This window comes from Moschus berezovskii, chromosome 1 (genome assembly GCF_049115385.1).
Source record: "Moschus berezovskii isolate FMDL1 chromosome 1, NW_MosBer_1.0, whole genome shotgun sequence".
NCBI classification, from domain to species: domain Eukaryota; kingdom Metazoa; phylum Chordata; class Mammalia; order Artiodactyla; family Moschidae; genus Moschus; species Moschus berezovskii.
In genome coordinates, this window is record NC_142460.1 from 25,451,533 (window position 1) to 25,523,621 (window position 72,089).

The window sequence follows — 72,089 nt, forward strand, 5'->3', positions numbered from 1 at the left end:
CATTGGCAGCGGTAGCCAGGGCAAGAGGCTTTACTCTGCCGACCCTCGCTCTGTTTATAAACATGGATGGGATCGTGCCTATCTCAAAGGACGCTGAAAAGATTAAATGAAAGGTTTGCAAATGTGCTAAAAATATACACACACGGCACTCAGCAGGCCTTCAATAAATGGTACCTATTATGTGCTAGATTTAGTGTTCAGTTCAGTTCAGTCGCTCAGTAGTGTCTGACTCTTTGCGACCCCGTGAACCGCAGCACGCCAGGCCTCCCTGTCCGTCACCAACTTCTGGAGTTTACCCAAACTCAGGTCCTTTGAGTTGGTGATGCCATCAAACCATCTCATCCTCTGTCGTCCCCTTCTCCCGCCTTCAATCTTTCCCAGCATCAGGGTCTTTTCAAATGAGTCAGCTTTTCGCATCAAGTGGCCAAAGGATTGGAGCTTCAGGTTCAACATCAGTCCTTCCAATGAACACCCAGGAGTGATCTCCTTTAGGAGGGACTGGTTGGATCTCCTTGCAGTCCAAGGGACTCTCAAGAATCTTCTCCAACACCACAGTTCAAAAGCATCAATTCTTCGGCGTTCAGCTTTCTTTATGGTCCAACTCTCACATCCATACATGACTACTGGTATGAAACACGTGTTTTCAAGTTCTAAATAAGCAGGAAGCTGGTGGGTATAAGAGAAAGAAAAATTAAATGCAGAACTGGCTAGAATCAAAGGAGGGGGGACATGCAAGACATTTTAGACATTCTCCTACCGCTAAGGAGGGATCAAATCTTGCCTTAGCAAAGCGAGAAAAGCAGGACTTGGCGCCTTGGGTCTCCAAAGCGTGGCTTCCTACTGGGCAGGAATTACGTCACTCAGATGGGCGTGGCTCCCAGTGTGACGTATCCCGCAGAGGATGGTCCGGGAAGGGGCAGGAGGTGGGGGCGGAAGTGGGGCGGAAGATGGGCAGGGTGGGTGGCGGAAGGGGCGGGCTCAGGGAGGTTGTGCCTGTGAGCCCTTTTCCGGTGCCAGGGGCCGGAAGTTGTGGCCACTCTGTGTTAACCCGGGGGCCGCGGGCTCGGGTTGCGGCTGAGACTGCGACCATGGGCGGGAAGAACAAGCAGAGGACCAAGGGGAATCTGAGGGTGAGTACAGGGTGTCCCAGCCGGCGCGGGAGTCCTCTCATCGCCGCCGCTGGCTCTGTCTGCCCGGCGTGGCCGGAGGTTGTGTGGAGCGCGACTGTGGGGTGGCATGTGTTTGCGTGTCCAGTGTGACCTCTCTGTTGTGTGTGCGTTCTCGCGGGCGGGGTGGGCTATCTCTGAGCAGAATGGGGATGTTAAGCAGAGGGGAAGGATGTTGCCATGCCCAGCTGTCCCCAGCTGAGCACACTTCCTAGCCATCCCCCACTCCCCCCCGTTTTCATTAAGAATTGGTCAGCGTCAGCTTCCCCTGGGAGGTTACCTGGCCAGGGTAGCAGGGGGTAGCATCGTGAACAAGGGAGTGGAGTGGGAGACAGTTAAGGTGAACCTGGAGTGCACGGAGTCTCGGATCACTTCGCTCCGTTCAGAAACCTGCTGTGGCTCCCCACATCCATCAGGGTATAGGCGAAGCTCTTACGATGATACATATACACGACATGGGGTCTGCTCCGGCCCCTTTCCATCTCTGACCCCTTCTTCCACTTCCTTGTCTCTCACTCCATCAGGCCACGCTGATCTCTTCCCGAACCTTGACCTTGCATGGCAGGCTCCCGACCCTCTTTTTCAGTTCAGTCGCTCAGTCGTGTCCGACTCTTTGCGACCCCGTGAATCACAGCACGCCAGGCCTCCCTGTCCATCACCAACTCCCGGAATTCACTCAAACTCATGTCCATCGAGTTGGTGATGCCATCCAGCCATCTCATTTTCTGTCGTCCCCTTCTCCTCCTGCCCCCAATCCCTCCTAGCATCTTTTGTTCGGTGGCTCCAAATTTTGCCCGAGACATTTCAGTGAGGTCTCCCATGATCACCCTATTTTCAGTTGTAGCCTTCCCCTCCACCACCCCCCACCGCTCCCTGTTCTCTTTTCTGCTTTATTTTATCCCATAGCTTATCTGACTTCTAACATATATTTTTTGGCTCTCTTGCTTCATTTATTGTCTTGCTCGTTAGAATATTAGTATAGGACGTAAGTATTTTATGAAAATAGGTGTTTTTATCCTCTGCTATTTATCATCTTTGGAATCTAAAACAAGGGTTAGCATATAGCAGAAGTTCACTAAATACTTGTTTAAACCCTAGAGTGGACTAAACATACAAGACTGAGAGTATCATAATGGTGTATTTTTTATAAAGATATTTTTTATGGTACTTTACGTTTTTAATGGCACGGTCTATTTTCATGAAGATGCTTCTTTCTGATCCAGTTCTAGTGATTTCAGCACCACGGTTTTCTTAGATCTGTCAGTCTTCTTTCGTGGTTAATAATATCAACAATAATAACAGTAACTAGCCTGTATCAGTACTCTTTTAAATACTTTACTTGCATCCTCATTTAATTTTAATTTTTTATTTAAAATTTTTTCTCAGTGTTTAGTTTTGGAGTATTCCAAATATGAGGAAAAGTTGCAAGAATATTGGAGCAACAACTCATAAATTCTTTATCTAGAAATACCAATTGGTAGGGCTTCCTAGGTGGCACTAGTGGTAAAGAACTGGCCTGCCAATGCAGGAGCCACAAGAGATGCAGGTTTGATTTCTGGGTAGGGAAGATCCCCTGGAGGAGGGCGTGGCAACCCACTCCAGTATTCTGGCCTGTCATCCCATGAACAGAGGAGCCTGGCAGACTGCAGTCCATAGGGTTGCAAAGAGTCAGACACGACTGAAGCAGCTTAAGACACACACACAAACCAGTTGGTAATCTGGTCACGTTTGCTTTCTCTAAATATATGTATTTTGCTGAACCATATAACAATTAGGGGCAGAAATCATGACCCTTAATTCCTAAATACTTCAGCGTGTACATTCTAAAAACAGCAACATTCTTCTTCATAGCCATGAGAAATTATTACATGCAGAAAATTTAGCTTCAGTATAATACTATTCGGAGAAGGCAATGGCAAGCCACTCCAGTACTCTTGCCTAGAAAATCCCATGGATGGAGCAGCCTGGTAGGCTGCAGTCCGTGAGGTCGCTAAGGGTCGGACACGACTAAGCAACTCCACTTTCACTTTTCACTTTCACACATTGGAGAAGGAAATGGCAACCCACTCCGGTGTTCTTGCCTGGAGAATCCCAGGGACGGGGGAGCCTGGTGGGCTTCCGTCTATGGGGTCACACAGAGTCGGACACGACTGAAGTGACCTAGCAGCAGCAGCAGCATAATACTATTATCTAATGATGTACAATATTATATTCACTTTTCTGTAGTCATCTCGGTATTGTTCTCTATAACTTTTATTTTAGATACAACACTTTAAAAAACATTGGAAAGCCATTGAAGGATCATTCATTCCATTTAGATCTAGGCAGTTTCTTAGTGCCTTTCTTTTGTTTGTTTTTTTGGAGGAGCATTCTTTTATAGCGTGAACAATTTGGCAGAATGTAGGCAATTGACTTGCCTAACTTAGATTTGTCTAATTGTTCCTCATAATTAGATTCAGGTTAAACAGTTTTTGACAGAAATACTTCCTTGGTGATGTGTCTTTCTTAGTGCCTCTCACACCATGGAGACACACGGTGCCTGCCTGTCCCATTATGGGTGGTGTATGTTTAATCACTTGATTAAGCTGATGTTCATTGTATAGGTTTCTCTTTCCACTGACTATCAACAAATAATCTGTGGAATGGTAGTTTGAGATTAGGATTAACCTCTTATAGAATTTCACTTAATGGTTTTGAACATCCTTTGATGATTCTTGCTGAAATCAACTATTATTATGGTAGTTTGAAAACTTTATGTTTAATCATGACTTCACCCTAAGTAATGATTTAGTTACTGTTACCTCATTTTAAGCCACCTTCCCTGGTGGCTCAGAAGGTAAAGAGTCTGCCTGCAATTTAGACAACCTGGGTTTGATTCCTAAGTCAGGAAGATCCCCTGGAGAAGGAAATGGCAACCCTTCAGTATGCTTCCCTGGAAAATCCCATGGATGGAGGAGCCTGGCAGCCTACAGTCAATCGGGTCTCAAAGAGTTGAGTCAAAGCTATGGTTTTTCTAGTAGTCATGTATGGTTGTGAGAGTTGGACCATAAGGAAAGCTGAGTGCTGAAGAATTGATGCTTTTGAACTGTGGTGTTGGAGAAGACTCTTGAGAGACCCTTAGACTGCAAGGAGATCAAATCAGTCAGTCCTCAAGGAAATCAGTCCTGAATATTCATTGGAAGGACTGATGCTGAAGCCGAAGCTCCACTACTTCGGCCACCTGATGCAAAGAACTGACACATTGGAAAAGACCCTGATGCTGGGAAAGATTGAGGGCAGGAGAAGAAGGGGACGACAGAGGATGAGATGAATGGCATCACCGACTTGATGGACATGAGTTTGAGTAAGCTCCAGGAGTTGGTGATGGACAGGAAAGCCTGGCCTGCTGCAGTCCTTGGGGTCGCAAAGAGTTGGACACGACTGAGTGACTGAACTGAATAACTGGTTCCCTTTGCTGTATACCTGAAAGTAGCAAAACATTGTAAGTCAACTATACTCCAATAAAAAAGAATTTTTTTTAATGTTTGCTGTTAAGAAAAAAAAGAGCAAATTGTGAAAAGGCACAGCATATGCAGGGACCTTTGTATTTGGGACTGGAACACACATTGTGGGAACAAAACTAAGAGAGGGAGGAGGGAAGTGGGACGAAGGAAGAAAAGAGTGGAAGGAAGGTGACTGGAGAGGTTGAGTCCAGATGGTCAAAATCTTGAAAGTCGTCCTGAATTTGGTCTTTAAACTGTATACTCAGGGTTGCCACCTCAAATGCCTCTAGAAGCCGGCCCAAAAGAATGAAGTAGGTGTGGTATAAGAAAATCAACTGCCAGAAATAGAATCCAGGTTCTTAATGTTTGAACTGTGGGTACAAGTAGCTAATCCACAATGGAGAAAGTAATGAGAGACAGCCACTCCAGTACTATTGCCTAGAAAATCCCATGGATGGAGGAGCCTGGTAGGCTGCAGTCCGTGGGGTCGCTAAGGGTCGGACACGACTGAGCGACTTCACTTTCACTTTTCACTTTCATACATTGGAGAAGGAAATGGCAACCCACTCCAGTGTTCTTGCCTGGAGAATCCCAGGGACGGGGGACCCTGGTGGGCTTCTGTCTATGGGGTCACACAGAGTTGGACAGGACTGAAGTGACTTAGCAGCAGCAGCAACTACATTTTACATTCAAAGGAGATCTTGAAAAAGATATAATTAGCTAAGAATAGTTTGTTAATTTTGAAACTAGAAATCTGATACCTTTTCTTCTGCACTGTCAGCTCTGATCTTAAGGTCAGTTCAGCCTTGACTCCTTCAGCTTTTTATACTATTTCGTTATTCTGTTTCACAATGAAACTTCACTCATGAGATTGTAGAGAAAATTCCAGTGACTTAGTGTCATCACGGTTGGTTTTCAGAATTATACCTCACTGACTTCCTTTGTAGGTCTTTTAAAAAATTAATTAATTTTATTTTCTTTTTGGCTGTGCTGGGTCTTCGTTGCTACACATGGGCTTTTTCCAGTTCTCCTGGGTGGACTTCTTACCGCAGTGTCAGTTGTGGAGCACAGGCTTGGCTGCTTGCAGCACGTGGGTTTTTCCTGGACCAGGGCTTGAACGCATGTCCCCTTCACTGGCAGGTGGATGCTTAGTCCTCTGTAGCTCTTTATTCATGTATCAGTATTGAGAAAGGTGGACTGAATAATGTTAGTTCATTTTAATAAAGTCTGAAAACAGAGAACCTTTTTTGAAATTAGTCTTAAATGCTTCTGTTTTGGGGAAAAAAAAATGAGTCCATCATTTTCATTTCTGGTCACTCATTTCAGTTCAGAAAGTAGTCCAGATGATAATTTCTTGATAAATGAGTTTCCCAAACACAGTTTTTCTGGGTATCAGCAAACTAAATCACACATTTTTATTTTCAGACATTCTTACAGAGAAATAAACAGATGAGTTTAGATGGGTTGTGATGTCATCCTGGACATTGAACTGAGACATTTTTGTATTAGATGACAGTGAATACATTAATTTCTTTCAACAGTTTAGATATTTTCTGTATCTGTCACAAAGAATCGTACTGGAAGCTACCATATTATGTAGCTTTCAACAAACCACTGACTATCATTCAAAACAAAAGAATGTATCTTATATCCTGACCACTGTATTTATTTTTATGTCCATAACTAATGTAGTTTGTAACCATTTTAGCCCATTAGGCTAGACTTTGGTATGTGGAAATGAGTGTGTCTGCCCACAGGGAGCTCCTGGTCTAGAAGTTGCTGTCATTAGACTTATCCTGTGATAGTTGCTTAGTAATTTCTTGAAGGAGTGAATGAATGAAAAGATATAATCCATTTATGAGTTAATTTTGTATCACTACACAGCACACATATATGTGTATACATACTATTTATTAAAAAATTTGAAATAAAAAATTTCACAAAACAGTACTTATTCTTACCACATGTGATGTATTCTGACTTTTAAAATTTTGTTCTGTTTCTTTAAAATGACCTACGGGCTGTTAAGTTGATATCAGGAACCTCGAATGACTTGTGTGTGTGTGCATGCTCAGTCACTTTAGTGTTTCCAACTTTTTACGACCCTGTGGACTGTAGCCACCAGGCTCCTCTGTCCATGGGATTCTTCAGACAAGAATACTGGAGTGGGTTACTATGCCCTCCTCCAGGGGATCTTCCCAATCCAGGGATCAAACTCATGTCTGCCCCTGTCTCCTGCATTGCAGGCAGATTCTTTACCCACTGAACCATCTGGGAAGCCCCTAATGGCTTGTAGTCATAACTTAAAAAACATTGTTCTGATGTTTAGGAAACCAGGAAATAGCTCCTAGGATCATTATCATTAAGTATTTGTGATAGAAGTATTCATCTTTGGGGGACATTACAACAGAGGCATAGGCTAGGGGGAAAATGTCCTCAAATGAGATTGCTTCCTTGTGGGAATTGTCAGGGAATTATTCTAAAGAACTCAAAGTTAAATTTTGAACTCTTCCTGAACTCTGTTTTTCTCCCTACTCTCTTACCAGCCTTCAAACAGTGGCCGAGCTGCAGAACTCCTTGCCAAGGAACAGGGAACGGTGCCTGGATTTATTGGTTTTGGAACATTTCACAGTGACCTAGGCTATGTTCCTGCTATTCAAGGAGCTGAAGAAATAGACAGTCTTGTGGATTCTGATTTCCGAATGGTCCTGCGGAAACTTTCTAAGAAAGATGTCACAACAAAATTAAAAGCAAGTTTCGTTTTCATTAAAATGATCAAGAAAATCTTTTTGTTAAAATGTCATTGGTCTTTTTTTTTCCTGGCCTAACTGCAGAACCAGAGATATAACCTGTGACCCCTGTGTTGGAAGTGTGGAGTCCTAACCACTGAACCGCCAGGGAATTCCCATCATTAGCATATGTTATATAAAGAACAGTGAAATCATTTACCACTAATAAATACTTCTACAATTGTACTTTTTTTATGACACAGTTTATACTTGTCTTCTGGATTTATAAGTTAGTTTGTTGTTCTGCACTTTTTAGAATCACTTTGGAGTTCTGGCTTTACATTTTTTCCTTTTAGATGATGTAATTTTGACCCTATAATTGTAAATAGGTTTTTTTGTTTGTATATGTTTTGTATTTTTTAAAAAGAGGAAAAAAAAAAAGAAAAGTTTTTCCCATAGTAATCTGTGATGGAACTTTTAAGATTAGTATTATATGGCACAAACAGAAACAAAGTATTCTCATGTTACATAAAATATTTCTGCTATTTTAAAAAGCAGAAATATAATCAGTAGTTAATATTATGGTTGTTGATTCATTGGCGAATGATTTTAATAATTCACTTTTAGGCTATGCAGGAATTTGGAACCATGTGTACAGAGAGAGACACAGAAGTTGTAAAAGGAGTTCTTCCATATTGGCCAAGAATTTTCTGCAAGATTTCACTTGTAAGTATTCAGACTTTCCTGTTTTATTGCTGTTGTGTTGATGTTTTATTTTTGTTTGAAATTATGAGGACTGTCGAATTTATATGATTCATTTTTGGTGAGGGTTGTGGATTGTCAGTATGGTTATACAGATTAGATTATGTAGGTTGTGCAAAGGAGTATGTGTTTTCAGGAAATATGTTGTTGCTATAGAATTACTTGGATACTTTTGAAAAGTGGAAATGTAAGTCATGTCCAACTCTTTGAGACCCCATGGACTATATAGCCCATGGAATTCTCCAGGCCAGAATACTAGAGTGGGTAGCCTTTCCCTTCTCCAGGGATATTACCAACCTAAGGATTGAACCAGGTCTCCTACATTCCAGGTGGATTCTTTACCAGCTGAGCCACAAGGGGAGCCCAAGAATACTGGAGTGGGTAGCCTAACTCTTCTCCAGTGGATCTTTCCAACCGCGGAATCAAACTGAGGTCTCCTGCATTGCAGGCGGATTCTTTACCAATTGAGCTATCAGGGAAGCCCACACTTTTAAGTCATAAATTTTGACAGGGTTTCCCTGGTGGCTCAGCAGTAAAGAATCTGCCTGCTAATGAAGGAGACTCAGGTTTGATCTCTGGGTCTGAAAGATCCCCTGGAGAAGGAAATGGCAACCTTCTCCAGTATTCACGCTTGGAAAATCCCAAGGACAGAGGAGAGTAGCAGGCTACAGTCCACAGGGTGCAAAAGAGTTGGAGGCGACTTAGTGACTAAACAGCAACAAATTTTGACAATGTAATTAATTTCTTTGTATACTTGCTGTACACTTTGTATACAAAGTATACTTTGTATACTTGTGTAAGAATGAGAATGAATTGCTTCATTATCCCAGGAGTAGCCTTGACTCCATCTTGAATATAGTTCTTTTTATCTCATTGGGAAAAAGGAAGAATTAATCAGTTTTTCTATATTATTATGGATTTTCCTTTAGTTCTGCACATAGGTGAATTCTTATTAATGGGTCTTCATAGCATACCCAGAAATGTCTGTATTTGTTTTTATGGGTTAGAACTGTTTTAAACCTTATTGTGTTTTCAATAGGATCATGACCGCCGGGTTCGAGAAGCCACACAGCAAGCTTTTGAAAAACTTATCCTTAAAGTAAAGAAACACTTGGCTCCTTATTTAAAAAGTTTAATGGGTTATTGGCTGATGGCTCAGTGTGATACTTATACACCAGCTGCCTCTGCAGCAAAAGATGCCTTTGAAGCAGCTTTCCCTCCGAGCAAGCAACCTGAAGCCATAGCATTTTGTAAGGATGAAATCACAAGTGTAAGTCCTAGGAACCATTCCATATCTATTTTTTAAAGTATTTAAGGGATATGAGGCATATTACAAAGGCACCTCTTTCACCTAGCATTGTGAAGGAATGGGAAATGAAAACATTTTCAGTGGAAGATTGCCTTTTTTAAATGGTGTATAACAAAATTGACCATTTTGGCTTTTTTAAACATAATTAACTTTTTGGATTGGACCATTCTTAAATTATTTAGGTTTTTCCTTCTTCATTTTAAAATCTGACTTACCATGTCTAAAAAAAGTGAGGTATGTGCTTTGTAATATATAAACTAAAAAGAGAATCCATCTAAAAATTAAATCTAAACTTTTTTTCTCCCATATTTTCAAATCATTACATGTATACAGATATGTATACAGATCCTGATAATCCTTTGTATTTTTATACTACAGTTTATTTAACGTCTTTCACATTAGTATACATCTGGGGTTTTTCCCCAGTTTTTTATGGTAACAAACACTGCTTCAATGAACATTTTTGAATAGATCTCTTCATACCCTGTAGGGGTGGAAGTTACCAGAACTTCTAGTAATTCAATATGTTGGGTCAAAGGATAAGAACATTTAAAGTTTTTATAGATATGGATAAATTGCCCTTCAAAAGGCCATCCAAATTTATACTCCCATTAACAGGTGTACATTTCTCCAACACTTGGCCAACACCTTTACCAAACTGATATCGGCCATAGCTTTTATGACTTCCAGTTTGTGTGTAATACTGTTCTTTTTTCATTTTTTCCCTCATTTGTGATTCCTAATTCCAGACTTGTTAGTTTTATAGCAAGAAGTAAGAATAAGTGAGCTGTGAGTCCATTGTGGACAGATGCGGTTTAAAAAAAAATTCATGCTTTCATTCATTCCCCTATTTAGTACTCTTGTTTAGCACCCTGTGTATAATCCTACTTAAACATCCCCTCTCTCCTTACCTCCCTCCCTCCTTCCCTTCCTTCCTTCTTTAAATTAATCAGCCTTTCTGTGGTTCCCATCACCCTTACAAATTCAAATTGCTTCTCTTGGCCTACAGGATTCTGCTTGATCTCTTTTTACATATCTGGTCTCTTCACCCAGCATATCTCACACAGGCACACATATGCATTCTAGTTCCTCATTTAAATTCTTGGTTCTTCCAATGTTTATTTTTCTGGGGTACCAAAGTTCTTTTTTTAGGATGAGCGTTTGTAGCTTTAATCATATTCTCAAAGGGATTTCTCTGACCCAACTGTAAGTTAGGAATCATTGGTTTTATTTAAAATATCAAGCATAAATGTTATGAGAGTGAAGTGTCATGAGTTTGGACACTTAAGAGTTTTAGGAAATGAGTTTTGAGACAATTACTTTGGCTCTTCATAGTTTTTTTTTTTATTGTTCTTCTTGGCTTTGTTATGATTGGATAACTGATGATTGAATATGTGGATTAGTTCCTGTATTATTTCACCTTTAGTTGGCTGTGTCACAGCTGTACAGATACTGGTTTGAACTTTTCTGAGTGTAAAATCAGTTTATTAGAGAGGAGTAAGGCAAACGAGATTACAGTGTCACAGTGTCTGTCAGAGGTCATGGGCTCCGGCTCACACCATTGGGTTCCATCCCTCTCTGCCATTAGCTGGGGTGTTTGACCACAAGCAAGTTTCTGTGCCTCCATTTCCTCATCTGTTAAAGTGGGAATTCGCTGGCACTTCACTGTGTTGCTGTGAGGATTAATTTAGTTAATGCATGGGATACAAGGTGGGTGGAAAAGCTCAGTAAATGCTGGCTATTGTTATTGCTGATGAAACTGATACTGGAGCAGTGGACATCCTCCTACTCCACCCCAGAAATAAGCAGCCTTACTCTGCATTCCACATGGAACCTTAGACTTCCTCTGTGACAGAGCAGAACACAATGTGTGTTCTTCCCTGTGAGGAGGGAGGTGCTCAAAAACACGGGCCAAGGGAAGCAAAGCCTAATTCTGTCCCAGACCTACTAATTAGGTGTCCTCTCACTTCACTGCTGCGTCCATAGAGGGATGGAAAAGCAAGAGGACATGAGTATTTAGGGAGAAGTTCCTCTTGACAGAAACTGGAGATGTTTGATGGAAGTGCCCTACCCTTCCTTACCCTAACACGTGCCAACCTTGGGGATTAGTAAGGGGAAAAATTGGTGAAATTCAGACCTTTTAGTTTTGCTTCTTTGGTGAGGAAGTGGATTAAGAACTTTGAGGTAAGATGTAGTTTATACTTTTGTCTCTTCACCATCGACAGTTCAATAAGATCTCAATCCCCTCTGTAGGTGCTACAGGATCATCTTATCAAAGAAACGCCTGATACCCTCAGTGACCCACAGTAAGTTGTATTGTGTCTGTGTGACTCAGGTTAAGTGAAACTGTCGCACTCATAGGTAACAGGAAGATAATTTCAATGTGACGTTGAAAAAAGGGATTCTTTAAAAAAAAGAAAAAGGATTCGAAATGTAGAGATGAAGATACTTAATGCAATACTATTTGCCAGGTGCAATTTTGAGTGTTTTTACCTGCAAGTTGTCCCTCTATTTAATTTGAATTATCTGGGAGCTCACACATTTGGTTCTGTTACAAAGAGATGTTTTTAGATTTTTTTTTTCCACGTTTGCCTTTTGACAGTCATAGCAGGAGTCATTTTAAGGTCTGGATGAAAATAACTGAAGAACTGTGAATAGTTCTATTGAATACAAAGATGTTCCATTTGCTTTTTACTCTTGTGTTCTAATGAAGCTATTAAGAGTCTGTAAGGGAAAGCAGTCTTAGATGCAATATTATTTATTCTCCAGAAATATCTAGTTAACTGCTGCTGAGAATGATGTGTACATATACACTTATTTCGGGCCACTCCTTTTAATCTGCTTTAACCTAGTATTATTCAAAAAATATGTGATTAAAATTGTATGTATATTTGTATTTTGTGTGGGGGTTTGACACAGGGAGAATGAATATAGAAATAAAGTAACTTTGGTAGATATTCAGTGATAAAACATTTAAAATAGAAGTGCTGCATACTTAGCTTGTCTTATCCTCAATTCTTATGTATATTTATTTTCTTTTTACATTAAGAACTGTTCCAGAGGAAGAGAGAGATGCCAAATTCTATCGAGTCATAACTTGTTCCTTACTGGCATTAAAGAAATTGCTTTGCCTGTTACCTGATAATGAGCTTGACTCTCTGGAGGAGAAATTTAAGTCTCTTTTATCACAGAATAAGTTTTGGAAGTATGGAAAACACAGTATACCTCAGGTATCTTAAACTTTTGGTTTTAAGACATTTCTCTGATTCCTTTTTCTCTCCTGATCTTGTTAGTTTTTATTTATGCTTAATATTTATTGTTTATGTTTAAAACTCTGCAAACACATTTTTGTGCTGGGACTGAATCGCCTCTTTTACTAGAATGTTAATTCTATTTTCATTTTTTTACTTAGCTACTCAGATGCAGAGTTGAATCATTGTCTTCCTCTGTTCATGGCACCTTAAAACTTGTATGTGTGTGTGTGTAAGGCTTTTTCATTTAATGTATTTGTTTTTTCCTTTTTGTCTTTCTCCATTCTCCACCTCCACCAGCCGACCATTCTAAATGTGATTAATCTATGTGCTTTTGCTTGTGTAGTTGTCTCATTGTTTATGATAATTACATTCTATGAAGTGCACAAACCCTGAATACTGAAGCATTGCTCTTAGGGTTCCTGTGAGTCTCTGGTCACAACAGTTTTGGTAATTGGTCAGTACATTACCTTATTTTATATTTGTCTGTTTAAAGACACCTTAATATATATTGTTAGTTCGCTGACTTTGAACTCCCACACAGCATTCATGCCTGAATGAAGTTCTTTGTTAGGCATGTCCCAACCTATGTGTTTTTAATTCACGTGAACGATTTCTGTGTTATATTTCATCTCATTTACTGCTTTTTACTCAGTAATTTTTTAAAGTACTGAACTGTCTCACATTCCTCTATGTGCACAGTTGGTCCGTGGCCTCTCACTGATGGCTAGTACTCAGAAGTTTGCGGTTGTTCCATTTTATCCCTGTTCTCTTCCCCAGTGATAGACACCTTGGTTGCCTCGGACTCCCTGCTCCCACAAATAAGGCAGCAGTTAGCATCTTCATTCATGTGTCCCCAGATCTGTGAGAATTTCTTTTTCTGAAATCCTCTTAATTTTTGAATTGCTGAGTCGGAGAGTATATGCATACTTAATTTTCTGAAGTAGCACCAGCGTGCTCACCTGACGGGCTGCACTGCTCTAGGCTCAACCAGCAATCTGATGAATACTGTTAATATGTATCTTATATTGTAGCCAGGACTAGGCATCATTCAGCTTCTCATTTTATCAGTCTCAAATGAAGCTGTCTTTAATTATTCTGCTAACTGGTGACTTATCATCTCTTCATAAGCTTTTGAAATGTTTGTGTTTCTTCTATAAACTACTTGTTCATATCTTTCTCCCCTTTTTTTTCTACTAAAATTCTCTTTTTCTTATTCTCCAGGAGTTCCTTGTATATTTTCAGTATTAAGCCTTTTGTCACTTTCAGGCATTGTAAATTAGCTCCCCTTTCATGTGTCCTCTTGTATTAAAAAAAATCTTAATTTCGATGTAATCAAAACCACTGGTTTTGCCTTATGAAGTCCTTTCTCACTTAAAAAATTTAAAAAAAAATTATTTATTACCTTGTATTTGACTGGGGTTTTTTTTGTCCATGCCACACAGCTTGTTGGGTTTTAGTTCCCTGGCCAGGGATTGAACCTGGGCCCTTGGCAGTTAGCACTTGGAGTCCTAACCACTATACCACCAGGGAGTTCCCTGTATCTGGCTTCTTTTGCTCAGCATAATGTTTTGAAGATTCTTTGTTGTGCTTGTATGAGTATTTCAAAGTGGTTGTACTGTTTCCACTCTAATCTGCAGTATATGAGGTTTTTACTTCTATATCCTTAATTTGATATTATCCGTTGTTTTAAGTCATTCTCTCAGATGTGGGATCGGGGATCAGCAACTTACAGCTCATGGATCAAAATCTGACCTGTTTTTGTGAATCATTTTTGTATGTTTGTGGCTGCTTGATGCTACCATGGCAGAGTAAAGTAGTAACAGAGACCATATGGTTTGCACAGTTTTAAATGTTTCTTTTCTGGCTCTTTAAAGAAAACATTTGCTGACCTCTGGAGTAGAGACTTTTCATTGTGGTTTTAACTTGTATTTCCCTAAGGGCTAATGATATTGAACATCTTTTAATGTGCGTATTGGCCATTGTATGTCTTTTTTTTTTTTTGGCCATATCATGTGGCAAGTGGGAAAGCAGAATCTTAGTTCTGTAACCAGAGATCAAACCCAGGCCCCTGCAGTGAAAGTGCTGAGACCTTACTACTGGACTGCCAGGGAATTCCCTTTTTTTTTTGAGGTGTCTCTTTAACCCTTTTGCTCATTTTAAATTTAATATGTTGTATCTTTTATACCTAAAATTTCTACTTGGTTTTTGTATATTCTGTTTCTTTGATGAAATTTTCTACTTTTTAAAGAGCAGTTTTAGGTTCACAGGAAAATTGAGGAAAAAGTGCAGATATTTCAAATATACCTCCTGACACTCACATACAGTTTCCCCCATTATCAACATCCCCTTACCGAGTGAAGCCTTTTTTTTCTCCACAACTAATGAACCTCCGTTAATACATCATTATTATCCAGAATGTGTAATTTACATTAGGGTTCATGTTGATGCTGTATGTTCTGTAGGCTTGGACAGATGTATAATGACATTTATCTCGTGTTTTTCTGTTCATTGTTCTAGTTCCCTTTACCTTGCTGAGTATAGTAATAATAGCTGCTTTAAAGCCCATGTCTGATAAAATAACATCGGGATCATCTTGGGATTGGCATCAGTTAATTATCTTATGCTTTGAAATGGGATCACATTTTCTTGGCTTTTGTATGTTGAGTGATGTTAGATTTTATCTTGGACATAAATATTTAGATTATAGCCTGGAATATCATGTTTTGGAGACAGGATTATTTTACATTGCTCCAAAGGGTGTTGATATTTTTGTGTTAGTGGGCAAGCAACTTGGTCAGACTCGAACAGCAAACTCATGCCTGCAGTGGGCACGGTTCAAGTGTCGGCTGTAGATTTAGGCTGTTTAAACGCAGAATGAGGGGGTTGTCTTCTCTCTGCAGTTCCCTGCTGCTCTCTTGCAGTCTTGGTTACCCTGGAATCCTTTTCCTAGTTCCTTCAGTTCCTCCACCCAGAAGGATTCAGGCAGCTGTAGCTGCCCCTGTGTCTCTGTGGTGGTGACTGTAGCCACCTTCAGGGCAAAGCTGAACAAAATGGGAACTCAGTATGTGTGGACTGCTTCCTCCAAGTGATGTCACCTCCTCCAGTCTTAAGAGACCTCAGATAGTTTTTTGGGTCTGGTCCACAGAGTCTGTAGTTGTTCTTTGCAGGAAGATCAACATATCAATTTCACTATTCCATATTCTTTTGCTTATTTGTAAGTTGGGTTTTTGGTCTTTATTTTTGAGTTATGAATGTGCTTTATTTATCCTGTATACAAGTATAATGTCAGATAAAACATCATGAATGTTTTCTTCTAGTATACAGCTTGCCTTTTCACTTTTTTCATGGTTTTTGTAGAGTAGATGATTTTGAAGTCCTCTTATCAATCTTTTTTCCTTTACACTTCATATTTTTGATGTCTTATCTAAGGAATCTTTGCCTACTTGAAAGTTACAAAGATTTTTTAATATTTTATTCTAGAAGTTTTATAGTTTAGGTACATTTAGAGTTAATTTTTGTGTAGGCATAAAGGTGAGAGTCAAATTTATTTTTGTGTAGGTATCTATTTGTTGAAAGACTACTAACTCCCTGGTTCCCTCCACCCCAGCCCTGACTTCTTTGTCAAAATTCAGTTGAACATATGTGTGGGATTTTAATTTGGGGCTCTTTTCCCATTACATCTTATGTCTGTCTTTGTACCAGTACCACACTCTTATTATTGTTTTATGGTAAGTCTTGAAACCCTCCAACTTTGCTCTTCTTTTTCAGAATTCTTTAGGTTATATAAGGCCTTTGGCATCCTGGAATAATATTTTGTAATATGCTGCATAGTGAATGTGGTTTTTGTTACTACTGTGAATTTTTTTTAATTCCACATTCTGTTTTGTTTCTCCTGTTGTATAGGAATGCTGTGCTTTTGTTAATTTTGTATCCACCAACTCTTGCCTTTAAATTATTTTTTTATTATTTTTATAGCCTGTTATTTTGCTATTTTTATAGATAGTAACTTGGGTTACATTCTAGTTCTTCCCCGTGCCCCCTTTTTCCTCTGTATTTATTATGTCTTCAGTACTATGTTGAATAGAAGTGGTGGTGCCATGATACTCTTAAACTATGAACTGTGCTCTTATTTATTTGTGTATTTACTTTTAGTTTAGAAACTGTACTTGGTTGTTTTCCAGGATCCTTTTCCCTTCAAATTTCTTTAAACTTTTGTTTCTTTAAATGTAACAAAGGTTGTTGATATGAAGTTTGTAACTGACAGGTAATTCTAAAAGTGTCAGATCTCTGTGTTATCTTTTGTTTTTGCTCATAGTAGCTCATAGTACCTTATTTTTGTGTTTGGCTGTATTCAACTTTGTGCTGACTGGTATATTCGTAGGAATAATTTGAATCCCCAAATGAAGGCTTCTGAGACTGGAGAAGATTTCTATTTGCTTGAGCCAGAGAAGTAGAAAGTTGAATTCTTTGTGCCTTCACTTTTGGCTTGTAAATCCTAATGTGTTTTTAGCCATGTGGTGTTCTTACGGTTTTTTTAATGTTGTTAAGATTCTTAAAAAGTTTTTTCTAACCCTTTTAGTTTTATTTATGGAAGGTTAGTATAACCTACCTGCCATTACCATAAATAAAATTTCTTTTATCATATCTTTTCTGGACTTTAAGTCAGCCTTCCACTTTTTCTTTCAGATCCGCTCAGCCTATTTTGAGTTGGTTTCTGCTTTGTGCCAGCGTATTCCACAGTTGATGAAAGATGAAGCATCCAAAGTGAGCCCGTCCGTTCTTCTTAGCATCGATGACAGTGATCCCATTGTATGCCCTGCTCTCTGGGAAGCTGTACTTTATACACTTACAACTGTTGAGGTAAGTAAGAGAGGTACGTTTAGTGTATCTGGGAATACTAGTCTTCTTAATTGTATTTTTTTCTAATGTAGTTATTTGGCTGGACTGGGTCTTGGTTGCAGCATGCAGGATCTTTGATCTTTGTTGTGCACGCAGAATCTTTAGTTGCCTCATGTGAGGTCTTTTAGTTGGAATCTTGAGTTGAGGCACACGAACTCTTGGTTGCCTCATGTGGGATCTAGTCCCCTGACCAGGGATGGGACCCTGGGTCCTCTGCATTGGGAGCATGGAGTCTTAGCCACTGGACCACCGGGGAAGTTCTCTTATGTTTTAGAAGCCTTACATACCGTGCAAGAGAGCCTATCAGGTTATAATTTTTAAAACTTGCTAGAAAAATGCTTTCTTGGACATCAAATACTTTAATCCAAAACTTGGTATAAATCTTAAACTGACTATGAAATGAAATAGAGTTTTTGTTTTACTCTTAGTTTAGTCAGTATCAATTCTTGTACGGCTTAACCAAGTCAACATATCTGAATCTTACATTTAAGACTCTAGGAGATAGTGAAGGACAGGGCAGCCTGTTGTGCTACAGTCCGTGGGGTCGCAAGAGTCGGACACAACTTAGAGATGAAACAACGATAATTGCTGTCACTTTTAGAAAGCAGCTTTTTCTTTTTTTAACTTGTTTAGAAAGCAGCTTTTTTAGGAATCTTTCAAGTTAAATAATTATTTTTGATCCATAGTGTCCTGGAAGCATGTTGGATACTTGGTTACCATATGCAGTAAATTTCTTATAATTTCAAGTTTTTAGTTTGTAGTGACAGATTTTTTTATCCCCTTTGGGTAAAATACTTGAATTTTGATTTTGAGAGTCTCTGTGTCTTTTCTCTTGTTTGAGAAATGTATGTTTATGATCTCTAATTACTATTATAATCTTTTTTTTTTTTTTTGGTAAGGACTGTTGGCTTCATGTAAATGCAAAAAAAAGTGTGTTTCCCAAGCTTTCAGCTGTGGTTCGTGAAGGAGGTCGGGGTCTGGCTACTGTCATATATCCTTATCTTCTGCCCTTCATCAGCAAGCTCCCTCAGTCCATTACAGATCCAAAGTTGGATTTCTTCAAGAATTTTCTCATCTCCCTAGTTGCAGGGTAAGGAATTTAAGTTATTTGTGTGTGTGTTTTTTAATAATTTTATTTAGTTAGTTTTGGCTGTGCTGGGTTTCTTATTGAAGTGGCTTCTCTCCTTGCAGAGTGTGGGCTCTTTGGAGCGCCAGCTTCAGTAGTTGTAGCATGCAGGCTCAGCAGTTGTGGCATACAAGCTAGTTGCTCTGCGACACGTGGAATCTTCCCAGATCAGGGATCGAACTTGTGTCTCCTGCATTGTCAGGCAGATTCTTTACCACTGAGCCACCAGGGAAGCCCCAGGAATTTAAATTCTTGACCTTTAAAGCCAAATAGATTTTTTTTTCTTATTTTTATAAATGGACATAATGACGTAGTTATTGTCATACTTAAATTTCCTCAAATTGTTTTGCTGTTCATTAAACACTCCTAAAGTTTTCAGACAATTACAATTGGAATTCTTTTTTGTGATACTTTCAAGTCTTCAGTGATAGACTATAGCAGAAAGTGAGGTAAAGTATTGTAAGACCCTTTAGGTGGAAATAGGCTCTTTTTCAATGACCTGGTTTTTTGTATATTGATAAAAAACAAATGCCCAAGTGCAGAAAATCAACAGGTGACGGGTTTTCCATTAACTTAAATATAATAGCTCTTTAAACTCACACTTAAAATGTCATTTCAGTGTATTTGTTGAAATTAGTAAAAGCCAGTTTTATTAATGATTAAAATTTTTTTTCCACAACACTATACTATCTTTATTTGGTTAAGTCTTCTCTTTGAAATTTGCAGGTGGACTGGTTCATGAATAGAAAATAAATGTTATCTTCTGTTGACCCATTTTTTGAAAATATGCTTTTTTTTCAGTTCTTCAAGTTTATATTCTAGTTGGGCTGTATTTTGGTTGGTTGGCCTTAGTTTTTAATTTAAGAATTTTATTTTTTAGAAATAATTTTCCATGTCTTTAGTTTGGTGTTTTTGAATTGCTTATTTTTTTTTCATGAAAGAATAAGCCACATGTATTTATTATGTCTTAGGCTATCAATAGAAAGAACCAAAACCAGCTTTTCAGAGTGCTCAGCAGTGATATCTGCTTTTTTTGAATGCTTACGTTTTATAATGCAACAAAACTTAGGGGAGGAAGAGATGGAAGAGATGCTTGTCAATGATCAGGTATTTATATTTTAAAACTCCTCAGTGCCTTTGCACACTGCGTGTAAAGAATCAAGCTTATTGTGTGTTTCTGTCATTTTTATTAATTAGCCTTCCTTGTAAAGATTTTATGATTTGCGAATTTTTATACAGTAATGTGTATTACTGACCAGATAAATAAAAATTTCTGTATTACTAGTTACTAGCATAATACTATAATGTCTAAGGGCTAGTTATTCTCTGGTTGTGCAAACCCTGTTTTAGAGAGTTGGAATGCAAAACAATTTAGAAGATGTGATTTTCAGTCTTATGTGTTTTAATTTAAATTATAATCATCTTGTTCCTTCTAAAATATGTAGTACATCTATCCTTTTGTGAATAATTGTGCTTAGCTGATAAGAGCGGGTTCTGGAACAAGGTTCCTTAAGGCAGGAAATTAATAACTGTGATTATAGAAGCCCAGATTCTAGTTGATCTCAGATATTTAATTTTCCTTATCTTTGTAATTTAAGAGAAAGCATTCTGAGTTCTGTGGGTCCTGTATTTCTTTCATATTGGTTTAGAAAGAAGCAAAAAACTTGAGTAAGTTCAGAAGATACAAAGAAAACTGTATTACTTGTTGATGACCGGTAATCTTGGTCCGTTATATCATAAAAAAACAGTGAAATCATTAGGCTCTTGGAATGATGTGAAAATGATTTTCCAGTTCAACTTAACTCTTTTCCTAGTTTGGGGGGAAAATCATGTTTCTCGGTTATTAAATAAGAAAGTTTACAATGCTTTACAAATAAGGTTCAAATTTTATTTCTCCTGAAAAGTGAACTTTTGTATTTCTGCCCTCTCTTTCAGTTGATTCCTTTTATTGATGAAGTCCTCAAAGACCCAAAGTTGCACGATGGGCAGCTCTTTAACCATTTGGCAGAAACTTTAAGTTCCTGGGAAGCTAGAGCCGATTTGGAAAAAGATGATAGAACAACCCACAGCCTGGAGAAAGTGCTGCTGAATTTTTGGGAAAGACTATCAGAGATCTGTGTTGAGAAAATCAACGAGCCAGAAGCCGACGTTAAGTCAGTTTTGGGTGTTTCTAACCTATTGCAGGTCCTTCAAAAGCCGAAGAGCTCCTTGAAGTTAAATAAAAAAAAAGTTGGTAAGGTTAGATTTGCTGATGAGATGCCTGAAAATAATAAGGAGAATGAAAAATGTGTCTCCTCAGAGGGAGAGAACAGTGAAGGCTCTGAGTTAATGGCTGAACCTTCTGTCTCTCCGAGTTGCTCCGACCTTATATCCCCACTGAGGAAAAAACCTTTGGAAGACTTAGTCTGTAAGCTGGCAGAGATGAGCATTAATTACGTCAATGAACAGAAGTCGGAGCAACATCTCAGGTTTCTTTCCACCCTGCTCAGCTCGTTCTGGTCAAGCCAAGTGTTTAAAGTGCTGCTCGGGGATGAAAAACAGAGCACTGTCAAAGGCAAGCCTCTTGAAATAGCCAAACTTGTGCAAAAAAATCCCGCGGTACAGTTTTTATACCAGAAAATAACAGGTTGGCTAAATGAAGATCAAAGGAAGGATGCCGGTTTCTTGGTGGACATCCTGTACAGTGCCCTGTGTTGCTGTGATAGTAATGTGGAAAGAAAAGCTATTCTGGATGATCTTATTGAGGTATTACTGTTCTGTATCTTTTTTTAAAAAATTACGTATTTATTTTTGGCTGTGCTGTATCTTCATTGCTGCGCGGACTTTTCTCTAGTTGCGGGGAGTGGGGGCTGCTCTCTGGTTCTGTGCAGGCGTCTCCCTGCAGCGGCTTCTCTTGAGGAGCACGGGCTCTAGTACTCTGGCTGCAGTAGCTGTGGCTCCCGGGCTCTAGAGCACAGGCCCAGTAGTTGTGGCTCTCGGGCTTAGTTGCTGCACGGCGTGTGGCGTCCTCCCAGATGGGGTGGAACCCGTGTCTCCTGCGTTGGCAGGTGGACTCTACCGCCGCGTCACCTGGGAGGCCCTGGTCTCTTTGGACTGTAGTGGTTTACACTGGCGCGCCGGTAACGGGTGAGTAGAATGAGAGCCGGATGGGGGTTATTTGGGATCGTTTCTTGACACGAATGTCAGTTGGCAGACAGTATATTCTTGACTGGGGTTAAGAAGTATGTGAGACTTCTGGGTCGCTGTCCAGTATGAGTAAATATGTTGAGATGACACAAACTTGGTATTGAAAGGGTAGGCTCTTGGAGTCTTTAAAGTTGAACTGTTTAAAGTTGGACTAGCTAAAAAGCATTTTAGTTTTGTAGTGATTCCATGCTCACTTTACTTGTAAAAAGTTTTACCAGTTACTGTTTGTTCTAGCAGATTGTTTCCCTTTTTCTTTTAGGTGGAGCTGAAGTGGAACTCTATTTTTCAGATCATTGAAAAGGTACCTTAGAGATACTCTTTTTTTTTCTGTATTTATAGGTGTAGGTAAAAAAAAAAAAGACTACAGCCATATTCATGTACTAGTATGTAATCAGGTGTCTCTGTTAAAGAACTTCCTTATTATTGTAACTTTCTTCTCATAATTTGGGGAGACAACGGTGTTCACCTTTCTATAGAGTTATTTTTCTGGTTAGGAATATCAGGGAAGAATGAACAAATTCTTGAAAATCTAATGTTTCTTCCCTAGTGGGTAACAAAGGAAGAGTTAAATGCTTTATCTTTTATCTTAATTTATATTTTAAGCTAAGGTTTTCTGTTACCCTAGTTATTTTTTCGTCTGTAGAGATGGATTGAGTATTTCTAGCTTTAAGTAGAACTCATCAGTAAATTAAGTTTGTTTTACCCTAGAGTACTATACAGGCAAACTAAAGTCTTCCCACTTTTATATAATTGCCATTTGACTAAGGAAGCAAATTAATGATGAGAATAATAAAAAGAAGTCAAGGAACATAAACAATTTAGAAAATTTTCTAAATGTCTTAAGTATTCTTTCCTAGTGAAGTTGTAAATTATATAAAGTAACACTTTTCCAACCAAAGAAATATTTTGACTAGTTACCTACAAGTTTTCCTTTTTTAAAAGCATTTTTCCATTATTTTAAAATTTTACATACATAACTCTAGTTTGCAAAAGTTTTTCTATTTTCCTGTGTTTTTAAAATTATGGTAAAAAAACACATAAACTATCATCTTTAACCATTTCTAAGTACAGTTTAGTAGTGTTAGAAGTGTTGTGTTAATATTAAGTGAATATTAGAAGTGTTAAGCATTAATATTTACGTTATTGTGCCACTAATCTCTAGTACTTTTTCACCTTGCAACATTGAAACTCTATACCCATTAAGCAAAAACTCCCCATTTCCCCCAACAGTTTATTTTTTACAAAATAAACACCAAGTATTGATTTACTCTTTTTCAATGAGAAATATAATTTATCAGGCACACCATTTGAATTACTTTATTCATTACCTCTTTCTATATAGGCAGGCTACATGAAAAGCCAAATTATGATAAAGCTGGGTAAGTCTAAAATTAGAGCAAAAGTAGCTAATTTGATAAGAGAGGATTGATACATCTGTTTCCAACTTCAGGAGGTGCCTGCCACATAGTTCAGATCTCTCCTTTGGAAGGCTTCAGCAGAGTTTGGGAGTTCATAGCCAGCAGAGTTTGGGACTTCCATGCCTAACTAGCTTCCCTATCCTCTGGTCCGATTCTTTCTGTGAAAGTGTCAAAACATTGAGAAGTTGGACTTCATGTCTTGATAACCTGAGAGACTTTTTATTCAGGAGTTTACTTTCTGGATTCTATAGAATTCTATAGATTGGTTTTATTTTGTAAGCTGTCTTAGGAAAGCCAATATTAACAGCCATCTAAATTCTAGTTTTTCTTGTGTTTTTATGCAACCTCATATTTTATGAGCAGAGTCCTAAAGCCAACCTCTTTAAAAACAAACCTGAATTTTGTAACTGGAAAGGACCTTAGAGATTTTCTAAGTTAATGTTCATTTTTTAAATTTGGAAATAGGGCTGGGTTGATTAAGAGCTTTGTATAAGGTCATAAAGTCAGAATAGTAATAAAGCTTGGGCTGAAATAAAAGCTCTCGTTACCTACAATATTTTAAATAAGGAGATAAAATAGTTTTTCAGACACTACCCAATCTGCATTTGGATTTTTTTTTTCCAGATTGCTTTGAAATGAACCAGGTTGCAAATTCCTTTCTTCTCATCCCTTATACCAAAAGAAGCTCTGGGAACATGGATCACCATGCTTTTGGGGGTGGATTTACAGTTTTTTTCCTTGCCTTCCCCACCCCCTGAAAATAAACCAGTTGCTGTCAGATATCTGGCCTCAGTAACTATTTCATAAAATTTGGGCAAATAATAAGTCCCATTGTTCATGGTGAAATAATTTGCCGCTATTATATGTTAATTATTCTTTAATTTTAACAAAATTAATGAACAAAATTTAATATTTGTAGAGCATTTTAAAATCTGTCTTTAAAGTTCATCCATTCGTTATTCATTGAGCATATCTACAGTGTTGATAGCAGGTATCAAAGAAGTTTAAGACAGTCTCTGCTCTGAAGGAATTTACAGTTTCATTGGAAACAAGACATACACAGATGAAACATTATTTGCTCTAGAAATTGAGAGAAAAGCAGTGATGAGTATGGGCTGTTATGGGAGACTTCACAAAGCAGGTGGGATTTATACTGAATATAGTAATGGATATAGTTTTCATAAAAGAGAGAGAGAATATTTATGATTGGGAAGATAGCATGAACAAAGCATGGAAGTGTACATAAGCGAGACTTAGTGGGGAGTAGGGAAGATACCAGCTCTCTTTGCACTTGAGGAGGAGTGGGGGATAGAGTTGGGGCCATGCTGATGAAGGGAGGTACTAAGGTGCAGGTAATATTTTGGGCAGTTAAAAACACTTTGTTTTTTTAATCTTGATCCTAATCTTTGCTATAATTTTTATGGTTTTAGGCATGCTCTAGTTCAGATAATCATGCTTTAGTAACGCCTTGGCTCAAAGGAGATATCCTTGGAGAGAAATTGGTAACCTTGGCAGAGCATCTTTGTAACAAAGACTTGGAATCCACAGTATCTTCTGAACCTTACTTCTCAGAAAGATGGACGCTTTTAAGCTTGGTGTTATCCCAGCATGTTAAAAACGGTAGGTAAAAGTATGGCTTGTTTTTTCAGTAGGAAGGGAGTCATTTTTTTCACCTTTTTGGGGGATTCCATGTTATTCAGTTAGCATAGTATTAGGTGAGAACAGCAGGATTCAATTCATTCAAATGTCTTAATCTTGTAAACACCCTGTTGTTGTTCAGTCGCTCAGCTGTGCCCGGCTCTTTGCAACCCCATGAACTGCAGTGCGCCAGGCTTCCCTGTCCTTTACCATCTCCAGGAGTTTGCTCAGACTCGTGTCCACTGGGTCAGGGATGCCATCCAACCCTCTGTCCTCTGTCATCACCTGCGCCTTTGTAACATGATTTGAGATGTTTAATACTTTTAGTTTTGTATTTTAAAGGGATTTGAATTTAACCGTTCACTCTAATTTTGTCTTTTTTCCTTCATTTAAAACTTTTTTATGTCATGGCTTTTATGTGTGAGGGAACAGATTGATTGATGTAATTTTCTTCTATCTAATACATAAACACCTTGTTTTTTAAAAAATACATGGAGAGACAAGGTGGAATGTTAACCCAAAGTAAAGTATTAAAATACACCGATTGAAAAATGAAAAACAAAGATTGAAAAAAAGAAAATTCACTGTTAATATTATTTATATTTTGTCTGTCTGAATTTTTTTCTCTAGATTACTTGATTGGAGAAGTTTATGTTGAAAGAATTATTGTTAAACTTCATGAAACTTTATCCAAAGCAAAGAAATTGTCAGAAGCTGAAAATAATGACTCATCAGTGTCTTTTATCTGTGATGTGGCCTATAACTATTTCAGCTCAGCGAAAGGATGCTTGCTAATGCCATCATCTGAAGATTTATTATTAACTCTCTTTCAGTTATGTGCAGAGAGCAAAGAAAAAACACATTTGCCAGGTAATAGCCTACTGCTCAAATGTTTTGTTGGGATTCTCCGGCTCTGACCTTCATAGTGTAAGTGCCCAGGCTTTATTAATTGAATCATAATGTGTTTGCAAGTTGAAAGCATTTTGAGTAAAGGGCTACAGATCTTAAAAAACTTTGAGCTTTAGAAACCCAAGTTTCTAAACCAAGATGAATGTAGACATTTTGTCTCAAGTTCTGAGTTGATATCGAGGGAACCGTTTAGAAATGGCTGTGATCGATGAATTAGTCTTAACCCCTTCACTCAGTATCTCTGGCAAGTTGCTAATTTCTTGATGCCTCAGTTTCCATATTCATAAAGGGATATATTAATATCTCATTCTGGTAATAATTAGAAACATTCAATCTCAGTATATATTAAAATGAAATTGAGAATCTTACCATTTTTACATTTATATGGCATGAACTAGCTTGTATCATCACATATTTATGACATAGTTATTTTGTTCTGGCAAGCAAATAAGAGTTTAATGTTTTCTTAATGGTACCTTAAAAATCTCAGATCTGCAGTGAGTGCTTTAAAGCATTTTATACTGCTGATAGTATAGAGGGACTACAAATTACTGTTGACATCTTGATTTTAGACTTAATCATCAGTAAACTGAAAAATACTTGGCTCTCTGGTGTGAATTTATTGGTTCATCAAACTGGCGACACATTTAAACAGAGCACCTTCCTACGTTTATCTGCTCTGTGGCTGAAGAACCAAGTTCAGTCTTCGACTTTGGATGTCACAAGGTAACCATTTTTTGATGCTCTGTTGCAGAGTACCTCTTTAGTGACTGATCATTGTCCCTAAATAAGATTCCATTATTAGTGTGAGTGTCTGTGAAAAATGACTTGGTACCTAAGAAACGTACAGGATTCTAAGAGAAGACCCAAATAGGTTTTTCCAAAAGGAGTTTGTTTTAATGAACATCCGTTTGAACTCAAGTAATTGAGGAATGGTTTGTTTTCACTTACCTGTTGAACTCCTGACTTACGGTTTCTGTCCTGGTCTTGCACTGGTGTGGACTGTAACTCTGTAACTTCTCATGGCCACCACAGACAGTGATTGTCCTTCATTGTTGGTTTCTTGGGGGGGTCTGATAGCCACTGTTGTAAGTGATTGAAATTGCAGATGTTTTTCAAATCTCGTACTTAAACCCACAAATAAAAAAAATGAAAACTAAGAGAACACTTCCAGAGCTGCCATGGTTGGGTTAAATATTTCTCTGAGTGTCATGCTCTTTTCATGAAATGAAGTAGCTGTGTTTCAGAAATATCTGATCTGAAATAGGTCTCCTTCATTCCGAACTAGAAACAGCACTTGATTTCAAATTATGAATGTTGGACGAAATCCCCTATTCGATTGTGTGTCGGGAGGAGGGTGGCGGTGTCACTTACCTTTGTTTTCATTTGTCTTTTTGCTCAGGATAACTATCTGATATCTGATAGGGTATTTAATGTTTACCTGGGTGTTCAGGTTGGTTGTAGCATAACTACAGCAGTTAAGTTCCTTACTTTGTTTTCAGTCTTCAGGTGCTTTTGTCTGCTGTTGATGATTTGCTAAATGCGCTGCTAGAGAGTAAAGATGCTAATCTCCTGGGAGCTTATATTGGAAGTGTAATGCCAGACAACAGCGAATGGGAAAAAATGAGACAGTCTCTTCCTGTACAGGTGTGTTTGGTATTGGAGAGTGCTTGTATCATTCTGAAGTTTGTATTTCATGCAGGCTTAAATATTTTAATTTTATTCTGGGAAAGAAAAAATGTAAGAAATGTGTATCTTACTTTCCCTTTCTGCCTTTGAATGCTCATATATTGGATATTCGATATTTACAAGACAGCAGTTGACACAACAGTTGACATGGTACACAGTGAATAGGCCATAGTTATGTCCTGAAGGTACCGTAAAATACACATGTTGATAATTTCTGCTAATAGAAACCAAATTTCTAGGCTTCTGTGCTTTTACTAGTAAACTAGCAATATCTTCATTTTTGAAAGTATTCTAAGAACATTTTGAAGATAGTCTACTAACTTCATCGTTGTTCCTTGTCTTAATTGTGTAGGTAGTAAATAATTTAGACTGTTGAATGATTTTGTATATAATTTAATGTTCGGTTTGTTTTTTTTTTAACAGTGGTTGCATAGGCCTCTTTTAGAAGGAAGATTGAGTTTGAATTATGAGGGTTTCAAAACAGATTTTAAAGAGCAAGATACAAAGAAACTTCCCAGCCATTTGTGTACTTCAGCATTATTAAGCAAAATGATATTAGTTGCACTGAAAAAGGAAACAGTCCTAGAAAATAATGAACTTGAGAAAATAAGTAAGTATACATCAGCATTCAGATAAGTACATGTAAGTCTTGAATTAGTTAAAATTTAATTAAAATCTTGAATTTAATTAAAATTAATTAAAATTTTGAAATAATTTTGATTATACTTTTAAGTTTTTAAAGAATGAAAAATCTTCAGCTCCTTTTAATTATTTTAGTGATGAGAAATTGATGCCTCTCAAGAGATGAATGTTAAACTGCAAATCAGATGGACTCATACCAAAAAATCTTGCTATAGTCTTGTTATCAGTAGAGCAGAATTTGGTGGCTCAGTCGGTACAGAATCTACCTGCAATACAGGAGACCCAGGTTCGATCTGTGGGTGGGGAAGATCCCCTCGAGAAGGAAATGGCAACCCACTCCAGTATTCTTGCCTGGAAAATCCCATGGACAGAGGAGCCTAGCAGGCTGCAGCCCATGGAGTCGCAAAGAGTTGGACACGACTGAGCGAGTAGACCACCACCATAGTTACTTTAGCTGGCATGATGTCAATAAAAGCAGACCCCACAGCACATAACCGTGAGGAAAATGGTTAAACAAGTCTTGTGTTTCATCAGGGATTCTGAATTTTCAATTATTTTTTTTCAGTTAATTTTTGGATAGTCCCTTTGTATAGGGCTATAATTTTTTCCCCAGCAAGCGGTCATTCAGATGTTGAATTTCAAAAGGATTTGGAAAATCCCCCCCATTCTAGGAAATGGTATAGCATTGTAGGTAGCCATGTGACCTGTACAAAATAGTATGAAAGGTGGAGGACTTGAATAATTCCTGTGTCAGGCTTGGTTGTAAGCCCTCAGTGGAGTATGGTTCCTAGCAGAAGAGAATATATGCCTGTGAAAGAAAGCTGGAAACACCTGTTACGGTGAGCCAGCTCCACCTGCAGTTAAGATCAAGGAGCTTAGCCTGCTGTTTACTTTACTCCCTGAGTGAATCTGTCCAAAAACAACACTGGGAATTAGGGTAATAATTTTTGTTGTTTTTCTTAATCTGGAACTTTTAAGGGATGGGATTAGATTTTGAACCAGGTTTCAAGTCTCTCGACTCCAAAATCCATACCTGGTGAGTTGTGACTAATTATGTATTAAAAACCTGTGGTATGGCCAGATTTTGTGAGACTCAGTCATTTAATTCTCACAACAGTCCCCTGAGGTACATTTATCGTATCCTGGTTGATAACAGTGTATGCAGCTCTTTTATATCCAGACTGGTCTGTCACTGAGGCCCTTCCCTGTGTACTGGGTCATGCTCTCTTCCTTAACACATTGATTTGAACTTCTCAGGTCTTGGGGTCCCCTAGTTGTTTATCCTGGATGCAGCTTCTTACCATTTGTGGCAAAAATAGCAGGAAGATTCTTCTAGCATCTCTGATAACTTCAGTTCCTGTCACTTTCTTAGCTCACCAGAAAAGGGACCAAGTAAGGTTTGGGACAGGAGTGGTATTTTGTATCTGATATGCCCAGTTTTCCTTCTAATTGTCTATCATGGAGCTGAAAATCAGTTCATAGATACTTTAGAATTAGTGGGCACAGACAGCGGTGTTAGAGGACAGGAGACTAGTGAGGACAGCTGGAAGTGCTGGTCACAAAGTGCACCCGGTAATGTGCTGTCCACTCTGTTAGTTGCAGAACTGCTCTATTCATTGCAGTGGTATGAAGAATTAGACAATCCACCTATTTTTCTAACTGGATTTTGTGAAATGCTTCAGAAAATGGATATCACGTATGATAACTTACGTGGACTTGGTAATACTTCTGGCCTTCTCCAACTGTTATTTGACAGGTGGGAACCTCTTTTCAATTTCTATTTCGTGACTATTTTGCTAGTTTATGGTTTTGTGTCTATAAAATGTAAGCCCAATTCATGCTAATCTTTGAATCAGAGGGTTGTTCTAAATTAATCCCAGTCATTAAAGATAAATACTTTATGGGTCCTAAGTACTTGATTTCTTCTTCTGGGGAGATATTTGTACTTTGCCTGTGTAATTAAATCCATGAATGTGACGCAAGGGGCAGATGAGAGTGAAAGAGAGAGAGTCCTGTAGAAGTTGTTTTAATTTGTCGTATGTGACCCATCCTTCCACTTAAGTTTTACCTTAAATTTCCAAGGTAAAATTTAGCCTTTTACCTTGTATGTTATTTATTGCAGGTATGTCTTAATATCATAACCACAAAACCCTTGCCCCTCGATGAGGAAATAGATATGAAAACAGAGTTGTAGAGGTTATAGTGGTCTGGTGTTTAGTTGGTTGAAATATTTTTCGTATGCTTTGCAGTATCAGAGGCCTCAGACTGGACAGGTCTTCCTCGCCAGTCCCCCTCCATTTACTTGACTCGCAGAACCTTCCTCAGGGGATGTTAATGCCCTCCTTGGTTCCTCAGCCTCAGCAGTCGCTGGTCTCCTTTGTCCTCTTTCCGGCTGCAGCCTCTGATCCTCCAGCTTAATCCCTAAGGTCCTTTCCCTTTTGGGATGAAGGGGCCTTGAGATTGCCTTGTTGAGAGCTCAGTAAAGGAGTTTCAGAAGCCTAAGTTGCCAATTCTTTTGGTAACGGCAGTTATTTACGTGCAAAAGTACTGTGTGAATTGATACCCTGACAAAGTGTTTTATTTAGTTCTGTAAAAGGAATCCAGGTAAGCAAGTGTTTCAAAACATTAAGTATACTTTCAAAACAGGATTTTTTTTTTTCTTTTTTAGATCCAGGAAAAATGGCACCCTTTGGTCTCTTATTATTGCTAAGTTGATCCTTTCCCGAAGTGTTTCATCTGATGAAGTAAAACAGCATTATAAGAGAAAAGAAGGGTATTTTTATTTAAAATACTTTTACTTTGAAATTTATTATGACTGGTCACTCTGGCAACCCTGGATTGACAAACAGTGTGTAATGAATCAGGAAAACAGGTTTAGGACGTGAAATTAAATGAAAGAATATGAGACTTAAACAGTGTAAAACAGTTCCAATCATTTTAGGTTGAGGACCCATACTTTTTTAATAGGTGTTTTTAACCTTATAACATTTTGTTGAAGAATTTTATATGTGCTTTAAATAATCAGCGTTTGATAAGCTTATTCTCTTTTCCCCAGAAATCTCTCGGGTAGAATCTTCTTCCCTCTCTCTAACATCCTCCTTCTATCCCTTTATTTGCTAAATGGAAGTGATAAGGAAAGTTACTTAACTCTTCAAAATGAGGATCATCCCACTGAAGTGTATTCTAACGATTCAATAAATATATTTCTAAGGCAAAGAAATAGATAGTGAGATTGGACATACTAGAGATTTACTAGAGTTGATTGAATTAGAGAAGCTGAGCATTCAGATTAAAAACTTACCTGAAATTTACCAAGAGGCATTTTGAATTTACAGATTTATCAAGAAGAGTTTGGAAATTATATATATGTGTATACATATGTGTGTGTGTATGTATATATGTCCTGGCACAGTAAAATTGTAAGCTAAGTTTTGATATTTTAAATTTTTAAAAATTTACTGTTTTGAGTTCTGTTAATGTGGATTATAGGTTTACGTGCAGTTGTAAGAAACAAAGAAGTTCTACATACCTTTCACTTAGTTTCTTCCAAATGGTACCATTGGATACCTTTCGTACAGTTTCACAACCAAGAAATGGCATTGAGACAGTCCACTGACTGAGTTAACCTGCACCCACGTGTGTGCTCTCTAGATCACACGTTACCAACACAATCCAAGACATAGAATAGTTGTATCGTAAGGATCCATTATGGTACCCTTTCTTGCCACAGCCACCTGCCCTCCTGCCATTCTCTTTTTGTCTGGCAACCAGTAATCTATTCTTTCTATAATTTTTACCATTTTAGGAATGTTACATAAATGGAGTCATACAGCATATGATCTTTTGATATTAGCTTTTTTTATTCAGCATAATTTAAAATTTTCTTCTGTTTACATGTGTCGTAGGGAATTATCTAAAGAACTGCTGGAACTAATTACAAGTGAGATGGATATATACTTGACATACAAAAGTCAGTATTTTTCTTATTCACCAGTTAATTATCGATTTAAAAATGGCATAGAAAAAAAAAGAGATTCTTTCACATTGACAACAAAACTGTAAATACTTAGAAATAAATTTAACAAAAAATTACAGTTGTAGAACTTAAGATCACAAAAGAAAGTGGGAAGATGAATTGTAAAAATTGTTATATCTAATTTCAGTGTAACGTTAGTCAAAATTTCAGCAGCGTTTTTTGAAAAACTTCATAAACTCTTCCAAACATGGTATGCATTTAAAGAAAAAAAAACTCAAGAATAGCTAGGAAATTTATGAAAGAGAAAAGTGAGAAGGACTTGTCCTACCAACACAGTGATTGAAAGTGAAGTTGCTCAGTCGTGTCTGACTCTTTGCAACCCCATGGATTGCAGCCTAAGAGGTTCCTCTGTCCATGGGATTTTCCAGGCGAGAATACTGGAGTGGGTTGCCATTTCCTTCTCCAAACACAGTGATTAAGCAGTGTGAAATTGGTGAATAGATAGATCCTTGGATCAAAGTGTGGAGTCCAGAAACCAATCCACATATAAATGAAAATTTAGGTTTTGATACAGGTGGTCTTTCAGATCAGTGAGATAGGAAAATTGGACCTGTGTTTGAAAAAAAAAAAGTGAGACCCACTCCCTTACATTATACATGAAAGTAAGGTCCAGATGAAAATTAAATATAATGAACAGGTCTATAAAAGTATTTGGGGAAAATAAGAAACTGTATAGTCTTGGCACAGGGAAGATCTTAGGCACAGCGCAAACCCAGTCTCCATAGAAGAAACAGTAGGTACCTCACTTTGTAAAAGCAAAATTCTTTATGTCCATCAGCAGATGAATGGATAAACAAAAATGTGGCATACAGTGTAATGGAGTATTATTAAAATAAAGCCTTAAAAAGAAAGGCAATTTTGACATACTAAAATGTAGGTGAACCCTGAGGACATTATGCTAAGTGAAACAAAACCATCACAAAAAGACAAATACTGTATAATCCCACTTATATGAGGTACTTAGTCATATTCATAGAGACAGAAAGTTGAATGGTGGTTGTCAGGGGCTGAGTGGAAGGGAGATGGGGAGTTCTTATGTAATGGGCAGAGTTTCAATTTTGTAAAATGAAAAACTTCTGGAGGTTGGTTGCACAACAGCGTGAATGAACTTAACATCATTGAACTGTACACTTAAAAATAGTTAATCTAAGGGACTTCCCTGATAGTCCAGTGGTTAAGACTCCATCTTTCCTATGTTGGAGGCTTGTGTTTTACCCCTGGTTGGGGAACTAGGATCCCACATGCTGCACAGCATGATTAAAAAAAATGTTTTTTTAAATTAAAAAAAATAGTATGGTAAATTTTACATAATATATATTTTACCACTATTAAAAAAGGAAACTACTGTATGATAAAAATACAGTATAAAGGACAGGTGACAAAATAGAGGAAAATACTTGTTAATAAAGAATTAATATTCATAATATAAATAACTTCTGGTAATTAAGCTATTCAAACTGAGGAATGTGTCAGGGACTTGAACAGGTAATTCATAGATGAAATAGTCAAAGGTAATTCATTTGTGAAATATAGAATAGGAAAGGATTTGCTTTATTAATAATGACAAATACAGAGGAGTATATTTTATCTACCTTATTGCCAGGAATTAAAAAGAATTATTAGGTGTGCAGCAGAAAAGTGAAACGTGTACATTTTTCATGAAAATGTGAATTGATTATTCTTCTTTGACGAACAACTTGAAATTATCAGAATAAAATACATTCAGATCCTTTGATTTTGCAATTCTACTTCCAGGAATCTAGCCTAAAGAGGTGTTTGCACATATGCAGAATAGTACCTGCTCAAGGACAGTTATTATAGTGTTATATTTAAGAGCAAAAATTTGATGGAAAAAACCTAAATGTTTACTAATAGAGAAATATTTAAATTATGATTTTATGGAATATTTTGGGTTTGTTTTTATTTAGCTATGTAGTTTTAAAATAGAATACTTTGTACCTATATGTTCTGCTGTAAAGCAGTCTACAAAGTATATATAAGTAGCAGGTAACACAAAATTTAGATACATAAAACCCAAGTGTATGTATACACATAAACGAGTATCAGTTTATATGAGCAGTATGTAACTGGTCCTCTTTAAATTGAATCAGTACATCATAATCATGTACTGTTTGTATAATTTAAAAAGAATCATCCATGGGGAAAGTTATATATGCTTATGTTTTGAAAATCAGAAACATGTAAAAAAGACAAGCAGAAAAAAATAATTGTCCACAGTTTCATCAAACAGAATCAGCAAGTGTCAGTGTCTTTCATAGTTTCTTTTATTCTTTTTCTATTTAGGTACTTTATATAGTGGAAATTCTAGCCTTTTTAAATTGTATGAATAAGAGGAATTTTCTGAAATAACTAAATATTTAGGATAAATATAATTCACACCTTTTTTTTTTCCTTTTTAAACAGCTTTTTTCCACTAACAGAAGGTAATATGCATACTATTCAAAGTCTCTGTCCATTTTTGTCAAAAGAAGACAAGAAAGAATTCATTGCTCAGTGTATACCTGCCCTTTTGGCTTGGAGTAAGGAAGATGTTTGCCGTATTAATGGTTAGTTACTTGGTAATAAATATTTCATTAATTTAATTATTGCTTGAGATGAAAGAAGTGTTTCTTAACCTCTAAATCCAAATCTAACAGAAAATTATAGCTAATTTTTTTCCTAGTTAATATTCTTGCTACATAACAAGTTGACTCGGTAGGGTAAGTGTCATTCATTGGAGAGGGACTGTCATTTTGCAGTACAGAAATGCTGCGGCCTTAAGGGAAGGTGTATAACCACAGATACCCTCTAATCATTCCTGTTCCATGTGTAGCTCTTCTTAGCTATACATCATTTCCCCCTAGTCAACCAACGAGTAAACTTACAAAAGCAAAAGAGGAAACAGCTTTTGTTATGTTTTCAACTTTTCGGATATTCTGTACTCTTGTTAGTTCCTTTGCTTGCTAATTTAACAAGCACTTATTGAGCCCTGACCATGTGGCAGTCTCTTTTGTAGAGAAGATAGACATAAAGTTATATGATAACTGATATAGCAAAAAGATATCATATGTGCGCAAGTGCAGAAAAGGAGTTTTCCACTTTGCCTTTGATATGTCAGTGGCTCTTTTACAAAAAGAAATATTTTAGCAGTGGTAAAAGATACTTTTCCTTATAGTTAGGGAAAGACATTCCAGGTCCACAGAAACTAGAAGAGTGCAGGTAGCTTCATTTTGGTTGGATTTAAGATAGTAAGTTGGGGACGAAGAGTATTAGGGTGCACAAGAATATGGATCTTGAGAATGGTAGGGCACAGATCATAAAGGCCTCATTTTGTCAGTTAAGGAGTTTGGACTTTAAGCTACTGGAGGTAAGGAACTCTTGGCCCAAATTAGGTAGGAAAGTAGTCAGAGTATCATATTCACATTAGAAAGATAATCTTGACAGCTGTGTGAAGGGTGGACATGGGAGAAGAGAGACATTAGGGGTAGAAGACTATTTAGACACAGAGCCATTCGAGTAATCAAAATGAGAGTTAGGGACTCTTGAGTCAAGGCACAGATGGAAGAGTGGAGATGGAATTGAGAGAGGTAGGGAGTAGAATTGCTGGGGCTCTCTGGTTATATTTCTGGATTGCGCAGATGGAAGTACCTTGAGGCCTTATAGGAAACCCTGCCAGGAGGCTGAGGGCCGGACAGAGGGTTGTGAAGGAGTGTACAGGGAGCTGATGTTACAGCTAGGTTACGATTAAAGTGGCTGTGGAATCAGTACTCAAATGGGGATTGTCAGTAAGCAGCAAATAGGCTGTTGGCTGGATGGAAATGCTGCTTGCGGAGCCCATGTCAGGTCGGTGGTAGTATAATCTGTAAATGAAGATGAGCTTGAATAAGGATGAGCTTGTTGGGGAGAGTGAAGTGTGGAACGAATATCAAGGGACCACCAGGACATACATTGAAGGAGTATGTAGGTAAAGGGACACTTGAAACAAGGAAGCAAGAGCTTAGGTAATAATATTCCTCACCTGTTAAATGCCACAGCTCAGATGAAGTTAGAGACTGGAACGTGGAATGAACAGTGGTGGAAAAGTAGGGCCAGATAGTCTGTTCTTAAGGCTTTGTTAGAAAGGGATGTAGAGGGCTTCCCTGGTGGCTCAGTGGTAAAGAATCCGCCGGCCAATGCAGGAGACACGGGTTCAATCCCTGGTCCCAGAAGGTCCCACATGCTGCTGCTACTGAAGCTTGTGTGCCCTAGAGCCGTAGCTCCACAACAAGAGAAGCCACCCCACTGAGAAGCCCACACACAGCAATTAGAGAGAAGCCTTCAGTCGCCGCACCTAGAGAAAAGCCTGTGCCCCAACAAAGACCCAGCACAGCCACAAATAAAATTTGGAAAAAAAAAGGGGGGAGGGAAGTGGAAAGAAGTGAAAGCTGGAGATGAATACAGGGTCAAAGGGGGAGGAATAGAAGACGGAATAATGGATGATAGTTCCCACTGAGAAGATGAGCGAGGAGGGCGTGTAGGATTGGATCGAGAGCAGTTAGAAAAAATCACCATGACGGAAACAGATTTAGCGAGCAAACTTACGGTTACCAAGGGGAAGGGTGGGGAGGAAGAGAGTTTGGGGCTGACATAAACACACCACTGTATGTAAAATGGATAACCATCAAGGACCTACTGTATAGCACAGGGAACTCTGCTCAGTATTACATAGCAACCTAAAAGGAAAAAGGATATGAAAAAGCATAGACGTGTGTAACATGTATAACTAAAGCACTTTGCTGTACACCCGAAACTCACGACATTGTTAATCAACTGTAGTCCAATGTGAAATAAATAAAGGGAGAAAAGACGGTATCAACCATGTATAAGTGGAGATTAGGTAAGGAGAGCTGTTGGGTGGGTGCAGATGCAGGTTCAGAGAGTATAGAAGGGCTTGGGAACTTCATGGCATCATGTCTCTTTCGGTTGTCTGATGAGTGGCAACGGGATTGTGTTTTTTAAGAAAGGTAGTGAAAGTTTGAGATAGTGGAACAAGAATATCCCATTAGCAAATGCAGTGGAACAGAATTGCCTTGATAGCATGATATCAAAAATAAATTTTTGTGGCATTAAGCTTTACTGTTGAGTTCCCTTGCATGGTTAAACTGGGGTTGGGATGAGATTTGCAGGCAAGGGATGCGGTTGAATGGATTGTTTATGGAAGAGAGGAGTACCTAATGGGAGTGCAGGTGGCGTCTCTAGCACAGGTTACAACTGAAGGGTGGCTGAAGACAGGACTGTTCACACAGGTCAGAAGGTGCCCAGCTGTGCAGGGGCCAACAGAAAGAGGAGTGTTTTTTTAAGATTTGACAATCGGTTTTTCTCTTCTAACCCAAGTGATGAAGCAGAATTAGCTAACGAATACTTTTCGGTTATTAGAACATGAGTTGTTTCTGTGATTAAACTTGAAGCCTCTTCTATTGATATTTTGTCAGGAAGATTTAAAAAAAATTCTTCCTCTGCCTTTCAAGGAAGATTACATTGTTATTAATTAATTAATTTTTGCTTTCTTTGTTGGTTCTCTTTTGCCCACAGGGTAAAAACCTAAGTCCTTAGTTTGGTTTGTAAGATGTTTTAAAATCTTATTGCCACCAGTTTCTCCAGTTTCATCTCTTTTGCTTCCACTCTGGGCCCTGACCATGCTAAATTGTCATGGATTTTGGTTAGTCCGTACTTCCTTACAGCTTTGTGCCTTAGCACTCCTTGGAGCGTCCCTTTTCGAGCCTTGCAGACTTTGATCTTTTGATAAATCCCCGTTCACACACCAACTTTGGGAAGCCTTTTCTGACTCGGTATAGTTACCTGCTCTGGGTTTTCAGTTTTTGTCCATACTATTCTAATCCGCTTTTAAGTCTGCCAGTACTGCTGAGTGAGTCCCTTCAGGGACTGGACTCTGTTCAGCTTTCTCCCTGGTACCTGTCCAGCAGTGTGCCTTGCATGTGTTCATTTATTCACTCTTTATTTAGTCAGTCAGAATAAATGTATCTCGGGCCTGGTGTTAGGGGGCCATATACAGTGATGAGTGAAACTGACAAGGTTCCTGCTTTCATGGAGCTTACTTCCTGGTGAGATAATAACAAACGTTAGTGCGGTAAAGGCGCAAACAGGTGATACTAGAGGAATGAGGCGGGGCATACTTTATGTACATGGGAATTTCAGAGTGGAGGCAGTATTTAAGCTGAGAATTGAAGGATAAGGAGAAATCAGAGAGTCTAAAGAGTAGGGAACCCCACAGGAACTTTCCTGACATAGATACTTACTGAGTGAACATGAATTATAAAACAGTCTGTTCTGTTTTCCAACTTTATTTAACTTTGTACTCTAGCTAGAGATTTGTTTGTTTTTTGAGAGGTGGGTGTACTGAATAAGTCTTATACGTAAGGAAACAAAGAAAAAACCAGCATAGGCTAGTTTAATGCATAGTGTCATTTACTTGCTTCCTCTTTCTTGCCCCTCCACACTTTCTTCTCTGTGCTGGGTGCTGGGTATGGTGGCAGGTCCCTGCCTCTGGAGTTTATAAGCTCATTTGTTGACTCTTAAAAGCCCTAATTTTAGTGTTACTAACCTGGACACTTTTGAAGAAAGTTTTTAACCTATCTCAGCATAGGCTTTCTTTTTTTATAGTAGCAATACAATTTAAAAATGTTTTAATTTTGCTATAGGAGGTTTTGGACATCTTGCCATTTTCAATTCTTGTCTGCAGACCAAAAGCATAGATGATGGAGAGCTATTACATGGTCTATTAAAAATTCTGATAACTTGGAAAAAAGATCACGAAGATATTTTACTTTTCAGTTGGTAGGTAATACTTTATATTTTTATCTCTGTATGATGTGGACTCAGATTATGTATCTTTAGTCACTGTTTTGTAGAGTAATAGAATGGTAGACGTTTAAGTCAGTCTGTTATTAAGATTTAACTTTATCTCATTGACTGTCTGTATAATTCGTCAATGTTTTGTTTTTGTCTTTATCACAGTAATCTGTCAGAAGTAAGTCCGGAGATACTGGCTGTAAATATAGAAATAATCCGTTTCCTTTCCCTGTTTCTGAAATACTGCTCACCTCCTTTGGCAGAGAGCGAATGGGACTTCATCATGTGTTCCATGTTGGCATGGTTGGAGGTAAATTAACTTTCTGTGTCATCACTGCTGTTGGGTTTTCATGCATATCTGTGTGCCAGAAGTATTTTCTCATCTTCTTTAGGTAATGATTGTAGTTAGCTCCTTTGCAAACATTTGAACACTTTATAGATATATTCCTTGCCGACTGCTGCTTGACAGATCAGTAAAATGATTGAGGTTTAATGTTTGCCAGTATCATTCAGTAACCATTCTGCTAACCTTTTTTAAAATATTCTCTCCATTAGCTCATTTTAGTGTAATATTTGCAGCATAGCCCTTTAAGGTTTTGTCTTTTCATGACAAGGTTTTTGGTCTTTTGCTTCTATTCTTACAGTGTACTGTTTCATTATTGCCTGAGTAGTGCGGTAAAGATTAAACAAATTTAGAGGGAATTAGAGTTCTTTTTCTGACCCCAAGCAACCAGCTGTGTAATGCCTATGGGTATTGGGTAGCAAGTCATGCAGTCAGTTAGTGTTGAATTGGTCTGAATCTCAACCCTGCCTGCTGTTTACTGTGTGGCTTAGGGTGTTAAAGTTGACCTAGTTGAGCCTCAGTTTCCTCATTTTAAAATAACGTAATAATGCCCAATTAGTAGGGCTCCTGAGAAGATTATAAATGTGCTTTTAATGTATTTAACTTGGTATATGGTAATTGATATTATTTGCCTTCATGATTGCAGAAATAAAAAAGAACAGTTCACAATAAATGGGTTAATTCTAATTCCTAACATTTAATTCTGAAAATAAGTTATTTTGATATATAAATGTCTCCTGAGACTATACATTCAAACCGTTTCTTATTTTAAAATTTAGAGAAATGAAAGGGACTTCTCTTTATTGCCTTGACTTGTAATATTCTACAGGCGGTCTGCTTACCTATTTAATTATTGTTTCCTCAGACAACAAATGAGAATCAGGCACTGTATTCTGTTCCACTTGTACAACTGTTTGCCTACGTCAGCTGTGATTTGGCCTGTGAACTCAGCGCTTTTTTTGATTCCACAACTCTGGGCACCACTGGCAGCCTTCCTGTAAATCTAATCAGTGAATGGAAAGAATTTTTTTCTCCTGGCATCCACAGGTTGCTTTTACCTCTTTTGGTGACTGCTACAGGCAAGTGAAAAGGGAGTAATAGTGAGAGTCATTGAAAATAACTTGTTTTGAAAAGTTAAAAACAAAAACAGAAAACACCCCAAAATCAACTTTGGATGTTAGATTACACAACACAACACAAAATAGTAAAAGAGCCAGAGAGAAAGTTTAGCATCTCAGAATCATCGTGTATTCTTCTGCTTTACAGATAAGAATTGAAACATCACAAGATACGTAAAGACCACTGAAAATTAGAATAATTCTAATTCAGAGAATATGAATAAATTATTTTAACTCTAACTTCTTTTTTTTTAAAGGATATGATAATAGAAGTCATTAAATAGTTGAGATTATCTGAAATATATATTCAGTTCATGCTTCTAGATTGGACTGCTTTAATGTTTGTCAAGTTTTTATTTCATTTTCTTAAATAACATTTGGTTGTCTCTGAATCGGTCACTTTGTTTGGGGTCTGACTCTGTTTTTCCTTTTTGTCATCAGGAGAAAACAGAGATACATCTGAAACATCATTTCAGAATGCAATGCTGAAGCCCATGTGTGAAACATTAACTTATATCCCAAAGGATCAGCTGTTGAGTCAGAAACTCCCTGCAAGATTGATTGCTGGCCAGAAAACAAACTTGCCGGAATACCTCCAGACTTTGTTAAATACATTAGCCCCATTACTACTTTACAGAGCTCGGCCTGTGCAAATTGCTGTCTATCATATGCTATACAAGTAAGAATTCTTTCAGTTGAATCAGTATTGTGGTTTTTTAAAAAATGAAATATAGTTTTGGGCTTCCCTGATAGCTCAGTTGGTAAAGAATCTGCCTGCAGTACGGGAGACCTGGGTTCAATCCCTGGGTTGGGAAGATCTCCTGGAGAAGGGAAAGACTATGCACTCCAGTATTCTGGCCTGGAGAATTCTACGGACTGTAGAGTCCCTGGGTTGCAAAGAATTGGACAAGACTGAGTGACTTTCACTTTCACATATGTCGTCTTAATTTTTGGTCATTAAAAAAAAGTAAAAAGAAGTTACCAAAAATTAAGGAAGAAAGGTAAAAGCAGCAACAGAGTAAGCTTGACTAAGCATTTCAGTAACGGGAATGGTCACTGTTCTCCATGCACAGTTTACATATATATAGTGCTGGCCATAGTGGATTATTTCAGAATAAGCTCAGTAAAAGGATATACTCATTACAAAATAAGTACTGGACTTTCTGTTGCTAAGCATGACTTAACAATGAAGCATTTCATGTAACTTAATATTCTGACTTCCAGACTGATGCCTGAATTCCCACAATATGATCAAGATAATCTAAAGTCATACGGAGATGAAGAAGAAGAACCAGCCTTGTAAGTTCCTCAATTTCCAGGGTTACATCCTCATTGTAAGTTGAACACATGTTGAGTCAAAGATACATTTGATACACATAACCTGCTGAACATCAGTTTATCCTAGCCTACTGAAGCGTGTTCAGAACATTTCCATCAGCCTACAGTTGGGCAAAGTCATCCAACACAAAGTCTGTTTTATGATAAAGTGTTAGATATCTCCTGTAATTTATTGAGTACTGTACCAAATGTGAAGAGCAGAATGGTTGTCTGGGTAAGAATGGTTGTGAGTGGTTTGGTTAAACTTTTGTGATTGCGTGGCTGACTGGGAGCTACAGTTCACCACCACTGCCCAGCATTGTGAGAGAGTATCATTCTGCATATAGCCAGTCTGGGAAAAGGTCACAACTTGTAGTATAGTTTCTACTGAACATGAGCTTTGACACTGTTGTAGTGTTGAAAAATTAGAAGTCAAACCATCATAAGTTGGATTGCTTTGTTAAATTCTCATAATCCATCATGATGACTTTGGAAGACTGAGGCAATGCAAAAGCTCTAAATTTAGTGTATACATTCATTCCGCAAATCTTGCACATTTATCTGTAAGATATAAATGAATTTTAGAGCTCACTTGAAGAGGTAGTTACTCTCTCTTCGAATTGTTTCTAAGTCATTTTCCCTTTGCTACTGTTTAGTAAAACTTTCTTTGGCCACATAGTAACTGGAGAAAGAGCATACCCATTCAGAAATGTATTGAGCACCCCTTTGTGTAAATTAAATGGTGAGGGGAGAATATAGTGTTAAGTAAACGGTTTTCTTAAGGAGTTTATAATTGAATTTAGATGTATTACCCTAAAACTGAGTGGGCTGCTCTGGTGGCTCAGCAGTAGAGAATCCACCTGCAAATGTAGGAGATGTGGGTTTGATCTCCGTGTCAGGAAGATCCCTTGGAGAAGGAAATGCCAGCCTGCTCCAGGATCTTGTCTGGGAAATTTCATGGACAGAGGAGCCTGGCGGGCTACGGTCCATGGAGTCACAAAAGAGTTGGACACAATTGAGCGATTAAACAACAACCCTATAATAGAAGACAGTGTGTGACAAGTGCTAAGAAAAAGGATGATGTTACTGAGACACAACTGCTGTGCCAAGGAGGGAAGACATTGATGCTGGACCTTTCAGATTAGGGAGCATTTTCAGGCAGGGAAAAGTTACAGGAATACCATGTGCAAAGGCATTGGGGTATGACTGCTCATGATATGCTTGGGGAATATCGAGTTGTTGCCATGTGACATATTTTTTTAATTTTCTAGATCTTCTTCCACTGGATTATAAGCTCTGTGAAGCTTTTAGTCTCTTATTCCTGACTTTTTTTTCCCCAGCACCCAGTTGTTGGCCTTAAATAGTTATGAATAATCCTCATTTGTTGAGTAGAAGAATAAATGAGGGACTCGCCTGGCGATCCAGTGGTTAAGAATCTGCCTTGCAATGCAGGAGACATGAGTTTGATCCCTGGTTTGGGAACTAAGATCCCACATTGTGGGGAGCAACTAAACCTACGTGCTGAAACAACTGAGCCCACGTGCCACAACTAGAGAGTCCCTGTGCCACAGTGAACGACGCATCCGATGCAGTGACGTTTCCACGTGCCGCCACTGAGACCCAGGGCAGCCAAATAAATGAGTATGTGCGGAGTAGGCAGGGAGCCTAGGGTGAAAGGTGAAACTGGAGGGTAATGAAGGGCCTTCAGAATGACATTGTCTAGAGATCGGGGCATCGTTTGGTAAAAGATGGGATCCATCAGCTGATTCTGGCAAAAGTCTGGAGCATAAACTGTACACGTAGCAAGCAGAGCTGGAGGCCATTCCAGAAGTTCCAAAGTGCATGGAGGTCAGTGTGTAAAGTGGAGAGTTGTTCTTTGTAAAATCTGCTGATGGTTGGTATGGAATGGAGAACGGTTGGTACCTGAGTTGATGGTGCTGAAGGTAAAAACTTAAGGGCAGAAGCTTGAAGAGAACTTTTACTTATGGGCTAGTAGTAGGAACCACAAGGAAGGAAAGACCACGGAGGTGAATAAGAGACTGAAGTCAGAATGTCATAGAGAATTTGACTGGAGATACACAAAAGTCTTTGGAAAAGACCCTGATGCTAGGTAAGATTGAAGGCAAGAGAAGAGGGTGACAGAGGATGAGATGGTTGGACAGCATCACTGATTCAGTTGACATGAACTTGGACAAACTCCAGGAGGTGATGAGGGACAGGGAAGCCTCGTGTGCTGCAGTTCATGGGGTCACAGGGTCAGACATGACTTGGCAACTGAACAACAACAACACACACAAGTATTTCCCTTCTGAGACTCTTACAAACTTGTCTAAAAGTGTTAATAAGTACACTGCTTCCATGAAGAAGAAAATTCCCTTACGTTGCCATGAGTTAATATGAATGTTAAATTTCCTTTAACATTCCTTTAACTGTATTGAAAAGACAATACAGTCTAATGATCTTCTAACCCTTCGTTGATTGATAAAGGACCTGATAGGATTTGTTAGCCCTAATTGTTCTCCTGGCTAGCCAGGGACTTCAGACTAATCAGTTAGCCTCTCTGGGTGTATGATTTTTTTTTCATCTATGAAACAAAAGTTTGAAATATATGTTTTCTGCTGGATCATCGAAAAGGCAAGAGAGTTCCAGAAAAATATCTATTTCTGCTTTATTGACTATGCCAAAGCCTTTGACTGTGTGGATCACAATAAACTGTGGAACATTCTGAAAGAGATGGGAATACCAGACCACCTGACCTGTCTCTTGAGAAATCTGTGTGCAGGTCAGGAAGCAGCAGTTAGAACTGGACATGGAACTACAGACTGGTTCCAAATAGGAAAAGGAGTACATCAAGTCTGTATATTGTCACCCTGCTTATTTAACTTATATGCAGAGTACATCATGAGGAACGCTGTACTGGAAGAAGCACAAGCTGGAATCAAGATTGCTGGGAGAAATATCAATAACCTCAGATATGCAGATGACACCACCCTTATGGCAGAAAGTGAAGAAGAACTAAAGAGCCTCTTGATGAAAGTGAAAGAGGAGAGTGAAAAAGTTGGCTTGAAGCTCAATGTTCAGAAAACTAAGATCATGGCGTCTGGTCCCATCCCTTCATGGCAAATAGATGGGGAAACAGTGGATACAGTGGCTGACTTTATTTTTTTGGGCTCCAAAATCACTGTAGATGGTGACTGCAGCCATGAAATTAAAAGACTCTTACTGCTTGGAAGGAAAGTTATGACCAACCTAGACAGCATATTAAAAAGCAGACATTACTTTGCCAACAAAGGTCTGTCTGGTCAAGGCTATGATTTTCCCAGTAGTCATGTATGGATGTGAGAGTTGGACTATAAAGAAGGCTGAGCACCAAAGAATTGATGCTTTTGAACTGTGGTGTTGGAGAAGACTCTTGAGAGTCCCTTGGACTGCAAGGAAATCCAACCAGTCCATTCTAAAGGAGATCAGTCCTGAATGTTCATGGGAGGGACTGATGTTGAAGCTGAAACTCCAATACTTTGGCCACCTGATGTGAAGAGCTGACTCATTTGAAAAGATCCTGATGCTGGGAAAGATTGAGGGCAGGAGAAGGGGATGACAGAGGATGAGGTGGTTGGATGGCATCACTGACTCAATGGACATGAGTTTGGGTAAACTCTGGGAGTTGGTGATGGACAGGGAGGCCTGTTGTGCCATGCTCCATGGGGTCACAAAGAGTTGGACATGACTGAGCGACTGCACTGAACTGAAAAGAGTTTTTCCTTTAAGTACTAACTTCTAGAGTAAATTTTATAGCATATCTTACATATTTATAAATATGAAAATATATGTATATCCTTCTATATCACTTTATGCCTTTCTGATTCTATAATTGCCTTTATACAAAATTAGAGGTCAAAATTGAACCTATAAAGGGGAACTTTTAAAATGGTTTTTGGAAAATAGAGGAAGAGGAAGATTTTTCTAAAATGCTTCAAATTTATGCCTGCTGTCAGTTTGTTAAGAGACAGTAATGAAGAAAATTGTGGTGTCTAATCATTGATTCTTAGGTCGCCACCGGCTGCACTGATGTCTCTCCTTAGCACTCTAGAGGACTTACTAGAAAATGTTTTGGGATGTATTCCTGTTGGGCAGATCGTTACTATCAAGCCACTGAGTGAAGACTTCTGTTATGTTCTGGGCTACCTCCTCACTTGGAAACTAATACTTACTTTCTTCAAAGCTGCTTCATCTCAGGTAAATAAAATGAGACAACTTTTGGCAGTTCTGTCCTATATGTATTTCTCTTACTATCTTAAACCCTTTCCTTCCCCTCCTTTTGGAGAAAAATGAGGAAATGCTTCACATTTTGATCTAATCTTATCTGGCTCATTACAGACATTCTGCTAAATTTATTTCTGTCTCTACTTTGTCACCCTCCCACAGTTTCATGCTTGGATCCATTTTTTTCTAACTGAATGTATCCACCAAGTCTGTTTATTGCAGGAAATCAGGTTTCTATAATTTACTTTTGTGCTATCATAGTAACAGTTTCTAAAGAACTAGATCTTGCTATTTTCTTTTTCCCATTGGTCAACTTCTGACTCTTGTGGGAATATCAATGGAGATTCACCTTATTTGAAAATCAGTGTTTAGAGAAAGATCTATGAAATATTACCACATGTAATTCAAGCTGTTATCTATCACTAAAGAATGAAAATATCCGATAGTAATTATTTTGCCCAAATTATTTTAGCAGCCACTAGATGTCTCTGTTGCCTCAAGTTTAAGAAGGAAGCTGGAAAGCTCTGCTCCAGTTTAAAAAATTCTTTTAGACAGATGCCTGCTTTTAAAAAAGTTTCAAACATTGAATCAGTTTAATAGGTCACTTCTTTGTCAGGTTAATACAATAAGACTTAAATCACTACATATTTAAAGTGTGACTAAATATCATGGCATTCATTTTCAGTGTGATTTTTCAGAATCCTTAAGTTATAACTTACATTGTTGCTAATAACCCATGTTGTTGTTTAGTCACTTAGTCCTGACTCTTTGCGACCCCATGGACTGTAGCCCATGGGATTCTCAGGCAAGAATACTGGAGTGGGTTGCGCTTTCCTTCTCCAGGAGATCTTTCCAGACTGGGGATCAAACCCATGTATCCTGCAATGGCAGGCAGGTTCTTTACCCTGGAGCCACCAGGGAAGCTCAATAATCTATTTCTTGGTACAAATATATCAACATAAACATTTTTGCATTTGTTTATCACAGAGGCAACACTGATCTAGATGTTCAGATTGTTTTATTTCTTTTCAGTCTTACCACTTAGTTTTGTGATTTGAGCTTGTCTTAATTCACTGATAAGGAATTTCAAGAACTACTTGTTAGGCTTCTGCATTTGTTTCTTAGAATATTGTTGATCTCTAAAAGATTGCAGCATATTGAGGCCTTATATCTAAGAATTTTGTTCTTGTTATCTTATACTCAGAAATTAAGAATAATTATATATAATTCTTATGTGCAGAAATTATGAATACATCATCTTTTTCATTAAACCAGGGTGGGGGAGGGGCACAAAGAATTAGATCAGCATTTATTGAGCCTAGAAGTTGAACTGAGCTGTCAACAAGTAAACCATCATAACTCAGTAAATAACAGTAATTAGAAGAATTCTAGAACAGACTTTTTAAAATAAATTTTTGGTCCTTAAATAAATAAATCTGGGTTGTTTTTAACATTCTTTTCAAAAGAATTAGTGAATTAAATTAAATTGGGAACAAGTGTGTGTGTGTGTGTGTGTCTTTTAGTTTTGCTGAGATGTATTTCACATATCATCAAATTTGCTTATTTAAAGGATACAGTTTTGGGGACTACTCTGGTGATCCAGTGGTTAAGGTTCCATGCCTCTACTGCAGGAGGCGCAGGTTTGATCCCTGGTCAGGGAGCTTCAGATCCCAGTGTGGCCAAAAAAAAAGATAAAGAGTACAGTTTGGTGTTTCTAGTGTATTTACAGAATTGTACACCATCACTACCATCTAATTTTAGAACATTTTCAGTATCCACACACATCAACACCCAGCCCCCCTCCTAAGCGCCCCCGCTCCTGCTCCCCAGAAAAACACCCTTACCCACCTGCCGTCCCTTTCCCTTTCAAACCCCCTGGCCACTGGCAACCACTGGTTGATTTTCTGTCTCTATGATTTGCGTACTGTGGACTTTTTACATATATGGTCTTTTGTGTCTGGCTTATTTCTTACAGCACGATGGTTTCAAGGTTCATTCATAATGTAGCGTGTGTTAGTATGGCATCGTTTTTTGTGTCTGAAAAATAGTTCATTGTATGACTATAGCACATTTTGCTTAACCAGTTATCCAATGGGCGTTTAGGTTGTTTCCACTTTTTGCCTATTGTGAATAAAGCGGCTATGAAGGTTTATGCCTTAGTTTTTGCATGTACGTTTATTTTCATTTCTCTTGTGTCCATGAATGGGACTGCTGGCTAGTAGACATGTGTTTTTTAAAAGCCCATTGATATATGCAATAAATTTTTTAAAAAATTCTAATTTCCTTCCAACTTTTTATTTTGAAAAATATTCAGATTTACAGAGATAGTAGACAGCAGACATCATGATGCTTTGCCAAAAGTGTTTAAACATGTATATCCTAGAAATGGCCTTCCCAGATGGTGCAGTGGTAAATAATTTGCCTGCCAACACAGGAGACACAAGAGACTCAGGTTTGATCCCTCAGTTGGGAAGATCTACTGGAGTAGGAAATGGCAGCCCATTCCACTATTCTTACCTGGGAAATCCCATGGACAGTGGAGCCTGGCCAGCTACAGTCCATGGGGTCACAAAGAGTCGGACAGAACCGAGCACATGTACATACACATAAGCTCCTAAGAGAACATGTTTCATCATAAGTGTAATACAGATATTACACTCAAATTTAATTTTCATGCAATAATATTATCTAATTTGTATTTAAAATTTGCCCCCTCAAAAAATAAAAATTTCCCAGTTTTCCCAGGAATGTCCTTTATAGTTTTATTTCCTTTTCTATTGAGGATTCAGTCAAAGATTATGTTTGTATTTGTCTATCATATTTCTTAACTTATAATTCCTCTACTTTTCTTTCCTGTCATTCCCCAAGTCAGTTACTTTGTGAACTCTCTTCCAGTTGGGATTTGTCTGGTCGTCTCCTCGTGGTTATGTTCTGGTTTTTTTCAGCAAGAGGATTTATTGCACGGCGGTGCTGTGTTCTCCCTGTCACCTTAGGAGCACAAAATAACCTGTGTCCTCTTATTGGTGTTAAGTTTGTTTACTTGGTAAAGGTCGTGTCCTCCAGATTTCTTCATGGTAAAGGTCTTTTGGTCGACTTTTTAAGAATCCCAAATGCCAAATCCTATGGCTTGATCTTTGTATTTGAGCGTTCATTGTGTCCAGAAAATGGTGTCTGTGTCCTGTGAGGAGACAATATGGCATAGTGGAGCAAGTAATGTTAAAACAGGTACAAATACCAAAGAACTGCAAGGTAACTGTGAACAAATGAAAACTACATTATTGAGGGATGAGTTTCAAAAGCACATGTCTCATGTAGGTACCTGTAGTATACCCAGTGGTGCCAGATTTTTCCTGTTCTTCAGAAAGAAATCAGGGGGGAAAAAAGCCATATTATTATGTGAAATTTCTTGATTTATAAAATAACTCCAAAACATTTTGAGCTACCAGATTGTGCTGTCATAAAGGGATGCTGGAATGTTTGGTATAGGGTGAGGGTGGGATTAGTTTTGAGCAGAATTTTGAAAGGTTAGAGATTGTGGTGTGGAAGATTTGGGAGGAGAATGAGTGAAGCTTCTGTGGGCAATGGCAGATAGATTCTTCTCAGCTCATACTCCCAAGTGGAGGTGAACTTATCACCAGGAGACAGTTGGAGAAAGCTGTTAGAGGCGTGTGTCTAATAATGAAGGGATAGTGAAACCTTCTGCTGGTGCATGAGACGGGGAACAGTGTCCTCAGTTGGCCCAGTTGGAAAGTCACTCTGTGGTGTGTTTTGTCGGACTCTTCCATGCCATTCTCAGCTTTCAGATAAATGCCTTTTCTCATTGTGTTCTTGTGCTATGTATGTACACACACACACACACACATATACGCCGTACTGTTTATATAGGTTATATATTTTTAAAATATTTATTGATTTATTTGGCTGTGCTGGATCTTAGTTGCAGCGTGTGGGATTGCACCTGGGCCCCCTGCATAGGGAGGACGGAATCTCAGCCGCTGGACCACCCCCAGGGAAGTCCCAATCTGTTTATACTTTAATTCGTTCCAAATCTGCTGAATGTCCTATTTAATCGGGTTTACTAACAAAAATTCTCTCGTTTCCACCAGCTTCGAGCTCTGTATTCAATGCACCTTCGAAAAACAAAAAGTTTGAATAAATTGCTTTATCACCTGTTCAGACTTATGCCAGAAAATCCAGCCTTTGCAGAGACAGCTGTTGAGCTCTCCAATAAGGACCCTCGAACTTTCTTTACGGAAGAGCTCCAGTTGGGTATTAGAGGTCAGTATGATGTGTGTGTGTATTTCTGGGGATGAGGCTCAAGTCAGGTTGTATGACTCTTTACCATGAGGATGTGGAGAGTAACCCCAAACGTGGGTCCCCTCTATGACATTGTTGAAGTGCCAGATTTTCCCTGTTTCTTTACATAGAATAAATAATTAGATCTTATGGTTAAAGTTCTTAGGAATTTAATTCATTTTTGAAGCTTAGTTCCTTGATTACTGTTATCTTTTACTCTGTAAACAATAATGTTTTGTAGGCCTGTGAATGGTCTTCTGTTGGAGAAACAAAGACGAGTAAAATTTATTATTTTTTCACTCCGGGAGCTCACGTTTTAGCTGAAGAGGTAGACATGCATGCATCTAGCTATGCCTCAGTGTTAAAAAGGATTTCCTGAGAATAGGAATTGTTTTAAATGCCTTGGAGATCTGAGGCTGGAACTTAGTCTTGTGAGTGTTACGGTGGGACTCTAGAACTTCTGTGTAACACATCTGAGCTCTGGGGAAAGTAAAGGAGGCCAAATTTTTTTTCATAACTTAGGGCTTCCCTGGTGGCTCAGATGGTAAAGCATTTGCCTGCAATGCAGGAGACCTGGGTTCGATCCCTGGGTTGGGAAGATCCCCTGGAGAAGGGAAAGGCTGCCCACTCCAGTGTTCTTGCCTGGGAAATCCCATGGATGGAGGAGCCTGGTGGGCTACAGTGCATGTGGTCGCAAAGAGTCAGACATGACTGAGCGACTTCACTTTCACAAGAAAAAGAATCTTTAATTTTTCCTCCTCTTTGAAGTGTGTGTGCTTCATTTTATTTGTGATCTTCCCTGCAAAATAGTGCTATTTGGGGGCAGATTTTTCAGTATCCTTCAGGATCTTTCTACCATTCTAATTGTTCATTTTGAATGTGGGAGAAAAAGCCAACATTCTACAGAGTTCTGGTTTCCTTGGTATGTTTGTTTTATGAGCTCTAGTGCTAGTGTTAAGGAGTTGAAACTGATTTTCCAAGGAAAGTACTAATATTAGTCTGTTCTGTGTAAGAGATACATGTTACTAACTAAGAATTTGTTTTTTCCTCAGATACCTCAGCTCTTCCCTACCATATTCCACACTTGGCTTGTTCAGTCTATCACATGACATTAAAGGACTTGCCAGCCATGGTTAGGCTGTGGTGGAACAGTAGTGAGAAGCGTGTTTTCAATATCGTAGATAGATTTACCAGCAAGTATGTTAGCAGTGTTCTTTCTTTTCAAGAAATATCTTCTGTGCAAACAAGTACACAGCTGTTTAATGGCATGACGGTTAGTATTATCTTGACTTTTTTTCTAGAAAAGTTGTCTCAGTATTGGTTATGCCTATCTGTTGTATTGAGCATGATCACAGTTGTAGCTCTTGGTTCAGAAATTACAGAAATTGTCTACTTTATTTTCTGATTCTTGGACATCAGATCTCAAATTAATGCATCGATTGAAGTGATGTTATAATTTCATTTACCTATGCTAAATAGTTTTTGGACGTTCATTAGTTAATTCAAAATATATATCGGAATACCTATAGATGCCAGGTGCTTTGTGCCAGTCACCTGCAGAATAGTTTAGAAGGGTCACATTCCTGTCATGTAATAACATACAGTCTGATAAAGGAAAGAGGGTGATATTGGTAATGTATTTTGCATTGGAGACTGAAAAGTGGCACATTAAGAAGCAGAGTGTTCTGCAGTCAGGATGGGAAAAGTTCATCCGGCTTAGGGGGCTAGGTAAGACTTGATGGGGGAGTTTATTTTGAGGTTTGCAGGATGCTGCTATGGGTTAAAGCATTTAATATAGAGAAAATAGCACAGCAAAAGCAAAAAGTTTGAAGATGAGAATGTATTAATTATTTCTGTGATTTCTTAAGAAATAGAGTAGCCCAGTATTCATATAGAGTAGTTTTCATGAAGGTAAATAGAGAACAGACTGCTTCTGTGATGAATTGAGTCCATACTGGAAAAGGCACCAACTAACAGTCTAAAATATTCAGTGCTGTGTAGCCACTGAATTTTTTCTTCTGAGGCAGTGACGGTGTTAGAGTTAAAGCAGTGAGATTGCTCTGACTGAAGTCTTACAGCATGGGCTGTTGGTGTGGGGCATGGGTTCACGTGAGTAGTTAGGGAGACGCGTAATGTGTAGACATTATGAGGAGGGCCTACGGGAACAGTATCAGTGAGACTAGTCCTTAAAAGGGGAGGGACGTGAGAAATTCTGTGCTGATTTAACCAAACTTACAGCTAATTAATGTCTAGAAGAGAAATTTAAGATGATGCTACCCTTTTTAGCATAGAATACGAAAGTCAGAAGAATAAATTTTTAAAGGATAGTGACTTGTATTCTGTGTTGAGTTTGCAGTGCTAGTAAGAAAGTCAAGATTAGATATAAATATTCAGGCAGTTGATGGTTGGTTCTAAAGCTCAGGGGAGTTCTGTGGTAGGGAAAGACTTGAAAGACATCTAAATAGAAAGTGATATTTGATACACTGATTTCAGAAGAGAAGGGATAACAACCCATTGTATACTGGTCTATTCAAAAACTACTATATGACAAGCCTAGTATAATAAAAACATACTTTTTCAGTGCATTTCTTTTTAAAACGTCTTTGTCATAATATCACTATGAAACATGTCAGGTATTTGAACCTATTTATTAAATATCTCACATTAGATAAGTAACTATGTTTACCCGTGTTTTGTCTGAATGAGGACTGGCTGCTGTCAACCTGTCAAGATGGTTTTTGAATAAAAGGAAAGAAAAGAAAATTGGCCAAAAAAAAAATTACCCTTCATATGTTGCAGGTTAAAGCTCGAGCTACTACTCGAGAAGTCATGGCCACTTACAGTATTGAGGATATAGTGATTGAACTTATAATACAGCTGCCATCAAATTATCCATTGGGCTCAATAACAGTGGAAAGTGGGAAAAGAGTTGGAGTGGCCGTGCAGCAGTGGCGAAACTGGATGCTTCAGCTAAGCACTTACCTCACCCATCAAGTAAGTGTCCATGTAAATGCTTGTTAGGCTTTCTGAACTAGAGAGAGGTGGCTGCTTTACTGTGTGAAAGGGCAATAAAACTTTCTCTCTTCTGCTTAAGTAGAAATGGATACTGTATTTTGTTGAATCTGACAAAGGTCCATATAGTCAAAGCTATGGTTTTTCCAGTAGTCATTATGGATGTGAGAGTTGGACCAAAAAGAAAGGTTGAGAACTGAAAAATTGATGCTTTTGAATTGTGGTCTTGGAGAAGACTCTTGAGACTCCCTTGGACTGCAAGAAGATCAAACCAGTCAGTCCTAAAGGAAATCAGTCCTGAATATTCATTGGAAGAACTGATGCTGAAGCTGACACTCCAATACTTTGGCCACCTGATGTGAAGAACTGACTCATTGGCAAAAACCCTGATGCTGGGAAAGACTGAAGGCAAGAGGAGAAGGGGATGACAAAGGATGAGATGGTTGGATGGCATCACAAACTCGATGGACATGAGTTTGAGCAAGCTCCGGGAATTGGTGATGGACAGGGAAGCCTGGCATGCTGCAGTCCGTGGGGTCGTAAAGAGTCAGACACGACTGAGCAACTGAACAGAAACTGAAGCAGATACATGTCTAAATGATTTGACCCCACCACGCTTATTTTAATTTTCAAGGCTCTATGGCGTTTCCCCCTGGTGTTTGAAAATAATCGACTCTTCTTCATTGACCCTGTGGATTTTATAGAACAATCAGTTCAGTTCACTTCAGTCGCTCAGTCGTGACCCCGTGAATTGCAGCACGCCAAGGCCTCCCTGTCCATCACCAACTCCCGGAGTTTACTCAAATTCATGTCCGTTGAGTCAGTAATGCCATCCAGCCATCTCATCCTCTGTCATCCCCTTCTCCTCCTGCCCCCAATCCCTCCCAGCATCAGGGTCTTTTCCAGTGAGTCAACTCTTCGCATGAGGTGGCCAAAGCATTGGAGTTTCAGCCTCAGCATCAGTCCTTCCAATGAACACCCAGGACTGATCTCCTTTAGGATGGACTGGTTGGATCTCCTTGCAGTCCAAGGGACTCTCAAGAGTCTTCTCCAACACCACAGTTCAAAAGTATCAATTCTTCGGCAATCAGCTTTCTTTATAATCCAACTCTCACATCCATACATGACTAGTGGAAAAACCATAGCCTTGGCTAGACAGACCTTTGTTGGCAAAGTAATGACTCTGCTTTTTAATATGCTGTCTAGGTTGGTCATAACTTTCCTTCCAAGGAGTAAGAGTCTTTTAATTTCATGGCTGCAGTCACCATCTGCAGTGATTTTGGAGCCCAAAAAAATAAAGTCTGCCACTGTTTCCACTGTTTCCCCATCTATTTCCCATGAAGTGATGGGACCAGATGCCATGATCTTAGTTTTCTGAATGTTCAGCTTTAAGCCAATTTTTTCACTCTCCTCTTTCACTTTCATCAGGAGGCTTTTTAGTTCCTCTTCCCTTTCTGCCATAAGGGTGGTGTCATCTGCATATCTGAGGTTATTGATATTTCTCCCGGCAATCTTGATTCCAGCTTGTGCTTCTTCCAGCCCAGCGTTCCTCATGATGTACTCTGCATATAAGTTAAATAAGCAGGGTGACAATATACAGCCTTGACGTACTCCTTTTCCTATTTGGAACCAGTCTGTTGTTCCATGTCCAGTTCTAACTGTTGCTTCCTGACCAGCATACAGGTTTCTAAGGAGGCAGGTCAGGTGGTCTGGTATTCCCATCTTTTTCAGAATTTTCCACAGTTCGTTGTGATCCACACAGTCAAAGGCTTTGGCATAGTCAATAAAGCAGAAGTAGATGATTTCCTGGAATTCTCTTACTTTTTCCATGATCCAGCGTATGTTAGCAATTTGATCTTTGGTTCCTCTGCCTTTTCTAAAACCAGTTTGAAGCTCACGGTTCACGTATTACTGAAGCCTGAACAATACCTGGTATTAAAGTTTGAGAGGGGAATTTTTTTGTAAGTCTCGGGACTGCTGAATGTCTTTGAGCTACTTGTACTTTAACACTTCACCTCTCCTCCCATGGTTAGAGAAATCTCAGTACTTTCAAAGACCTTTTTGCATTTTAAACAAATTGCTAAGTCTTCTCTAGTTTTGTTTGCACCTGGTGATGCTTCTTAGGCACTCTACAGTAGAGGAAAAGTATTTTAAAACAAGTCTATTCACTAGTATTGTAGAGCTGGAACAAATCAGCATTTGAGTAGGTGAGATAGTTAATTTCATCATTTTTAGTTAAAAGTTAGGAGAACTGATCCAAACAACTTAATTATTTAAGAAGTTTCATCAAATAACAAGCTAGGAGTATAAAAATTGAAAATTGGGTCAGAAGCCTTTCTTTTGAGTCAACATTTAATGAAGAAACATACCTGGTTCCTAAAATGTAGGAGGTCATTTTGAAAACCAGTATTCATAAAACTTAGAATTGTGACTATAGCCAAGCCGATTCTCTTCTCTCCAGATTATAATACAATTTTAAAATTTGTGAAATTGAATAAAGATAATATTGGTGATTTAAAGTGTGTGTTAACTTTTTTTTTTCCTTGTTAACAGAATGGAAGTATCATGGAAGGCTTAGCATTATGGAAAAATAATGTAGACAAACGTTTTGAGGGTGTTGAAGATTGCATGATTTGTTTCTCAGTCATTCACGGTTTCAACTATTCTCTTCCCAAAAAAGCCTGTAGAACATGCAAAAAAAAGTTCCATTCAGCTTGTTTGGTAAGTCTAAAGAGAAACTAGCTTATTTATATCTTACATATATTAATATTATATATGGATGATGTCTAACCTTGGAAAACTGTGGATGTTAAACTCTTAATTGTGGTTAATGGGAGACATATTAAAAATTATTTTTCAAAATCTGTAAAAGAAAATTAGTAATTTACTGAGATTGGTGGCATCAAAGCACTTTATTAAGTGGAAGTTTCTAAAACAGCTCTCAGCACTTAAAGAATGGATGGTTTTGTAAGATTAATACCGTAAAGGAGACTGAACAGATTGGAACTGAGCCGTCTGGCATCAGAGCTTCTTGCTCTTTTCAGACACGATAAAGACAGTCTCACTGTGTTCAGTTCCGTCACAGCAGGTCTCTTTATACACCTCCATGTCTGTGCGCATGAGCCCGAGCTTGGAGAACCACTGGCCTTTGGAAGGGGTACTGAGCCGTGCTGATTGGACACGAATGTAAAGAACAGACATTGCAGTAGTCTCCCTTTTCTCACTTTAATCATTTTAAAGTTACTTTAGTCTGCAAAGCACCAACTTGCTGACCTGAGTTCCAGTTTTCTCATCTGTAAAATGGAGATAATAATACCTTTCTAAAGGTTGTTGAAAGGATTAAAAGAAGATGATTTATGTAAAACCTGGCACTATTTGAATGGAATATGTAAAACTGAGCATCATTGTTCAGTAAAGGATTGCTGTATTCATCTTGTTTTATTTTAAAAAATAGATAATATTGTCTTTTCAAGTTGGCCAGTTTGATAAGAAATGTTCGCTTTAATTTCCATTTTGTGTAATTAATACATTTTTATATAAAAGTTGTTACTTTAGACGTATATGTAAAATGACAGTGTAAAAAGTTTTTAACACTTAGACTTTTCTTTTTCAGTACAAATGGTTTACATCTAGCAACAAATCCACTTGTCCACTCTGTCGCGAGACCTTTTTCTGAGATTTTTTTCCCCTCATTGGAATTGATCCCGGAAGTAATTCAAGCAAAGGCAGTGGATTTGGATTCATCTTGAAGTGCTGATGTGAGGAGGCCACTGAGCATTACTTTCAAATAGGGCCTTCTCTGGAAAATTATTTTGGTTCATGTCATGATCCTAATATCAGGTTTACTTATCTTTAGATTACTTTGTAAATGTTTGGAAACCTTTTCTTTTACATAAAAATATTACATGTTGGAGAGAAAAATATTTATATTAATAGTTTAATCGCCTTGTACATTTAAAAGTAAATAAGGAAAAACCCTAAAGTACAGAGTTGGAATTGATGAAAGCATTGCACAAGTGTATTATACTGATAAACTCATTCAGTTAGTTTATCTATGTTGAGAACAGTCCGAGTGAGGTAAATGAATTGAGAGGGTTGATTTACATCCACAGATATTTTGAGACTTATTTATTAGTTACAACAACAAAATTAATTAGTATACTGATATTTGTAGATTATTTTAATGATAAAATGACATTAAGCTATTAATATAGCTTATCTTAAGCTATTTAAAGCATGCTCTGAAAGCCTATGTAAAAGAGTATAAACTGAACTTTAAGGTGCCTCCATTTATTAAGGGTTTTGAAGTTCAGAAAATTAAATTCAGAACACTGACCTTTTTACTGTAAGAGAATTTCCTTGTGCTAGTGAAATTTGGATTGCAGACGTGTCAGTGAATTTATTACTCAGTTGCAGTGAGTCTCCGGAGGGTGAGAATTTGAGAGAAACAGAAGTCACCTTATTTTATTCATGAAGCAGAGTGATTGCTATTCCTCTGTCAAGAGCTAAGAAATAGTGAGTTATTTCTGAAACTTAAGAGTGGTGGAAAAAGCAAATAATATAAAAATATTGTAGGAGGCTTTAAATTTTGTAAGCAAATTTTGCTATTCTTACTGGTCAGAATTACACTAAATTAGAGAGTTGAGGGGAGCTAATTTTTTCTAGCCTTCATAAGTGTGAGTTAGACATTTTAATACTAAGTATAATTCAGTATAATAGGCTGAAACGGGGTAGGTGAAGACCTGCGTTTTGCTACAGCATTATTGCCCTTAAAAACTGTGCCCAAAATATAAAAGTGTGAAAGTTTGGAACTTGAGATAATTTTATTTCAGTCTTCCATCACATGGGAAATAATTAGCCTATCTCATAGCAAGTTTACGTGAACACAGCTAATCATCTCTGTTGCAAATGTTTAATTGGCAAAAAGCAACTCGTGTTAAATAAAATTACTGCTTACTATCAACTGGGTAAAATGGTTATTATTGAAATAGTATGAATGTGGTCAGAGCATTGTAGTGGAGACTGAACTATTCCGTGTGAGTTAAAGATCTTGAGTTGTATTGTAGATGCAGTGTACTGCCCAGTTTTATCTGTCTCCTAAAATTTTCTCTGTAGTATTTATTACCTTATAGCCTTAGGCTCAAGGAATACAGATTGCAAAATTCTACTACCTCTTCTTAACTCCTGTCTTAAAATATTCTCACTTTTTCCTGTGTCTCTCTCTGACATAGTAAACCCAAAAGATTGTGTTACTCCTCTGTGAAAATTACACACTTTTCCTTTAAAATTGTTTTATAGTAAGGCTTTGTTTATAACTTTTCCAGTATTGGTACATCTTGACTTCTGACCCAGACCCCAAGTAGAAAGAGAAGGGAATAATGGAGCATTGTTTTCCCACATTATTCTTCAGGGCATCAGGTTTTCCAGTGAAACAGTATAATTAAGTGAGATGCCTACTTGTCATACTTAGGACTCTTGGCACATTTCTTTGAGACTTGTAAATACAAATGTAAAGCTTGTTATTGTTTATACACTAAAGAAGCTTTCCAAAATAAAACTGAAATTCAGAATATCACATTATGATTAAAGTTTGTTTATATAGCTTTGACAACTTGAGAGCATCCCTTAAAATTCTAGCATTAAGGACATTTTAAAATTGCATGAGATTCAGAGCGCATTAGCAAAATTGTTAATTTAAAGCTCTGATGTAAATTGCAAATTTTAGAACTTATTTTTAACTCTTATTTATCACATGCTGTAATGTATGTATATAAGTTTCTGTGGCTTAAAGCAATGTCATTACTTGAGTTTGTGTGGTGTGAATAATTATTTGATTGTTATACCATATGTGCCCATTAAAATTCTTTTTAATTGCAAAATATTTCAAATATACATAACAATGATAATAATATAAATGCCCTTGTACTCTTCATAAACTATTTTGCCATATTTGCTTCTGATTTTTAAAGAAATAAAATGTTACTCTTTTGTACTCTTCCCTGAGACCATCTCCTCCTTCCCTCATTGGAGCTCACCCACCCTCCTGAAGTTGGTATGACTCCTTCCTGCTTAAGATTTTATGTTTTACCACACATGTTTGTGTCCATAAATAATACAGCGGTTTTTCAAAATTTTGTGATGTGTTCTTTGGTAGTTTCCTTTTTCGTTCAACGTTGCTGCTGTTTTGTATCATTATATCAGTTTGCTTATCATTTCCCTCACCAATGGTCATTGCAGTTGTTGCTCTTTACCAGTTTGAACAGCGCCGCCAGTGTACATTCTTAACAATATGGTCTTACGCAGATGAAGCGTACGAGGGATTCTGAGCACACGCCCCCAAATGGAATTTCACGTCATAGATACTCTGATTTTAGATATGTGCTCTGTGACTGTTGTTGAGTCTCTAAGTTGTGTCTGACTTTCACATGTTGACAGATTGCTCTCCAAAGAGGCGTGTAGGCTCATGCTCTCAATGGCAGTACAAGAGGATTCTGGTTTTCCTAGGTCATCACCAGAACACTTAGTCTTATCACTTTTAAAGTTTTCCAGTCAGAGCTGTGAGAGAGTAGCTCTTTGTTTTCATTTGTATTTCCCTGACTCCCATGAATCTTAGCTTTATTCCATATATTTATTGGTCCTTATTTTGTGAATATATCATGTGTATGCCTTTTTCCTTGCAGATTGCACATGTTATTGATCCTAATGTTTTATCTCTTACAGGGATTCTTCTAACAGGTGTCTTGACATTAACATGGTCTTTGGCTGCCTGTATTATACAGAATTTTTCAGTTAAATTTAGTCAAATTGATCATTCTTTTCCTTTATGACTGCTTTTCTGTGTTAGTTTTTAAAAACCGGTTCCTTCCCTGAGGTTTAAAAATGTATATGTATATATTACCTATTTTGTTCCAAAAGTTATGAATTTATATACACCTAATTTACCTGAAACGCAATTTTGTGACTGTTAGGTAGAAATCCTACCCCATACTGGCAGCCAGTTTTCATAATATTATTTATTAAGTAGTCTATCCATTACCCATTGACTTCGCAGTGCCTCCTCACTTATATTACCAAATCTTGTTGTATGTGTATTGGTTTCCGGTCTCTCTATTCTGTTCTATTGGTCTATTTATATGTGTTAATTCTACGTATATATTTTTTTTCTTTAAAAAATAGCTTTACAATTAATCTTGCAGAGTAGGCGAATAGTCTTCTAGTCTTGTTCTTCTTGAAGAGACATGTCCTCTACTGTCCAAGAACTCTCTGAACTCCCTTTCCCCCTGCTGTGTTCTTTCATGGCCAGTTTGCCCTTACGATAATGAGTTGTCTTATGGAAGAATCTGGTAGGTGTCCACCCTAGGCTTTAACTGGTGGGACCAGGAGCCTCTTTTGGCTTTGCCAAATTTTATGCTTAAGGTTTTACAGTCCAGTTATTCTCTGTATGGTTTTTAAAATTAGAGGCAAAAATTTGTCTGTTTATGAATTAAATCCTTGAACCGCTCCGTGAATTTTTCTGGTTTATAAGAAGACAGAAGAAAGTTTTAGAGAGTCAGAACCCAATGGACTGTAGCCCACCAGGTTCTTCTATCCTTGGGATTTCCCAGACAAGAATACTGGAGTGGGTTGATACCTGTTGTACACAAGTTTCTGCAAAAGGACTTTTGGGCCAAGGAGAGTGTTTAGCATGAGGGTCAGCTAGTTCCAGTAGCTTTGACAGTGTCTTTTTTTTTTTAACTATGATTTTCTTTTTAAGGAGAGCAACTTTTTTGGGTAGTGCAAAAGCATAAATAATTTGTATATTTGTTGTCCAGACTTTATGGAGGTACCTGAGGAGGTTAAGAAACCTCAGTTTCCTTGGCATTCCAAATTGACGTGTTTTCTCAAAAATACTGGCTGCAATATACAATTTACTCTTTTGTATTTAGGAATGTTATGTACCCTGTAGAAGACCATAAGTTTGACCACTGGAGTCTACCTAGTTAAGTATTGGATACTAAAAAACTCTAGTGTAGTTATTGTGTAGCCAGAGAGTATTGCTCCTTTTCATTCTTTAAGACCCATTAACAATCGGTTATCTATAAGAACTTAGGAGTGGAATGTTCAACACGTCTGTTCTGAGCATGGGTTTCTTTAACTGTGTACATATAACCATGGGAATGTATTTCATCAGCTAAAGTTAAGAGAGTTTCTCAATATGAGAAGGCATACATTTCTAGTATATAGTTGATAGTGAAATTAGGAAAAAGTGAAGATACACATTATATAGTATCATCAGATTTACTTTTGCACATTGATCTTACACCCTGCAGCCTTGCTGAACTTGTTTACTAGTTCAAATAGTTTGTGTGTGTGTGTGTATAACTTAGAATTTTCTATATATAAGGTCTTGCCATTGTCAATAGTGATGGTTTTATTTCTTTTCCAGTCTGGATGCCTTTTATTAGACATCTGACTAGAAACTCCAGTATTGAATAGCAGTGGTGAGAACAGATAATCTTTGTTTCGTTCCTTATCTAAGAGGGTAAGCTATCAGGCTTTCAGCATTATGATGTTAAGCTGTGGTTGATACAATCAAATTTAAAGGTGACCTAAGTACAAATTCTGAAGATACTTCAGCTAATTAATCAAGGCTGCAGTTTCTTGGTGCAAGAGAAAATAAGCTGGTGGCTCAAAGGATGGGCTATACAAAGCAACAAATTTTTTATTTTTGTCATGCTCTTGAAAAACCATTAGAGCAGAAATTCTCAGTCTCACTGCTGTTAGCATTTTGGGCTGCAAAATTTTTTGTTTCTGGGACTGTCCTGGGTATTGTAGAGTGTTTAGCTGCATCCCTGGCCTCTGTATTTGTTCAATGCCAGTGCACCATCCTTGTGAGAACCAAAAATGTCCAAGCATTGCTAAATGTTCTCCAGGTGGTAAAATTGTCCTTTGGTGACAGTCATTGCCTTATAACATGGACTAATCAGGCACCATTCAATAGAAATATGTGAGCCACATATGCGATTTTAAGTTCTCTTATAGCCTAAAATTTAAGAATAAGTGAAATTTTAATAACACATTTTGTTTAACTTGGTATCCAAAGTACTATTTCAATATTTAATCAATAAGAATTAGGTACTTTATAGTCTTTTCTCATATTGTTTCTGAAATTCAATTTATTTTAAATTTATAGCACATTCTAATTTAGATAGGACATTTTCATCAGAAATACTTTTATTTGATTTCAGAAAATTTACTGTTAAAAAATAAATTCATGTGCAAGTTTTTCCCAAAAGCACTTGAAGGTCTTCCAATAACTGGATCTGGTGTCCCTTTTGAAATTTTCATTAATTAAAATTAAATAAAAATTTGAAGTTTTGTTTTTCAATCACATTTGCCACATTTCAAGAGATCACTAACCACATGTTGCTAGTGACTATTGTATTGGACTGACAGGCCTAACCTTACATGTCCATACAAAAAGAAAGGCCTGTGATAATCTAGGAAGAATCAGCCTAGACCCTTAAATTCACTTCCAAATACTTTTCCTATGTCTTGAAAGTCTTTTGCCCATAAAATCCTGGGATCGTAGCTTGTACTTTGGTTAAGTTTTGAATCATGCATAGTGTAGTCATATGTCAAAATCAGCTATACTTTGGTCATATGTAGCATTTTCCAGAATTTTTAAAAATAATTCTGCAGTAAATTTTACGTGGCAGTTTCATTTATGAAGCAAAACCTTACCTATTAAGTTGTTGTATCATGAGGAAAGTACTAAATTCTGATAATGGCCCCAAAATAATCATTAAAGATAATTGGACATTTCCACTATTGAGTGGTTTTAGTACTCTGAGGGATCTGATGTTCTGTGGTTCTAGAATTATTACTATGTAAAGTTACCCATTCTGAGTGTTGAGCTTCAAGCCAACCTTTTCACTCTCCTCTTTCACTTTCATCAAGAGGCTTTTTAGTTCCTCTTCACTTTCTGCCATAAGGGTAGTGTCATCTGCATATCTGAGGTTATTGATATTTCTCCCGGCAATCTTGATTCCAGCTTGTGCTTCTTCCAGCCCAGCGTTCCTCAGGATGTACTCTGCATAGAAGTTAAATAAACAGGGTGACAATATACAGCCTTGACGTACTCCCTTTCCTATTTGGAACCAGTCTCTTGTTCCATGTACAGTTCTGACCGTTGCTTCCTGACCTGCATACAGGCTTCTCAAGAGACAGGTCAGGTGGTCTGGTATTCCCATCTCTTTCAGAATGTTCCACAGTTTATTATGATCCACGCAGTCAAAGGCTTTGGCATAGTCAATGAAGCAGAAATAGATGGTTTTCTGGAAATCTCTTGCTTTCTCCATGATCCAGCAGATGTTGGCAATTTGATCTCTGGTGCCTCTGCCTTTTCTGAAACCTGCTTGAACATCTGGGAGTTCACGGTTCACATATTGCTGAAGCCTGGCTTGGAGAATTTTGAGCATGACTTTACTAGCGTGTGAGATGAGTGCAATTGTGAGGTAGTTTGAGCATTCTTTGGCATTCCCTTTCTTTGGGATTGGAATGAAGACTGACATTTTCCAGTCCTGTGGCCACTGCTGAGTTTTCCAAATTTGCTGGCATATTGAGTGCAGCACTTTCACAGCATCATCTTTCAAGATTTGAAATAGCTCAACTGGAATTCCATCACCTCCACTAGCTTTGTTCGTAGTGTTGCTTTCTAAGGCCCACTTGACTTCACATTCCAAGATGTCTGGCTCTAGGTCAGTGATCACATTATCATGACTATCTTGCTCGTGAAGATCTTTTTTGTACAGTTCTTCTGTGTATTCTTGCCACCTCTTCTTCATATCTTCTGCTTCTGTTAGGTCCATACCATTTCTGTCCTTTATCGAGCCCATCTTTGCATGAAATGGAAAAACAGTGGAAACAGTGTCAGACTTCATTTTTTTGGGCTCCAAAATCACTGCAGATGCTGATTGCAGCCATGAAATTAAAAGACGCTTACTCTTTGGAAGGAAAGTTATGACCAACCTTGATAGTATATTGAAGAGCAGAGACATTACTTTGCCAACAAAAGTCCGTCTAGTCAAGGCTATGGTTTTTCCCGTGGTCATGTATGGATGTGAGAGTTGGACTGTGAAGAAAGCTGATTGCCGAAGAATTGATGCTTTTGAACTGTGGTGTTGGAGAAGACTCTTGAGAGTTCCTTGTACTGCAAGGAGATCCAACCAGTCCATTCTAAAGGAGATCAATCCTGGGTGTTCATTGGAAGGACTGATGCTAAAGCTGAAACTGCAATACTTTGGCCACCTCATGCGGCGAGTTGACTCACTGGAAAAGACTCTGATGCTGGGAAAGGTTGGGGGCGGGAGGAGAAGGGGACGACAGAGAATGAGATGGCTGGATGGCATTACCAACTCTGTGGACATGAGTTTGAGTGAACTCCAGGAGTTGGTGATGGACAGGGAGGCCTGGTGTGCTGTGATTCATGGGGTCGCGGAGAGTCGGACACGACTGAGTGACTGAACTGAACTGAAAGTTACCCATATCTGTATATTGTTGTTCATCTATATTTAAAAGGTCAGGGCCCTGGAGAAGGGAATGGCAACCCACTCCAGTATTCTTCCCTGGAGAATTCCATGGGCAGAGGAGCCTGGTGGGCTACAGTCCATGGGATCTCAAAGAATCGGACACGACTGAGTGATTAACACTAACTAATGTTTCCTGGAGTAAGTTACTGGGGAAATTTTGGCTAGTTGTCTTGTTTTTTAGTCATTACAGAACGTGAATTCTTCCCCTGGCCTTCCTGCTTATGGTATTAACATAGCTGCCCATTTCTCATAGAACAGAGAACCTTTTGGTCTTCTTTTTGTTTTGTATATCATCTGCTTTATCTTGAAGGTCAGAAGTTTGTTTTGATTTCTAGATTTTTGAAGTATTTAGTGACATGTTGAAGATCATCTCGGTACTTCTGGAGTCCATTTTCAAAAAAATAGGCAAGCCTGTCTTCATGTTTGCTTTTGAGGATACTCTAGAATGTTGTTTGAAATTTTTTCTGGATTTCTTTTGGAATCTGCTACTTACTCGCCTCATCTTTTTATGTTTGTTTATTTTTGATTTTCATTAAGATTTTTCCTAAAGGAAAGGCATCTGAAATGCCTTAATCATACGTTTCCTGTTTGCTTACTCCTTCCAGGTCATTCCTTGAATTATGAAGAGCTGAATATTTAAGCCATCTCCTAGCTTTTTGTGTTGTTTTTGTTGTCATTGTTTTTGCTGGTTTTGACTCTTTTGCACTCTTCTTAGGGGCTGATAATTAAGTGAACTGGTTGGTACAAACTTAGTAGTCCAAGACAATAAAAATCTTACAAAATCTGAACTCTGTATAAACTTGTCTTCCTAAGGTTAAGAAAAATGCTTGATTAAAGCTCTCAGCTTGGTCCTAGATCAAGGTTCAAAGATCAGTTTCTTTAGATCTATATTCTGGTATATTAGTTTTGAAGGGATATGTATAATGTAAATGATCTGTATTAAGAAAAACTTGCAGGAAATGATTACTTGTTTGGGAGGTAAAAGAAGGTGCAGAAGGATAGAAGGGATTTTAGTGGATGGACTGTGAAGAAAGCTGATCACCGAAGAATTGATGCTTTTGAACTGTGGTGCTGGAGAAGACTCTTGAGAGTCCCTTGTACTGCAAGGAGATCGAACCAGTCCATTCTAAAGGTGATCAATCCTGGGTGTTCATTGGAAGGACTGATGCTAAAGCTGAAACTGCAATACTTTGGCCACCTCATGCGATGAGTTGACTCACTGGAAAAGACTCTGATGCTGGGAAAGGCTGGCGGCGGGAGGAGAAGGGGACGACAGAGAATGAGATGGCTGGATGGCATCACCGACTCTGTGGACATGAGTTTGAGTGAACTCTGGGAGTTGGTGATGGACAGGGAGGCCTGGCGTGCTGTGATTCGTGGGGTCGCGGAGAGTCGGACACGACTGAGCGACTGAACTGAACTGAACTGACAGATACAGCTGGGTAGAGAGAAAGGTGCAAGCAGGGTGGGTTTCAGAAGGTTAGAGTCTTTGTTTCATTTTGAGGCCTCAGCAGTTGGCTGCTGAATGCTTTAGCCTTTTCCCCCTGATTTTTCTAGCGCTCCTTTGAAATGTATAAACTTTGACCATCAGAAGTTCCCTATAATGGTTATTGTAATTCTAAGACAGTTTTAGCAAAAATCTCCCTTTATCAAGGTAAGCACAAGGGCTTGGATTATTGTGAAAATTCTGCCAGGAGAACGTCATGCCTTTGACACAGACTAATCGGTGACAACAAGGAAAAGGCACTGTGTAAGTCAAGTGTGTTTGTAATTGACAGCAAAGTGTGTTTGCTAATTAATGGCGCTGTTCGTTAATTCAGTGAAGCAGAGGATAGGAAGGGGTCACATGATCAGCTGCAGCTGCTGCTAAGTCACTTCAGTCGTGTCCGACTCTGTGTGACCCCATAGATGAAAGCCCACCAGGCTTCCCCGTCCCTGGGATTCTCCAGGCAAGAACACTGGAGTGGGTTGCCATTTCCTTCTCCAATGTGTGAAAGTGAAAAGTGAAAGTGAAGTCGCTCAGTCGTGTCCAACCCTTAGCGACCCCATGGACTGCAGCCTACCAGGCTCCTCCATCCATGGGATTTTCTAGGCAAGAGTACTGGAGTGGCGTGCCATTGCCTTCTCCGCACATGATCAGGGACCCCAGCAATTGGTCCTGAAATACGGACTAAACAAAATGAACTTCTTTCTCAAATTGCCAGGCCTTGCAGAATCCTCTTAAGAGAATCTCATCAGGGACTCAAAGCAAAGTTTGACCCAGTCATTTTAGCAGCCTGTTTTCATCCAGCTAATGAACCGTTAGTCTTTAGGGCTAACTTGTGTTGACTTGGAGACCTAGCTTATGCCTCCATTTGTTCCCTCGGAAGCACTTCCTTATAAGTTCAACAGACACAAGACAGTAAGGGACAAAATAAGAATATATAAGATAAGAGTTTATATAAATAGATTAATAAGAAAGTGAAACCAAACCAAGCAGTGGGTCTGAGCATCATGAATTCATATCTAAATGTACTCAGTAACCTTATACGAAGATCTGTTATTTGTTTAGAACTCTTAGATAAAATAAATTCAGCAATTGGAGCTCAAAGAACCTAGTCAAAGTTCAGATTGTTTTTGAGAGACTCACCTGGCAACAGATGTGAGAACTATTGGAGTTTGGGACTCAAGAGGACACTGGCCTTCCTTGTTGGTCCAAGGGTCCCATGGGATACTGTCAGTGAGGCCTTATAAAAAAATCTTGACTTGAGGGTTGTCCAAGGAAGAGATCAAGATTACCACTTGATATCTGAAACAAAATCTGTATTATTTGAGGGTAAGTTATGCTGGTTAGGTCTGTCGAGTAAATCCAACTGCTAATTTTACATAAGGTTTTTGATTTGGATATTGTTTTCGTGTTATGTTGGTTACAGAGGTGGAGTGGGTTTACGTCACCCTTACAAACATGGTTATTCTGGCAAGACACATTGGCCAGCTGGCTGTCAGGAGATTTAGTGATAAGTTTGTCGACTGGTTGACCTTCAAAAGTGTGAGACTCACTGAATGATTGGCTTCCAGAGGCAAGGTTACTTGATCAAGTTATTGTTGATTAAATAGATTCTGAGTTGGTTCTAATTCACTTTTTACTGGCTGTAGAACAGTCAGTCTTTTATCAGGACTGTGGAGAGAGGCTTTTTTATTCTTACTGGATTTGTTAGTTAAATAGCTTTTGCTGAATTTACTTCTTTTTTTAATAAAGCAAAATGCATGTGACATAAAATTAACCATTTTAAATGACCAGTTTAGTAGCATTTGGTACATTAAACAATTACTCCCCAGCTTCCCACGCTGCCCCTGGTGACTACTGACCTGCTTTCCGTATATAAATGGCACTGTACAACATGTGACCTTCTGTGCCTGTCTTCTTTGACTTAGCCTGCTTTTGAGGTTGTAGCATGTATCAGTACTTAATTTTTTTTATGACTGAATAACATTGCATAGCATGTACATAAGACAACTTGATTATCAATCTTTTTTGGTGGACACTTGGGTTGTTTCTACTTTTTCACTGTTGTGAATAGTGTAATTGTGTTCAATTATTTTTATGATTTTTTTATGACTTTTATGATTACCTATTTTTAGTTCTTTGGGGTATGTACATAGGAGTAGGAAAGTGAAGTAAAGTGTTCGTTGCTCAGTCATGTCTGACTCTTAGTGACCCCACGAACTGTAGCCCGCCAGGCTCCTCTGTCCACGGGATTTTCCAGGCAAGAATACTGGAGTGGTTGCCATTTCCTTTTCTAGGGGATCTTCCTGACCCAGGGATTGAACCCAGGTCTCCTGCATTGTGGGCAAATTCTTTACCTCTGAGTCACTAGGGAAGTCCATACATAGAATTGCTGGTAATTCTGTATTTATCTTTTTAAGGAAATACCAAACTGTTTTCCACAGCAGCTGCCAAATTTTACATTCCCCTTCAGCAAGGTCATTGAGGAATCCACTCTCTTCACAGTTTCTCCAATACTTTTTATTTTGCATTTTTAAAAATTATAGCCATCCTAGTGGGTAGATAGTATTATTTCATGGTTTTGAATAGAATTTCTCTCATGACTAATGATGTTGAGCATCTTTTCATATACTTGTTGATTGATTGTGTATCTTCTTTGGAGAAATATCTTGTTCATTTTTACTTCATTTACACCCTTGTCTAGCCTTTTTTCAAATTTATTTATTTTTGACTGTGCTCGGTTGGGTCTTCATTGCTGCACGTGGGCTTTCTGAAGTAGAGAACAGGGGCTGCTCTCTAGTTGCAGTGTGAGGGCTCTTTGTGCAGTGGCTTCTCGTTGGCGAGCATGGGCTCCAGGGCACAGGCTTTGGCAGTTGTGGCATGTGCGCTCAGTGGTTGCAGCTTGCGGACTCTTACAGAGTGCCAGCTCGGTAGTTGTGGCACACGGGATTAGTTGCCCTGTGGCATGGGGGGATCTTCCCGAACCAGGGATCGAACCAGTGTCCCCTGTATTTCAAGGCAGATTCTTAACCACTGGACCACCAGCAAAGCCCTGCTCATTTTTAAATTGGGATAAAATTTTGTTGTTGCTGTTAAGATTTTTATTTTTATTCTCTAGATACTAGACAAGATCTAGCCTAGTATTAGAAGGATATTAATATTCTTCAATTTTAAGAGAAGTTCTTGTGAATTCAGTATTGATTAGGTTTGGTTCTGCATGACAAAAAATCCAAAGTAAATGTGGTTTACACAAGAAAGATATTTCTCTCTTTTGTAAATGAAGTCTATAGATATAAGCAGTTTGGGGACCTACGTTTCTTGTGTATGAAAATGGACCTAGGTTTCCTATGCATGTGTATAGACCTAGGTTTCTGATGCATGAAGATGGACCTAGGTTTCCTATGTATGTGTATAGACCTAGGTTTCTGATGTTTGAAGATGGACCTAGGTTTCCTATGCATGTGTATAGACCTAGGTTTCCTATGTATGAAGGTGGACCTGGGTTTCCTATGTATGAAGGTGGACCTGGGTTTCCTAGGCATGTGTGTAGACCTAGGTTTCCTGTGTTGTTGCTCCACTATCCTCAATGTGTGACTGCACTCCATGGTCCAAGGTGGCCTGTTCAAGCTCCCGCCATTTTGGGTGCTTTACCCTCAGCACCCAGTCTCACTGCTTTGTGAGGGCTTTCTCTAGTTGCAGTGAGCCAGGGACTACTCTTCGTTGCAGTGCACAGGCTTCTCACTGCGGTGGCTTCTCTTGTTGCAGACCATGGGCTCTAGCACACAGGCTCAGTAGTTGAGGCTCAGTAGTTGAGACGCAGAGGCTTTGTTGCTCTGTGGCATGTGGAATCTTCCTGGGCCAGGGATTGAACCCGTGTCCCCTGCTTTGCCAGAAGGATTCTTATTCTCTGTGCCACCAGGGAAGTCTAGAAAGGATTTACTTTTTGATACTAGCAGCAGGAAGTTTGCATAAAAACAGATCACTGGGAGAATTAACTGGTTAACAACTGATCTTTAGTCCTTTTGAGGATTGGTATATTTACATTTCATCCAGCATTCTTTCACCTCAGCTGATCTTGAACTCCAGTTTTGGTTTATCCCCACACCTATAAGACTAAGTTCAACTCTATTTACCTTATCAACCTCTGGACTACCATCTTCTGCTCAGCTTTTCCCACCTTTAGCTTTTTAGTCTTCAGTTCCATTCAGTTCAGTCACTCAGTCACGTCGGACTGTTTGAGACCTCATGGACTGCAGCATACCAGGCTTCCTTGTCCATCACCAACTCCTGGAGCTTGCTCAAACTCATGTCCATTGAGTCAGTGATACCATCCAACTGTCTTATCCTCTGTCGTCCCCTTCTCCTGCCTTCCATCTTTCCCAGCATCAGGGTCTTTTCCAATGAGTCTGTTCTTCACATCAGGTGGCCAAAGTATTGGAGCTTCAGCTTCAGCATCACTCCTTGCAATGAACACTAAGGACTGATCTCCTTTAGGATGGACTGGTTGGATCTTCTTGCAGTCTAAGGGATTCTCAAGAGTCTTCTCCAACACCACAATTCAAAAGCATCAACTCTTTGGTGCTCAACTTTCTTTATGGTTTAACTCTCACATCTATACATGACTACTGGAAAAACCATAGCTTTGACTAGTCGGATCTTTGTCAGCAAAGTAATGTCTCTGCTTTTTAATATGCTGTCTAGGTTGGTCATAGCTTTTCTTCCAAGGAGCAAGCATCTTTTAATTTCATGGCTGCAGTCACCATCTGCGGTGATTTTGGAGCCCAAGGAAATGAAGTCTGTCACTATTTCCATCCTTTCCCCATCTATTTGCTATGAAGTGATGGGACCCAATACCAGTGATCTTTGTTTTTTGAATGATGAGTTTTAAGCCATTTTTGTAATTTTCCTCTTTCACTTTCATCAAAACACTCTTTCGTTCCTTCACTTTCTGCCATAAGGGTGGTGTCCTCTGCATATCTGAGGTTGTTGATATTTCTCCCAATAATCTTTATTCCAGCTTGTGCTTCATCCAGCCCGACATTTCACATGATGTACTCTGCATATAAGTTAAATAAGCAGGGTGACAGTATACAGCCTTGATGTACTCCTTTCCCAATTTGAAACCAGTATGTTGTTCCATGTCCAGTTCTAACTGTTGCTTCTTGACCTGCATATAGATTTCTCAGGAGGCAGGTAAGGTAGTCTGGTATTCTTATCTCTTTAAGAATTTTCCACAGTTTGTTGTGATCCACACAGTCAAAGGCTTTAGCATAGCCAAAAAAGCAGAGGTAGATGTTTTTCTGGAGTTCTTTTACTGTTTCTGTGATCCAATGGATGTTGGCAATTTGATCTCTGGTTCCTCTGCCTTTTCTAAATCCAGCTTGAACATCTGGAAGTTTACAGTTCACTTACTGTTGAAGCCTGGCTTGGAGAATTTTGAGCATTACTTTGCTAGCATGTAGATGAGTGCAATCATGTGGTAGTTTGAACATTCTTTGGCATTGCCTTTCTTTGGGATTGGAATGAAAACTGACCTTTTCCAGTCCTATGGCCACTGCTGAGTTTTCTAAATTTATGGGCATATTGAGTG

General features: G+C 38.4%; 1 protein-coding gene across 1 annotated transcript; it reads left to right on the forward strand.

Annotated features, from left to right (window-relative positions):
• Positions 1–947: 947 nt before the first annotated feature.
• Positions 948–59,440, forward strand: LTN1 (listerin E3 ubiquitin protein ligase 1). Its single transcript, XM_055421693.2, has 30 exons — positions 948–1,130; positions 7,195–7,398; positions 8,005–8,103; positions 9,179–9,409; positions 11,702–11,754; positions 12,498–12,678; positions 17,389–17,562; positions 18,501–18,691; positions 19,699–19,834; positions 20,663–21,472; positions 22,173–22,214; positions 24,762–24,951; positions 25,600–25,839; positions 26,451–26,604; positions 27,381–27,525; positions 27,991–28,177; positions 29,806–29,965; positions 30,878–30,982; positions 34,670–34,812; positions 38,944–39,079; positions 39,260–39,404; positions 40,303–40,516; positions 40,997–41,234; positions 41,780–41,854; positions 45,922–46,108; positions 50,242–50,413; positions 51,484–51,704; positions 53,231–53,425; positions 55,997–56,164; positions 57,057–59,440. Exons 1-30 carry the CDS (start codon positions 948–950, stop codon positions 57,117–57,119), a joined length of 5,442 nt encoding a protein of 1,813 aa, XP_055277668.2. The 3' UTR covers positions 57,120–59,440.
• The last annotated feature ends 12,649 nt before the right edge of the window (positions 59,441–72,089 follow it).

Bases quoted from the DNA above. Each gene is read 5' to 3' on its own strand.
- LTN1 (XM_055421693.2), top strand. From the start codon at position 948: ATGGGCAGGGTGGGTGGCGGAAGGGGCGGGCTCAGGGAGGTTGTGCCT. The intron at 17,563-18,500 runs GTAAGTAAGAGA...TTTTTTGGTAAG, and splicing joins ATACACTTACAACTGTTGAG to GACTGTTGGCTTCATGTAAA. The intron at 29,966-30,877 runs GTGGGAACCTCT...TTTCTTTTTTAG, and splicing joins CTCCAACTGTTATTTGACAG to ATCCAGGAAAAATGGCACCC.